Below are 72,089 nucleotides of genomic sequence, written 5' to 3' on the forward strand. Positions count from 1 at the left end.
GGTTTGATCCCTGGGTTGGGAAGATCCCGTGGAGAAGGGAAAGGCTACCTGTCAGTATTCTTGCCTGGAGAATCCTATGGACATAGAAGCCTGGTGGGTTACAGTCCATGGGGTCACAGAGTTGGACATGACAGAGCTGCTAACACGAGCTACTGTCTTTTCAATTTAACTTGACACAGACTTGGAGAGGAGGAGGCTGAAGCATAGATCCTTGAGATGAGAGACATTTCAGTTTGTTTTCATGGTTCTAAAAATCACACCACTTCCCTCTGCTTTCATTTTCATCTGAGCAAGGACAACAGTTTAGTAAATCCACAAGCATATTTAAGCAACAGTATGTTGTTATGTTGAAGCTGAAAATAGAGATTGTTTTATTCAGGGTCAGATCCTGGTTTAACACAAATCTCCTCATTAATTCTTTGCTATGGAATTACAAGGAACCTTGTTAAATAGCCCTGGACACATCTGTATGGTTACTGTTCAGTGCTAACACTAAGTCCATACTTAGTTATTTATTGAATAATAGCTTCTGTATTCCCTGATTCCGTTCACAAATATTAAAAGATAATGGTTACATATTTATATTTCACTGGATTTAATTTGCTATATTATTTGTCCCCCAGGAAATACTATAATTGTTATAATTATTATTTTCCAAATAATAAAATGCAAACATCTCAGGATTATTTAGTTGGAGGCATGGAACTGAGAATGATTATTTAGAGAAAATCTACTTGTAATACAATTTGCAACTGCATTATGCCACTTGGTGTAAGCTAACATGAGTAAATTGATTTGCAAGTAAAATAGTTAATAGAATTAATATTAGTGCCATTTTATATTGACTTATAAAATTCCAGTGGTGTTTCAGAGACCATTCTTGAGTACTAAAATTACTTATATATCTTGTTAGTTAATGATGAAGAATTGTGGTAATTGGCTAAAAAAAAATGTAAACTTGTAAATGACAGTGTCCTATAATTAAATTTTTAATTTCTAGAAAGGGCACACATAACTTTGAGCAACAGCATTTTTGCATAAAGTAAAAGTATTAGAATGTATCTTCATTTTATGTATTTTATATATACTTGCCCATGTTTTGTTCATGTTTTTATCTTCTTGAACTTTTCATGTTGGCATTTGAGAATAACATACCTTGAATTTGCAAAAGTACAGTTTTAACCATTGTCTAGCTGATGTGGGCCAGATTCACACAGTAACACAAAATTCTTGAAACTGAATTTAGAAGACTGACATGTACCTTGGAAAACTGCACAGGTACATGTTTGTCTCTGGTTGTCTAGTTTGATACTGAGGGGGAACTTTACAATTAGAATTCAGGATCTAGTTTCAGGTCATAGAGAACTTTGTTTCAGTAAATGCTCCAAAAATAAGACTAAAACCCAAAAGTCGACCTCTGAGTGGATATTTTCACTTGTATTTAATTTGTGAACGTATTTTAATTTGTGTGCTGAGATTAGTATGCTATTTTGGATGTCTAAGGAAAGATAGAGCATCAAGTCAGATCAAAAAGATAAGCTTATTCTATGCCAATTTTATAACCTAAAAGAACATGACAGCATTATAAATCTGATACATTGACTTTTTAAAGCAAGTATGTTATGAGACACAAAGAGAGGACATAATAAATTACATAAAGTTAAAAGAAAAACAAACTTGTACTAAGGATCTAGCTTTTAAAAAAGATTATTATTAATACTTAACCTAATCATTTTATGCCTCTCCCTGCATCCTGTCAAGAGATATCCATTTTCTTGAATTTCATGTAATAGTTCCTTTATTTTCTTTATTGTTCTATTGCCATCTATGTGTACATTTCTAAATAATAAATTCTGTTGAATGTGCCTGCTTTGAACTACCTGTAAATGGGATCTTACTACATGAATTCCTGTGTGACTTATTTTTCTCTACATTATGTTCTGGAGATTTCTCCACAGTGATGTATATGGTTCTGGTTAATTTATTAATTTATTTTTTACTGCTTTGGAATATTCTACTAAAGAGATATTTTGCAACTGATTTTTCAGTTCTGCTACTGATAGGCATTCCAATTATTTATCTCCTTTTCTTAAAAAGAATTCAGAGAACATTCTTATATAACTTCATGGTCATATGGGCAATATTTTCACTGGAGGAATATTTAGTCAAAAGCATGTTCAATTTTTTCAAGATAATCCCTTACTGTGTACCAATTTACATTCATGCATGTATGCTTTCTCATTCTTCTATATCTTGTCCAACTTGACTTTATCAGACTTTAATTTTTGACAGTTTGTTGGAAGAGGAAGAGATTTAAATTTTGGACTTCATTTCTATTTTCCTGATTCATACTTTGGATGACTCTCATAGAATGCAGGCCACTCATATTCCACTTCAGAAAATACCTATTCATGTCCTTTTGGGGGGCTAATTTTTCCATTGGATTGTTTGTGTTTTTCTTATTGATTAGTGAAAATATTTTTTAATTCTCTGAATGTCAGTTCTTTATTCATTTTAAGTGCTCAAAATATCCTCTCTCAATTTGTGGCTTGCCATTTTGCTTGATGGTATCTTTTAATGAATAAAAACTTTTTCATCCTAAAGTAGTCAAAATTGTCAATTTTTTCTGCCTTTTGAAGGGGTCTTGCTTAAGAAATATTTTGCTACCTAAAGATTGTAAGACTCTCTCACATTTTTCCTAAAAATGTTCAGGGCAAACATCCTTGTTTTTCAAGATGAATTAACTGTTTACTGCAGATGTCATCCATTTCCCACTCATCTGCCCTGTGTCCTCTAAGATGAATCTTTGCCAGAGTGATGGGTTTGTTTCTGGGCATTGTGAATGTCTAAATTGGCTTTAGGGTTTATATCTGTTTTAATTAATCTTATTTAACAGTTCATCTTTATGACTTTTTCTTATTAAACATTTGTAATCTAATTAATATTACACTGTGACACGCCTTAATATCTACTTGAGCAATTACCTCCATCTTATTCTTCTTCAAAAGCCCCTTGGTGATCCTTGGTCATTTGTCTTCCTTCTAAATTTTAGAAATAGTTCATGAAGTTTGTGAAAACTCTGTTGGGAGATTTGTTTGAACTGCACTGAAATTATACACCAGTTTCCCCCTCAGTCAGTCTCTCCCATAAGGAAGCTTCCATAAGCCTCTTATCCTTATCCATCAGAGGGAAGACAGAATGAACACCACAATTACAGAACTAATCAAACTGATCACATGGACCACAGCCTTGTCTAACTTAATGAAACTATGAGCCATGCCATATAGGGCCACCTAAGACAGACGGGTCATGGTGGAGAATTCTGACAAAATGTGGTCCACTAGAGAAGGGAATGGCAAACCATTTCAGTATTCTTGCCTTCAGAACCCCATGAACAGTTTGAAAAGGCAAAAAGGTGTGACACTGAATGATGACCTTTCCAGGTCAGTAGATGCCCAATATACTACAGGAGAAGAGTGGAGAAATAACTCCAGAAAGAATGAAGAGACAGAGCTAAAGCAAAAACAACACCCAGTTATGACTGTGACTGGTGATGGGAGTGAAGTCAGATGCTGCAAAGAGTAATATTGTATAGGAACCTGGAATGTTAGGTCCATGAATCAAGGTAAATTAAAAGTGGTCAAGCAAAAAAAAAAAAAAAAAAAGTGGTCAAGCAGGAGATGGCAAGAGTGAACATTGACATTATAGGAATCAGTGAACTAAAATGGACTGGAACAGGTGAATTTAACTCAGATGACCATTATATATACTACTGTGGGCAAGAATCACTTAGAAGATATGGAGTACCTTCATAGTCAACAAAAGAGTCCAAAATGCAGTACTTGGATACAACTCAAAAATGACAAAATGATCTTTATTCGTTTCCAAAGCAAAGAACCGTTTAATATTACAGTAATTCAAGTCTATGCCCTGACCAGCAATCTGAAGAAGCTGAAGTTGAATGGTTCTATAAGGGCTTACAAGACCTTATAGAACTAACACCCCCAAAAGATATCCTTTTCATTATAGGGGACTGGAATGCAAAAGTAGGAAGTCAAGAGATACCTGGAGTAACAGGCAAATTTAGCCTTGGAGAACGGAATGAAGCAGGGCAAAGGCTAATAGAGTTTTGCCAAGAGAACACACTGGTCATAGCAAACACCCTCTTCCAACAACATAAAAGAAGACTCTACACATGGACATCACCAGATGGTCAACACCGAAATCAGATTGATTTTACTCTTTGTAGTCGAAGATGGAGACGCTGTATACAGTCAGCAAAAACAAGACCGGGAGCTGACTGTGACTCAGACCATGAACTCCTTATTGCCAAATTCAGACTGAAAGTAGGGAAAACTACTAGACCATTCAGGTATGACCTAAATCAAATCCCTTACGATTATACAGTGGAAGTGACAAATAGATTCAAGGGATTAGATCTGATAGACAGAGAGCCTGAAGAACTATTGACAGAGGTTTGCGACATTGTACAGGAGCCAGTGATCAAGACCATTTCCAAGAAAAAGAAATGAGAAAAGGCAAAATGGTTGTCTGAAGAGGCCTAACAAATAGCTGAGAAAAGAAGAGGAGCTAAAGGCAAAGGAGAAAATGAAAGATACACCCATTTGAATGCAGAGTTCCAAAGAATAGCAAGGAGAGATAAGAGAGCCTCCCTTAGTGATCAATGCAAAAAAAAAAAAAAAAACACAACAGAATGGGAAAGACTAGAGATCTCTTCAAGAGAATTAAAGATACCAGGGAACATTTCACGCAAAGATGGGCTCAAGAAAGAAGAGAAATGGTATGGATCTAACAGAAGCAGAAGACATTAAGAAGAGGTGGCAAGAGTAAACAGAAGTACTGTACAAAAAAGATCTTCACGGCCCAGATAATCACGATGGTGTGATCACTCACCTAGAGCCAGACATCCTGGAATGTGAAGTCAAGTGGGCCTTAGGAAGCATCACTATGAACAAAACTAGTGGAGGTGATGAGATCCAAATGAGCTATTTTAAAGCCTCAAAGATGATGCCCTGAAAGTGCTGCACTCAATATGCCAACAAATTTGGAAAACTCAGCAGTGGCCACAGGACTGGAAAAGGTCAGTTTTCATTCCAATCCCAAAGAAAGGCAATGCCAAAGAATGTTCAAACTACTGCACAATTGCACTCATCTCACATGTTACCAAAGTAATGCTCAAAATTCTCCAAGTGAGGCTTCAACAGTACATGAACCATGAAATTCTGGAAGTTCGAGCTGGTTTTAAAAAAGGCAGAGGAACCAGAGATCAAATTGCCAACATCCATTGGGTCATAGAAAAAGCAAGAGAGTTACAGAAAAATATCTACTTCTGCTTTACTGACTATGTGAAAGCCTTTGATTGTGTGGACCACAACAAACTCAGGAAAATTCTTAAAGAGATGGGAATACCAGACAACCTTACCTGCCTTCTGAGAAACCTGTATGCAGGTCAAGAAGCAATGGTTAGAACTGGACATTGAACGACAGACTGGTTCAAAATTGGGAAAGGAGTATGTCAAGGTCTTCACCCTGCTTATTTAACTTATTGCAGAGTACATCATGTGAAATGCTGGGCTGGATGAAGCACAAGCTGGAATCAAGATTGCCAGGAGAAATATCAATAGCCTTAGATATGTAGAGGACACCAAACTTATGGCAGAAAGCTAGGAAGAACTAAAGAACCTCTTGATGAAAGTGAAAGAGGAAAGTGAAAAAGTTGGCTTAAAACACAACATTCAAAAAACTAAGATCACGGCATCTGGTCCCATCACTTCATGGCAAATAGATGGAGAAATAGTGGAAACAGTGAGAGATTTTTTTTTTTTTTTGGCAGGGGGGGTGGGGGGAGGGCGGGGGCGGGGCAGGGCTCCAAAATCACTGCAGATGGTGACTGCAGCCATGAAATTAAAAGACACTTGCTCCGTGGAAGAAAAGTTAGGACAAACCTAGACAGGTTATTAAAAAGCAAAAACACCATTTTGCCAACAAAGTCCATTTAATCAAAGCTATGGTTTTTCTAGTAGTCATGTATGGATCTGAGAGTTAGACCATAAAGAAAGCTGAGCACTGAAGAATTGATGCTTTTGAACTGTGGTTTTGGAAGAGACTCTTGAGAGTCCCTTGGACTGCAAGGAGATCAAGCCACTCAATCCTAAAGGAAATCAGTCCTGAATATTCATTGGAGGGACTGATGCTGAAGCTGAAACTTCAATACTTTGGCCACCTGATGTGAAGAACTGACTCATGGGAAAAGCCCCTGATGCTGGGAATGACTGAGGGCAGGAGGAGAAGGGGACGACAGAGGATGAGATGGCTGGATGGCATCACCGACTCCATGGACATGAGTTTGAGCAAGCTCTGGGAGTTGGTGATGGACAGGGAGGCCTGGCGTGCTGCGGTTCATGGGGTCGCAAAGAGTGGGGCATGACTGAGTCACTGAACTAAACTGATACATCAGTTTGTGCAGCATTAATTATATGTCCAATATTGAGTTTTCATTTTAAAATTGCCATATCTTTCATTTGAAAGTGAAAATGAAACTTAGTCACTCAGTCGTGTCTGACTCTTTGCGACTCCATGGACTAGAGCCCGCCAGGCCCCTCTGTCCGTGGAGTCCTCCAGGCAAGAATACTGTCGTGGGTTGCCATTCCCTTCTCCAGAAGATCTTCATGACCCAGGCAGTGATCGAACCCGGGTTTCCTAGCATTGCAGGTTGTCTTTACTGTCTGAGACACTACAGTCGCCCATTTTTTATTTAGATTTTCTTGAGTATTTGTTGTTAAATTTCTTATACATCTTTGATTTGACAGTATTGAAACTGAATGTTAATTAAAAAAAAATTTTTAGTTTATTCTAAAGTCCTATATGTTTTTCTTTTCTAATTAAAATATCTTCTTTTTAATGATTTAAATAACTTTGCAGTTGTAGAATAGAAATGCGATTCTACCTTGGTGTATTGATTTTGTGTAGAGCAATTATGTCAAGTTCTCTTACTAATTGTAGTAATTTCCCTATAGATTTCTTGAGACTACTGTAGATGATCATATTTGCTAAAAACAGCAATTTGGTTTATTAATTTTACCTTTAATTTCTTTATCTATTTTGCTATATATTCCCTTATTTTTATCTCAGTCTTAAGTAAAATGGTTGTAGCTTTTCATTCAATTGTCAAATATTCAGCCATAAATTAGCATATGCCAGCAAACAAAACCAGCAAAACCCTGAATGTATGGAGTGTATTTAACAAAAGTGAAGACAGGAAATAGCCACTCAGCATAATAAATAGTTAAACTATATACTGTTGTAATAGTGACAGGTGTTATGGGGAAATAGTACAAAAAAAGGTGGGGAAGTTTTGGGGAGGAGTTGCAGTTTTCAATCAGGTGATCCATCAGGTAAATATCTGGAGTCAGGGCAATAACTGAGAAAGAAATTTCCAGAAAGAGGCAATGGTTCAGTTCAGTTCAGGCACTCAGTTGTGTCCAACTCTTTGTGACCCCATGGACTGCAGCACGCCAGGCCTCCCTGTCCATCACCAACTCCCAGAGTTTTCTCAGACTCATGTCCATTAAGTCAGTGATGCCATCCAACCATCTCATCCTGTCATCCCCTTCTCCTCTTGCCTTCAATCTTTCCCAGCATCAGGGTCTTTTCAAATGAGTCAGCTCTTCACATCAGGTGGCCAGAGTATTGGAGTTTCAGCTTCAGCATCAATCCTTCCAATGAACACCCAGGACTGATCTCCTTTAGGATGGACTGGTTGGATCAATGGTTAGTCTTTAAGTTTGGAACGTGCCAACATGGTGTTCAGATACATAACAGAGGCAAGGCAGCTCGTGTGGAAAGAGGAAGGCCTTGGGAGAGGTCAGGGAGGCTAGAGGCTGGACAATTCAGGGTCCGGGGTAATTTAGGGACTCGGGCTTCTAAAGGGTATAATGGGCATGGCTAGAAGGTCAGACAGACAAGGACCATGGCCTGTCAGAAGCTTTAAAAAGACTACACGTATAATTGCTACTATATTTGGAACAGTTGGCTTGGCTGGAAAGAAGATGCAGGCTATCCGCAGAAGCAACCCCAACACTCCAGGCGGGAGATGAACGTGGTGCTGAAAAGATGGTAGTTAGAAGTCCAGTCCTTGATATTTTTGGAGACAACAGTTAATGAGATTTCCTGATAGAATGTTAGATAAAGAGGCAGAGTAGAGTTTATTAACCACTGGAAGAACAGAGTTGCCAGCTGCCAAAGATGGGACCAGGTTTGAAAGGAGCATCACGTGTTTGATACCAGAACAGCACTTTTGAGATGCCTCTTAGACATAATTATGGTGCCTCCTGAAGGTTCCTTAGGTTCTTTTCCTCCTGCTAATGCATAGGTAGGGCATTCTAGGTGCCCACAGACTGTTACCCTCTTCACGATCTTAAGTCGTTTAATACTGAACACAAGTCTCAGGGAGGCAACCGTCCTACGGAGGGGCTTTAAATCCTGGTCAAAAAGTACCCACCCACATCCCATCATGTTACCCTTCACTAACATATCCCAGACTTTCCACCTGAAATCACCCTCCTTCTGCTTCACATGCTTCACATGCGTCCTTAGTGAGTCTGCTGGTGACAAGTTTGATTTTGACGAGCTGGATATATTTTTATTTTTCCCTTCTTGAAAGACATAGGAATTTTGATTGACAGTTACTTTCTATCAGCACTTTGAAGAGGCCAGTTACTCTGACTTATGACAACCACTCCAGTCTTTTTTCTTGGGATACCCCATGAACAGAGGAGCCCAGTGGTCTCACTAAGCTTAGTGACCATGGGGTCACTAAGAATTGCACATAACTTAGCGACTAAACAACAACAACAACGTTTTCTGTTCTAACCATTGAGAAATCATTCATCAGCTTGGTGGCTAGTTCATTGTCTTCCCTCCTTGGCTGCTCCACAGTTTCACAAAAACAAGTATGAATTTTATGAATTTCATTTATGTTGACTGCAACTTAATAGGTTTCCTGGATATACATCACAACAACCCTGAAATTTTTCCACTGCTGCCATTATCTTTTAAATAGTGATTCTTAACCTTTCTTTATTTTCTTCTTCTGGAATTCTAATTAGATGAAATCAAAACTTTTTACTTTTTTTTCCTGTGGCTCAATCTCCCTGTCATAGTCCTCATCTTTTTTTCTCTCTGGCTACATTCTTTATCTGCCAGTTCACTAATTCATCTTTCTTTTAAACTTTCTTCAATTTTCTGTCTAATGTATTCATTTAATTTTAATATCACTTGTAGAAGATAAAGTTATGATGTTATTCTTTTGAAAATGTTCATGCTTTTAAATAAACTCTTGCTGCTTGTTTATATTTTCAGGTCTTATTTCTTTAAACATATGAGACAAAATTTATATTCTGATAATTCCCGTTTTTGGATTCTCTTTTGCTCTCTACAGTTTCAGCTGGCTCTCCTCCAGGATGTCTTTCTGTCTGAGTTTTATACTTATGCAAATGCCAGCTCTTTCCCCTGGATTTGCGTGTGTAAATGTCTCCTACCTGGTTACACTCAGCTAGGATTTGGACCTACTTCTGCCAGTGGCCTGTTGTCCTGTAACAACCTTAAATTCATTCTCCCTTTCTTTTCTTCCTTCCTTTCTTCCGCACAAATATTGTGACTTGGGGCTATAAATTGTGTGAAATTACAAATACTTTTCCCTCCAACCAGACAATACCAAAATTGCAGTCAAGCAATCTCCCTTCTGGACCATGGTTTGATTCCTTGAGGATCTCAGGTTTATGAGGAGAAGCAGCCTAGGAGACTCCTCACAATGGTCTGGCCTGCGTTTTTATTCTTCCTTCATATCGAAGCAGAAATTCAAGGCCTCCAGGTTTCTGATGAAATCCCAGGCAAAGCCAACTTTGGTTCCTGCTTATTCCCCAGGTTCCCGCTTTCATTTTCATTCACAGCTCGGCAGGTTCCTTCTTCTATGCCAGTGCAACGGTGTGATGTGATATTATCATTATCTATTTTCCAGTATTTCATTTTATTAAAAAGATCAAAGTCATCCAGGGTAGCTAGTCGACTAGAGATGGAAGTCCCTTTAAGTCTTTTGAGGAAATAATTTCAGAATATCAGGCATTTAATAATAAAAGTCATAATGAATGATATAATTTTGAATACTGGCCTGAAATTAGCATTGAAATGTGTATTTTCATGGCTCAAGGACTAAGAACTATCTACATCCCATCTTATTATATTTTGGCTTTTTGATACACATCAATTTCTTTTAAAAATGATTTTTAGAGCCTTAAGCTGGAGAATCCAAGAAAAGTTGTTCTAGAATAATGGCACTTAAGAGGTAGAATTGTGGATAGGAAGGGATCAAAACAGCTTTTACTTGTATTATTTCTCTTTGGATTTTGTTCTATAGTTGCATATAGATTATGTCTTTTAAACATCCAATAGACATGCAATTTTAAGCACTAACATTTTTCTAACAGCATTAATATCTATATCTACCTAGACTATCGAACATCTATGAAGCACTTGATACTAGTACTTGATAAGAAAAGAGAAGATTCTAAGGACAACAGAAGTACTGGAAAGATAAGGTGTAGAAATTTGATCCAGTTTGTAAGAGAAACAGTCTTCTTGGTGGAGGATGACATAATGAAGAGAGAGGTTTCAATCCTTTTTTTTGAAGTAAGGATATTTAGGAGGCAATGTAATTTATGGCATGACCAGATCTAATGGACTGTCCTTTGAGCTTGCTGAGTGCCAAGGACCCCTGTCTGAATCTCCCTGAGTCCCCCCTGAAACATCTCCAACAGAACATCTCATATATAAGAATGATGTTAAAACAGGGAGACTTTAAAAGCAAAGGGAAAAGAAAGAGTTGTTGTGTGTTCACCATCTAGTGGAATAGCATTCAGTCCCTGGGTTGGGAAGATCTCCCCTGGAGTAGGAAATGGCAACCCATTCTAGTAGTCTTCTCTGGAGAATCCCATGAACAGAGGAGCCTGGCGGGCTGCAGTCCATGGGTCACAAAAGAGTTGAACATGATAGTGATTAAAACAATGAAACAAACCTCGTCTGCAATCTCCTAAGTACGTCATGAAAGCAATACACAGTGTGAAGAAATTTCTCCCCATGGCACACGCAGCTCTGCCCAATTAGGCCATGCCTTCATGGCTCTGAGTTCCTCGGGGCACAGTGTTATGGGACAGGACGGCTTTATTTATCACAGTGCTCTGTGTATGTTTATGGTGCCAAATAAATGTTGAATCATAATCATGGGGATTTTAATGTCCTCCTCAGAAGCATCCTCCGTGAGTCACTGTGGGAGACAGTCTAGCAACCATTCCATTTTCCCCCAGTTTTGTATATTTTGAGCAGCCTAGAAGTTGTCTAGTCTGATAATAATCTAAATGTGTTTCACTTAATGCCAACATATATTTTTTTAAATTGGTAGCGTGCCTTTCATAAGACTTGATGGGCTCTTAGTAATTTTTGTGATGCTGCCAACATGATCGATATTCCTTTAGTGCTTCTTTGCCATCCTTGGGTGATACACATGCATACACAGGTGAGGACACATTTTATATTTGTGTGCATATAATTTATTTTATGAAATCTAAAACACACAGATGTTATTCATTTATTTCAGACCTGATACGACCTTGAGCACCAAACTCACGAGTGCACATGGGGAATACATAGGTAAGCAAGTAAGCAAACTAAATAGAAGGAAGGGCTAGCTTTTCTCTGCGGCAGAATGTCATGTGCCAATAGGAAAATGTGGAGACCACGGCAGACTTGGAAAGTTAACACCTTTTCAAATATCAAAATGAAATTTGGATCATGCAAGACTCACCAATGGATGAGAAATATAGGAGGACATTTCAATGAGAAGCATCAAGTAAGTCCTTGCAACATTCTTTTTCATTTCCAAACAAGATCACGATGCAGTGGAGACACTGGACACCACAGTGGTTGAGTGTCCGCAGCTGTCGGCACTGAGGGACAGACAGACGGAGGCCATGTGCCCCCAGGGACGAGGCCTTGAGAAGGACACAGCAGCTCCTCTGTGCTGTTCTAGCTGAGAACCAACATCCTGAGTCCGGTCCTGCAGAAACATCATACAACAATGAGAAGAATGTTCTGTTTAAAAGTGGAGGAGGGACACTGTAACAAAAAACTTCAATTTAAAACCAACACAAAACCGTAAAGCAATTTTTCTACCAATTAAGAAAATAAATTAACTAAAAAAAAATTCAAGGTCATAAAAAAATGTCTGAGGAAATGATTTGGATGAAAAAGGATTGAAGACACCTAAATACAATAACTGACTCATGGCTGGATCCTCTCCTGGAAGGAACAGTTTGAAGGACATCACTGGGTCAATTTAAAAAACTGGAGTAGGTTAGATAAAAGTGCTAAATCAGTGTTAGTTTCCTAAAGTGGATAACTGCTGTGGTGTTGGAAGAGCTCCATCTTATCAATGCACACTTCAGGGTTTAGGGTAAAAATAATACTTTCTGCAAAAATTCATTTAATCCACTTTTTGTATCCTTTCATACATAAAAATTACTATATATGTATATATAATTCATTTCTTCACTATTAGGCCTTCTAATTTCAATTTACAAAACCTCAGTTAAGTAAATATTAGCCTCTTGAGAAATGAAGAAAATATTTCTATCTAAAGGCCTGTTGGGGTTGGGGGGCGTGGATATAGAATTTCCTCACTTCCTTTTCCTAAAACATGCTACTACTAGGGCTGTAAAAATATTTTAACATTCACAGATTTTATTTTATTTTATTCTTTTACAGTATGTCTGTATTTTGCTCCCTTCCTCCATTTTAATATTTCTCCTCTTGTGGTTTGGAGCACAGAAGCTGTACCTGCCAACACCCAGGACACTGTGAGGATCTGGAGTGTCTCATGTTGGGGATGCCGCGGTCCCAGGCCAGTGGAGAGTCAGGAGAACCCAGTGTGTGAAGCGGGTTTTATCTGCACGAATAGAAGGCCAGAGCCCTGGCCATCCATGCAGACTCGCCTCCTCCCTCCTATTCATCCCTCCATCCCGCGCCCTTGCCAAGGGCTCCTTTCTCTGACCTCAGCATTCCGGGGACTTCATCCAGCGTGCATAACCCGGGCCCTTCAGTAATCGTGCAAACCCAGCGCAATGACGTCATGCCCTGGCACCTCCGACCCAGCGCCCTGCGGTTTCCGGCTGCGCCTCCAGCAGCATCACTGCCCACGGATGGACCTGAGCCTGACTCCCCACCCGCCTTCTTCCTGAGGAGTCCCACGGAAAGGCGGTGCATGCCTGCCCAGCCCAAGCTCCTTTCCTCGCTGTTCATCCGTATGAAATCTCCCAGTCATCTGCAAAAGGAATGCTGAGAGGCTTTGTTGGCCTAAAGCACCGGAGAGGGAAGAAGATGACAACCGGTTTCGGAAAAAAAAAAAAGAAGAGACTTGCCTAAGATGAAAAACTTCTGAGAACATTCACAGATGGTTGCTGTGAGATCCCAGCATCTGGCCACGGCAATCCAGTGCACTAGGGCGGACAAAGCTCTTGATGTCATGCTTTAAAATAAAGTGACCCAAATGTAATTATTAAAGCTTATGAATTTATTTGTTCTGGGTCAGTAACCCTTCAGCGGCTGCAGGGGCTTTTTACATAAGGGCCATGAGGATTAGCACTCTCTGTTTAGAATACTCTGATTCTTTTCTAGAAGTAGGAAAAAAATCACCAGACTAACGGCTTGTTTTAATCATTGTGCTCTGTTAAGAACCACTGGATACCTAATTTTTTTTTTTTTTTTTTTTTTTGGATACCTAATTTTTAAAGAATTAACTTAATTTTGCAGAAGAAGTAGAATCAAAGCAATACTGCACATCTCCTCAGCACTTAACCACTGGGGAGGTGATATTTTTAAAAGTGATATTGTAGTGGAAAAGCTCGTGGTTGTAGTGGAAAGGCTAGTGTTTTGGAAAAAGTCTTCTTTCTTTCTCCTTTGTTGGTTAAACAAAAGACCACGGTAGGAAGCAAGAGAGAGTGAGTGAGGGTGAAAGTCACCCAGTCGTGTCCGACTCTTTGTGACTCAGTGGACTATACAGTTCATGGAGTTCTCCAGGCCAGAACACTGGAGTGGGTAGCCTTTCCCTGTGGGTAGCCTTTCCCTTCTCCATGGAAACAAGAAGGAAAAGTTTAAAAAGAAATATATTTAAAATTTTATTTGTGTACAGATGAGAAATTGTCTTAATTTTATCACTTTAGAAACTTTCATCAAGTAAAAGAATGTAGAGTCAGGTGCTAAAATTAAGCTTTTTCCTAGAACAAATTTTTGATCTGAGAAGTTTGGTGAATTTATCAATTTAAAAGCAGTATCGAGGGAAGGTGTTTTCTTCCATGAAATTCTGAGAACCCATGCCTAGAAGCGTGAAAAGAAAGAAAGTTGCTAGGTCATGTCTGACTCTATGCAACCCCATTGACTGTAGCCTGCCAGGCTCCACCGTCCATGGAATTCTCCAGGCAAAAATACTGAAATGAGTCACTATTCCCTTCTCCAGGGGATCTTCCTGACTCAGGTATCGAACCTGGGTCTCCTGTATTGCAGGTGGACTCTTTACTATCTGAGCTACTTCTTAGTTATTAATAGCCTTTCCTTTCCCTTTCTTGCTGCCTTTTGTACATGTAGGTGTACTCTGTTAAAATGCACAGAGAGTGACTCTCAGCTAAATTTAGGCCCTTTTTTCCATGCAAGTGGGGATCTACATTGTCGAGTCTGTTGTCATTTTTCTCTTAAAATTTGTGTTGACACAATTTCAAATCAGTTCTTGAGACCACACATATTTAATGGCTTGTCTAATCTTGCTTTACAATCAAATGTGAGAGATGAAATAATATGCAACATTTAAGCATGTGAATGTATCTTTGACTGTTAGTATCTTTTGACTGCTTTTATGCTACAAGAAAACACAGAACAAAACCACAGATAAGAAATCTTTTGAGAATGAAATCTGGCTGTCTTTGATGGGGAACATCTCAAGGCACGTTTCGGCTCTAGTGCAGACCTTGAGGTCATTGTGCTAAGTGCTTCTCCTGTAACTGAGGATGGGATCATGTGGCCTTCCAGAGTCTCTCTCTGGGTTTATCCTTGAAAATGCTTTTCCACACACTCTCTTCCTCATTCTCTTTCACTTATACTCATTTAAAAGTAATGTGGAACATCTACCCTATGGTAGTACTAGGATACAGACCAGAAATGCCACCAGCCCCTGCTTTCAAAGGGTTCCAATCATGGAAGGGGAGAGATGACCATCTAATGGATAACCCTGCATGCAGAGCCTGGAGCCCCTGGGCTGGGTCAGGACCCCAGACTGTGCCTCATTGTGGAGAAAAGTCCTTCCAATCTCTGAGGACACACATCCTTGCCCTGTTAGCCTTGCACTTTACCCTAGAATGGACCTGTTCTGCAAGCTTCTAGTTCTGATGTAATAATAGCTGTGAGTGCCTTGAATAGTATAACCATTACTTTACATTATGGATTTTGGCAGGGGAGTGTAAAAGTAGTTCCTAAAATTTAATTCCCTTGGCTGTTTCAAAAGATAAACTTTTCTCCTCAACTCCAGAATGGCGGATATCCAAGAGGTGACTGGTAATTTCAACCAGGAATAGAACTTAGGAAAGTTTATTGAAACTTTTGACCATAAACACCATAACAAGAAGTTTGTAAAACAGTATTGTTTTTAAGGTTCTAATGGGTGAAATGTTTTAGCTAAATAAAAGGCCCACTTTACTCTTTTCCCAAAAATGGGGTATTAGATAAGGAATGGGCATAAGGCTTTCTTTTTATTACAATGAAGCCAATATACTTGTTTATGGGTAAAAAAGACTTTGTGACGAATTCTTAGGTTATACCTCAGTATCCTGGTCAAATTTGACAGTCCTGCCAGAAAGTCCAAAGTGAAGAACTAGAAATGCCTAGAGCAATCCTTCCCAGGATGTGCCTGGAATCATTTAGAGTACTTATTAGAAATATACATTACTGGACCTCCCTCCAGACTTACTACATCCGAATAGTGAAGGAAGGGGCCGGGGAAACTGTTTTTGTCTGTGAGTCTGTTTCTAGTTCATAGGTATATTCATTTGTGTTGTATTTTGTTTTATTTTTTTCAAACATGTTATTTTGTTCCGGGCTATAGCAGATTAGAAACTTATGTTTTTAAAACTTTTGCTTTGGAGATAATTGTAGATTCACAGGAAGTTGGAAGAAAAAGCACAGAGTGATGTTGTATACCCTTCACCTGGCTTCCCCCAGTGGGACATCGTGCATGATTGTGGTATGGTATGACAGCCAGGCTGTATGCGTGAATTGTGTGCGTATGCATTTAGTTCTACACAGTTTCATTACATGAGCAGATCTGTGTAAGCATCAGTCAAGACCCAGAACTGTTGCGTCGCCTTAAGACTTTCTCCTGCTGCCTGTAAGAGCTACACGCCCCTCCCCCTCCTCCCCACCCATCACGGCCCTAAACCCTGCAGTCACTAACCTGCTCCCCATCTCTATAACTTCATCATTTCAAGAATGTTCTATGGATGGAATCATGTGCTATGTAATCTCTTGGGATTTCCTTCTTTTTACTCAGCGTAATTCTCTGGAGGTTCATTTAAGTCGTCACTAGCACGAGTAGTGCATTCTTTACTGCTGAGGAGGATTCTGTGTGCAGATGGACCACTGTTTGTTTAACCATTCACCTATTGAAGGGCATCTGGGTTGTTTTCAGTTTGGGGTTGCTAGAAATAAAACTGCTATGACTCTTTGGTGCTTTTATTATATTTTATTATTATTATTGGTATTCTATTTCAGTCATTCTGGGAGGTGTGTAGTGATATCACATTTGGTTTTAATTTGCATTTCCCTGATGTCTCATGATACTGAACATCTTTTCATGTGCTTACTTTTCATTTAAATTCCTTCTTTTGTGAAATGTCTATTCAGGCTTTGTGTCCATGTTCTAATTAGAGTGTTTATTTACTGTTGAATTTGAAAGTTTTTTTGTATAGTCTAGTGAGGGGTCCTTTGTCAGATATGTGGTTTGGAAAACCTTCTTTAACCAGCTAGTAGCATGTCTTTTAGTACTCTTAACAAGATTGTTGGTAGAGCAAAAGTTTTAATTTTGATCAGGTATATTGCCTGTGTTTTCTTTTGACAACATGTGCTTTACGTGTCAAAGCTAGTCACTTTTTATGTAGGCTTGGGTCCTATTTTTTCACTTTTGGGGTAGCTCTGTAATTTTTCATTTTACATTTAAGTTTATGATTCATTTTGTGTTCATTTTTGTATAAGATGTGAGGCTTACATTGAAGCTTCTTATTGTTTTTTGCCTATGTTTATCCAGTTGTTCCAGTAGGAGTTACTGACAAAACTAATCTTCTCTTGTGGTGTGGATCTATGTCTGATTTCTTTATTCTGTGTCTATCTCTCATGCCGATTGCTGTAACTGTTTCGTAAGTCTTTAAATTGAGTAGATTAATTCCTCCCACTTTTCTTTGGCAAAATTTGCCTTTGTCTTTTCATATAAATCTCATTTTATTTATTTAATTTCTTATTGAGGTATAGTTATATAATATTATATAAATTTTGGATGTACAACATATTGATTCCCAATTTTAAAGGTTATATTCCATTTACAGTTATAAAATATTGGCTATATTGTCTGTGTTGTTCTATGTGTCCTTGTAGCTTATTTACTTTATACGTAATGGTGATCTCAAAGAGAAAAATGTGAAAATGCTTGTATATTTGTACATACACAGAAAATGATTAAATAAAAACAATAAAATCAGAATGAAGATTATAAAGAGATGAAAATTATGATGGGGAGAAACAGAAAATAAAGGTAGATGTAGGTCACATAAAACAAGGACATTTAGTGAAATGAATAATGTTTATAATGTTCTTTTCTAAATATATAAAAAGGAAAACAAAACAAAACCCTTTACCATTCCTGGTGGTATTTGCTTGAGTGTTGGTTGAGAGAAGCTCAAGCCTGGAACTTGCAGCTTCTGTGTAGTTGGTTGGGCAAGCTGGCCTAGTATCTTTTGACCAGACCACCACAAAATTAAAAACAAACAAGCAGATAAATAAAAATATAGGCAGTCAAGTAAGTGTTCATTTTTAAAAAGAGACCACCCTAAAATGCCACATTCTCTTATGACCACACCGTTTCCTCTAGAAAGACGCTTTGTTTAAATAAAGTCTAAAACTGTGGGACTTTTTGCCTGTTTTCAGTTCTTTTTCTAGTTTGACATGTCAGTGTCAATGAACTCCCAGGTAACCAACAGGCTTCCTGTCCTAAAGCATGCTTTCTCTTTTCTTGCCAGCATCAGTGAGAGTTCCATCTGGATTCAGGATTGCTCTTCTTTCTTATTTTATTATCAAATTCCTACTCCTTTTTCAAGGCCTATATCAAAATCTTCTGTTTGGCACACAAATCTCTTTCTCTTTGAAATTCTAATTTTAGTTCTTTGGCCAGTACATTTGTTGTCTACTTGAATCTGCTGTGAAACGTGCCCCAACTAGAGGATAATTCTTTAATTCCGTGAGAGCCTCACACGTTTCCTGGCAGCCATGATACCCATGTATTTAGTGGAAAAGCGCTTAGTTAGCATTTGTTCCTCCCGATGATGTTAGTAATTACGGTAACCAGCCCTTCTCTTCATCTGCGTTCATTAGTGCTGTGTTCTGACGCCCCCAGTCCCCAAAACAGTTTTCATGGGATTGCAAGTGGTGCTTTCAGCCTCATTGTTTCCAAATTTGGTGTAAGGAAATAGCACATACCTTTCTTAAACATGGGCTTCCCTGGTGGTTCAGATGGTGAAGAATCTGCCCCCAGTGTGGGAGACGCAGGTTTGATCCCTTGGTTGGGAAGATACCCTGAAGAAAGGAATGGCAACCCACTCCAGTATTCTTGCCTGGAGAGAACCCCTGGACAGAGGAGCCTGGTGGGCTCCAGTCCTTGGGGTAGAAAAGAGTCAGATGTGACTGAATAACTGAGCCCGCACCCACGAACCCATGAATTTCCCTCTGTGAGATTTAGAAGACCAGAGGGTAAGGAAATGTCACTTTCCTATTATTTTTATCACACAGAACAACATGTCACCAGAAAGCAATCAAACAGAAAGCTGGCTGTGGACTTTTCTACATCATTTAAGCTGACCAATGGCAGGAGGTATGGTGCTTGCTGCCACATGACAATTTTAGATTATTTAAAAAGTGCAAACTGAATGCCATCTCTCTCTCTCTTGTTTTTACTTTCTTGAGCTGGTACACACTACCCTAGTGTAATAAGGAACCCTAGAAGGCAGTGAGTGACCACAGTCCCCAAGGAATCTCTGGTTGCAGCCGCAGTTGGAAGCTGCCCAATTATATTTTGGAACCTGGTTGATAGAACTAGTCAAGAGAACTCAGAAGGTGGGCACAGCTTGTTAATCTGGTTGTGTTCACTTCTTAGTGCTCTGAACCCTGCAGTGTTAGCTCTTTCTGTGTATTTCTGAGTGAGTAAATCAGGAGAGGTGAGATCAGTTTTTCTGAAGCTTAAAGGAATTTGATTTACAATGAGATCCTTTTTATGAGTGACAGTGTTATAGGAACTCTTTCCTGGGTTAATTCAGGTCCTCTGGGAAGCAAATGCCAAGAGAGCATCACTTCTTCAGGAGATGAACATGTGAGTGTCTGTAAGGGGAGGGGAAGGGGAGGGAGAAGGTGAGGAGGCTTCAGACAGTGATGCCCTTCCAACATCTGCCGGGGGGAGGGAGGAAGCAAAGCGGGTGGAGGGGCTTCAGACACAGGCAGTCTGCGACAGGCTCAGCGGCCGCTGGGAGTCCTGAGCAGAGGTCAAGGCCAGGGGGAGAGGAAGCCTGTGGTGGCAGAGATGCCCTCGTCCTGGGGCCAGGCCATGCCCTGTCACCGTCTGGGGGGTGGCCCAGGCCATGTGACCTGGACACGGTCACGAGGGCGGATCTGAAGGTGGAAGACTGGAGGAACTGTCATCTCTGTTCCCGTGTTCCATCGACACTTGGTGGAGGGATCCCCCCCCACTTTGCGTGTGTCTGGGGAGCGCCTCTCACCGCTCCTGTGAGCTGCCCTTCCTGAGGGGACGCTTAGAAGAAGGGGCTTCGTGCGACCAAGAGCCTTGGCCTTGGGGTGGCTCCTCGGTCTCACGGCCCCTCCGCCGTTGCCTCTCATCTCCCACCCCGCCGCCGAGCCGGCCCTTCTGCAGTCTCAGAGGCTGCGTTCGTTTCCTGGGAAGCAAAGCACCAAAACCGGGTCACCTGAAAGAACAGAAATCCCCTCGGGTTGTGGAGGCCAGAAGTCCAGTACCAACACGGCGGTTGGTCAGTCTCCAATCTTCCACTTACTGCCTGTGTTTTTTTTTCTTTTTCAGACACTCCTGGTACCTTATGTGTGACTTCAGGTCTTCCAAGAAGCAGATTTCAGAACAGAACCAGGCGTGCATAGTAGCTTCCTAGGGCTGCCCTAAGAAAGTACCACAGACTGCTGGCTTCAACAACAGCAACGTATCATTTCACCACGCTGAGGCCAGAGGTCCAAGGTCAAGGCTTCTACACAGCTGGCTCCTCTGAGGATCTGTTCCCATCCTCCGTCTCTGGTTTGTAGATGGCCCCCCTCCCTTGTGCCTCTTTATATTAAGTAACTTCCCTCTGTGCATGTCTGTCTCCAAATGGCCCATCTTTATAAGGACACCAGTCATATGGAGTTAGGGCCACCCTAGCAACCTCATTTTAACTTGATCATCTCTGCTGAAGTCCTGGGTTTGAATGCCCACACATGACTTGGAGGGAAGAATTCAGCCAATAACAGCGTGCAAGGAATTTTGGGGAAATTCCTGCGAAGAACACAGAGAGAGGTACAGGATGAGCAGCCCAGGGATACCTTCACCTTCAGATTGTAGTGAGGACCCCAGGCTCTCCAGGGACACAAGAGAAGAAGGGGGTTGGTGGGAAGGACTTAGACTGCCAGGTGGTTGGCAGGGAGACTAGGCCAGGCCTTGGGGCAGGCCCCGGAGCAGTCATGCCCCATTGTTAGCAGATGCCCCCGAACAATCTATCCCCTTTTGAGGGCTCTACCTTCTTTGACTAGCTTTTCAGCTCTTCTTTTGGAGGGAGGGGACTCTGGGTCCAATAGATTGTGTCTTCTACAAATGGAGAGCACAGTGTTTAAACCACAGCTGATTAAATATTTGGGAAGTAGCAGAAGAGAAAATTAGAAGCAGTGACTACGGAGGACCCAGGGATTGGATGCAGGCTTACACAGATCAGGAGGCGGACACTGAAGAGGAGCCCTGGGTGACCGGCTGGTGCCTTCACAACAAAACAGCCCAGTTTGCTGGCCTGGTTTTCATGGGAGCAGGAGTTTGGTTTTCTAGGAGCTGCTTTCTTCAGATTGCTTAATATCTGCTTTTTGATAGAAGGGACATAAAGCATATCAGAGAAATGATGTATTTATTCTCTTGTGGGAGTTCAAGGTAACTATTCTCTGGGAGAAGAAAGCAGAGGAATGAAAGGCTCTTTCTATTCCCCACCGACTACTCTGAGTTGACCTCACACGACAGCACCCTAGAGTTTCCGTCTGCCGTTCTTTGACACCCAGGGACTCCAGAGCCTGGGGCATCCTCGAATGCATCAGCCTGCCTTTGGCTCCCTCTCCATTGGGTCACACGTCATGTGAGACTTTTCCTTTCCTGTCTTTCTTTCTGAGAAAGCTAGATGAAGTTTTGAAAGCATCCTCTACACCATATCATTGTGCAAGTTTTCAAAAGCATGACCTTATTTCTTGCAGAAGCTCTGTTATCCTACCTCTACATTTCTACACGTCCATCAGAAGCACAGATTCTTTTTTTTTTTTTTAAGTTTTGGATGCAAAGGATTGCAGATTTGTCTCCCCCAAAGCCCCTGCACACTTTTCTCCTCCTTGTGCTGTCCTTTCGTGGCCCACACCACCCCCACGGGGGACACGCTGGCTTCCTCCCCGCTTTCACCCTTGCCCTCCCTTTCAAGCACTTTCTACTTTTTATGCCAAAACTGAAGTTAGAAGCCCCGGTGTTGCCATGGCAGTCGTGTTGTCATGGGCCTTTGCTGGGGTTTGAGCTCTAAACTTTGAAAAACTAAAATGGCCTCAAAGAATCCAGAGGGAGACAGCAAGAGAGAGAAAGAAGAGAAAAATAAAGCAGGGCATCGGCCTACGAGGGGGAGAGAGAGCAGGGGAAAGCAGGGCAGAACCCTGAAAATGCATTCGCGGTGACATCACTGCCTTTCCCATAGAGGCCATTGACTTGGGAGGCCCAGCGTCCATTCACTGTCCAAAGCCAGCTCTCTGGGGCCGGGGCGCCATCTCTCTCTTCCTGAATGCCTTTTTTGTTGGGAACAGTGGACTGCTTCTGAAGGGCTGCATAAATGACTGAGTAATTCACTGCCGTTGCCAGGAAGTCTGAGGCACTTGTGTGCTAACAATGGGGAACTTTATCTCCCGCCCCATGCTGGAACTTCCAGCTGTAGGTCTGAATTCTAATAAGGGCTTTGCTCCTGCCTCTGAGGTTATGGTAATATTTTATCCATCTTCTTTCGTGAAGACACAGTCATGGCCGCTATTGGGCACTGGAGGCCAGTCCTGAGGAGTGAGGTGTGCTGTGGGGGGAAATCTGAATAAAAATAAGAGGGAGGAAGAAAGAAAGTAGCTTCCCTATTAGCTTGATGGTTTTGCTGCTTATGATGAGTTTCTAAACTGACTTAGAGGAGAGAAGATAAAAATTTCACACTGACCCATAAATCTCTGAGCCAGGAAGATCACTTTGGGGAATTTTTCAGGTTGTAAATGCTGCCTCTCTTGTCTCCTTTTCAACAGAATCATCAACAGCTGAGTCGGGCGATGTGCTCAGAATTTGCATTTGAGGCCCTCGGGTTCCTCTTCACTTCCGTATTTGCAGGTAAATGACTTTATGTTTTAGCAAGTTCATGTTTCAGGCATTCCAATCCAGCAGCACCCCATCATCTGTGCTTTCACGTTCTAAGGTTTCAGATGCCTGCTGTTAACCAGGGTCCAAAAGCATGAAATGGAAAATTCCAGAAAGAGGTAGTTCTAAATTGTGCACCATGGTTCTGAGTGGTGGGACGAAACCTCATGCTGTTCTGCTCTCTCCTCTTGGGAATCGTCCCTTCATCCAGTGTGTCTGACTGTTGGTCATGTTAGTAGTGGTTAGTAGCTCAGTTATCAGATCAGCTATTGGGTATCACAGGACTGGTGTACAAGTGACCCTAGTTTTTCTTAATTACGGTCTCAAAGCACAGAGGAGTGATGCTGGCCATTAGAATCTGCCAATGCCTGAAAGTCCTTACTTTTAGTGAAAAGGTGAAAGTTTTTGACTTAATAAGGAAAGAAAAATAACATATGCTGAGGTTGCTAACATCTACTGGGGCTTCCCAGGTGGCACTAACGGTGAAGAACCCATCTGCCAATGCAGGAGACATTAGAGACCCAGGTTCAATCCCTGGGTTGGCAAGATTTCCTGGAGAAGGAAATGGAAACCCATTCCAGTATTTTTGCCTGGAAAAACCCATGGACAGAGGAACCTGACGAGCTACAGTCCACAGGGTCACAAAGAGTTGGAATTGACTGAAGCAACTTAGGGCATGCGCGTGCACACACACACACACACACACACACACTTAGAGTGAGTCTTCTATCTGTGAAATCATGAACAAGGAAAAAGAAATTCATGTTAGCTTTGCTGTTGCATTTCAAACTGCAAAACATCCTTACAGCCATAGTGTGAGACAAGTGTTTAGTTAAGAAGGAAAAGGCAATACTTTGAGAGAGGGTGACCATATTTACATAACTTTTATTACAATATTGTTATAATCATTCCATTTTATTATTAGTTACTGGGCAACTCTTTCAATGTGGCTAATTTAGAAATTAAACCTTATCATGGGTTTGTAAATACTAGAAGCAAACATAGTACACAGTTTGGAATCATCCTTGGTTTCAGGCATCAACTGAAGGACTTTGAACAGATCCCCCATGGATAAAGGGGGATTTGAAGAATGGTTCTTACCTAAGTGAAAACTTGAAGGAATTATCAACTTCTTGCCTCTTAGATTCTAAAGACACACCCCTAAAAAGTGTCAGCCAAGAAAGTCAAGGTCATTCATCTTCTGGGAGAGCCTGGAAGGACATTTTCTAGTGACTGGCTACAGTGAAGACAGATGTTTTGCAGAACTTACTCTGTTTCAGATGCTTTCAAGCTTACTGCCTTGGTTAGTTTCCATCAGTTCCCTGGGATAGGATATTATCCCATTTAGACTGCATACAAACTAATAGTTGCTAATGGATAGCTACCTTTGTAGCTGAGCTCCATTCCCTCCATCCAGTTCAGTTCAGTTTAGTCGCTCAGTCGTGTCCAACTCTTTGCGACCCCATGGACTGTAGCACGCCAGGCCTCCCTGTCCATTGCCAACTCCCAGAGCTTGCTCAAACCCATGGCCATCGAGTACCTGGTGATGCCATCCAACCGTCTCATCCTCTGGCGTCCCCTTCTCCTCCTGCCTTCAATCTTTCTCAGCATCAGGGGCTTTTCCCATGAGTCAGTTCTTTGCATCGGGTGGCCAAAGTATTGGAGTGTTTGAGAAAGTATTGAGAAATCCTGCATACAGATTTCTCAGGAGGCAGGCAAGTTGGTCTTACATTTTTCTCCCATTACTAAAGTTTATATTCAGGTTTCTTACTATTTTATCTTCTTGCTGGGAGAAGCTGTCCTGATTCACACCACTAGGGCAACACCATCCATCCAGGAAGCTGTACAGAAAAAGTGTGCATGCTCAGGCATTCCAGTCATGTCCCACTCTTTGTGATCCCATGGACTGTAGCCTGCCAGGCTCCTCCGTCCATGGAATTTTCCCTGCAAGAACACTGGAGTGAGTTGCCATGCTCTCTTCCAGGGGATCGTCCCGACCCAGGGATATATTGGAGGAAAAGGACAGAAAAATCTTACAGAAATGTGGATGCAAGTCATTCAAGAATAGAAAAATTGACAGAAAATATAGTAAAATAACATTTATTTAATGCAAACGGTATTTAATTTACTCATAATAAGAAAAATGTAAATTAAAGCTACACGAAGATATCATTTCTCACTCATCTATTTGTACACTATTTAAGAGCTTGACAATTTACTCTGTTATTAAGACTATCTCACATTCACCACTGGTCGGAATTCAAATGACTCCTATGGAGGGGGATTTGGCAAAATCAAACACAGCTACATATCCATGTATTCTTCAACCCAGAAATCCCACTTACAGAAATTTACCCTAAGGATATATTTCTAGGAATACAACAGAAAGTAAACCTCTCTGAGATTATTTTTCTATATAGTTTTGAGATTTGAAAATAACTTACTATTCTAAATATCAAAAATTAAAAAAAAATTGAAACAAGGAAGGGGGGGTAATAGAACTGCAAGCAAACTGAAGCAAATGGATATAACATTATTTAAAATGAATAGCAAAGCCACCGTGGGGGGGGAAAGAAAGAGACTGTCAAATCACCTATGAGCCTGTTGACTGCGCATCCTCAGTCTAGAGGCATGGGTGGGGGCGGGGCGGGGAAGTAACTGCCAACGAATCCTCAGCTCTTCATTCAGTTGCTTGCTTCTAGCTGTTGCATGGCTGAGCGCACCTATTATGTGCATTTGCTAAGTCGCTTCAGTCATTTCCGACTCTTTGTGACCCCATGGACTGTAGCCCACCAGGCTCCTCTCTCTATGGGATTCTCCAGGGAAGAATACTGTGGAGTGGGTTGCCATGCCCTCCTCCCAGGGATCATCCCGACCCAGGGATCAAACCTGGGTCTCTTACATCTCTTGCGTTGGCAGGTGGGTTCTTCCACTAGCGCCACCTGGGAAGTCCCGTCTGTTACAGGACTGAGCAAATCAGGAAATGAAAAGATGTTGGAAACCAGGGTTCTTAATGTAAAAGGATAAAGATATATATAATATAGTACAGAATGTGTATATATATAATTATGTACTGAATATTTCCATTATAATTTGTAATAATATTTAATGTTGATGGAATAAGATACTATATATATTAATGAGCACATATATATATATTATATACACATGATACACAAAATATACGTGCAATGTGTTACACATAATACTTGCAGATACATATGAGTTAATTCGAATTCGACTGGAGTGAATTCAATGGCAACTTAAAACCTTGGTATAAGCTTAAGGTTTCAAAGATAAGAATATAGAAATGCATACATATGTGTTTTATAGGTATATGAGCATATGTTTGTGTATTGTGTGTGTTTTTATATATTCCCCCATACCTCTGTCTCCTGAAAGGATGTAGAAGCATTGGCAACCCAGAAGCAATGCGCACACTTGGAATGCAGGGCTGGGTGTCTAGTTCCAGTCTCCTCTGAAGGGAACCCAGGCTTCCCAGAGAAATGTCTGATTCCAGTGCCAGGTCAAGGAAGGTACAAGATGAGCCTGAGATACATCCTTAGCTCAGAAGATAAAGATTCAAAAAGCGATGGACAACTTGTTGCAAAGACACAGAAACCATTTTGCAGGACGTTTCTCTGATCAAGCTGTACAGTTGGAGCACCGAAATAATTGAGGATGGTATTGGATTATAAACATGGAAGAAAGCAGAATCCATAAGACTAGGTTGATAATAGATAAATAAGTAAATGATCTCATAGAACTTCTCTAGGGCTTCCCGAAGATGAAGATGAGGCAGCCCAGGGGCTGAGTTTGTTAGGATATCTTGCTGCTACTGAAGGGGCAGAGTTACATACCTAGCTTCATTAACCTGTTTAGAAAACAGTAGTTTAAAAATATCGGAGAATTTAATGGAAATAAAAATCCCTAAAGTGTACATGAGACATTTTAGGGTACATGGTGATTTTGTGTGTTACAACTTATTGATCTTCCCAACAGGCACGAAAAGGAGGGGGCTGTCATCTTCACATTCAGACCTGGGGTGGAGGCGTGGCGAGGATACACTGATGCTAAGACCAGTCACCATCGAATGCACAGGAGCCTGAAAGTCACTCCGAAGTCTACAGGAACAGTCAAATGTTCATAATGGAATGGGAGCATGTGTGCATATACTGTTTGCATATTTTATCATGCAACGTTATCAGGTTCCCAAGACCTGATATAATAAAGTAAACCACTTTATTTACTTCTTAGGATTTACTGATGGAAACAGTTGTAAATGTGGTCTTCTCCAAATTCACATTTGGCAAAGGTTATATGAAGCAACTTGTGCCCTCCTGGCAAATCCCCTGTGACATGGTGACCCTGGGGGAGCCTAGCCTCTGGGAAGAGAAAGAGCCGGGATTGTGTGCATTTCTGTGTGGGTGTGGGTGTGTGCGTGTGTGTGCAGATGCATAATTACCTCTTCACTCACACTAAGGGTGTGGAGATGAACTTGGACAATTTTTTCCTTTTCGTCTACAAACAGGAATGGGCCACATTCCTGTCTGGAAGCTGGGCATCTTGCCCTGTGTGATGGTCTCGCTACCAGATAAACCCAGCAGGATAAGACATTCTTTGAGGGAAAAAAAACTGACCTGTAAGTATTGCATCGAGTTTATTTCCTGGGAGAAGAGCCTCCCTGCCAGCCTCTACCTACTGCTTTAAGAAGCACCCTGACCCCATAACTAGGTGATCCTGATTCACTTTTGAATTGAAAGCCTTGACTAGTTGATTTATGCTTTAGGGTCTTGGAATTCTAGAGGTGGATTGCCTCATCCTCTATCTTCTAAAATATTGGAACAGCTTATCTGTTCCTGAAAACTCAGTATTTACTGAGCTTCGTGTCTCCGTGTACTGGCAGGTCACTGGAATACACAGAAAAGTGTCTCCTCAGAGGATCCCCTCCAAAGCAGGGAGGCTCTCACTGAACCTTCCATCCTAGTGCGGAACTGCAGCTCCAAACAGCAGGAATGGGTCCTTTCAGGATGACTGTGCCCTGATCAAGAAGTATCTCCTTTAATGACTAAGTCAACTTCGGAAATCCACGGAATTGAGGAACTATTAGCACCACAGCAGCTTTTCAACCCGCACCACCCTCTCAAGAATCTGAAAGACGATTGCCACTGTTTGAAACTAAAGATGCGTCAAACTTTGACCTCCCTTCAGGATGAAAAGAATTAACTGACTCCTTTCTCCCTCGTAAATGTGGAAAGGCAATGAATAAAGACCAGGGGAGAGAAAACCTTTTTATTCCCCCACCCTCTCATCAATTCCCATGTAACACCCTTTCGATCCTACCACGTGTAGAGTCTTGAAGTGGTGAGCATGTGAAAATGGCACATGGGCATCCATGGCATGTGGTCTGGGCCTCGGCGACAAGCCGTGGCAACCATAACATTGTCAGACTCAAGGTCAGCAATCACGAAACTCTTTGTTGACTTTTTCTTCAGAATTTCTGATTCTAAACTGGGCAATTACATAAATGATTTTTGATTTTGAAATCTCACTTGTGCATAAAGAATAACATATGTGAAGCGTCACACATTTTGTGTCGTGCCATGACACCAGTATGGACCTCTTAATTCCCTAGTATTTCTGTTATGATGAAAATGATCACAAATCCTTCCTCTCTTTGAGAACATGCACACCAGTGTGAACATATTATGTTCATTAACTCTACAGTAAGGGGTAAGGCCTTTAGAGCAGAATGGAAAAAAAAATTAAAGTTTGCAAACTCTGCCAAGAATATATCTTGTTTTGTGTTTCTTGTGGGAGGACATATTAAAGCATAAAAACCCTATAATTTAGTGGTTTGTGCCCAAAAGGTAATATTATATTAGCTCTTGTTGTCTGAATGCTTTGTCCATTTTCTCCTTGCCTTGGATATCCTAGGGCTTTGCCTCCTGTTATCAATGTTCCTTTTTACTTCCTTTCTCCATCTGTTTTCAAGATTTCATATCTTTCCAGTTCTACTTTTTAAATAGCTTAAGTGATTTTTCTCTTGGTTGTTTATCTTTCTGCCTTTGAATGCAGTCATAGAAACAGTTCTTCACAATATTCCTGCGAGTCATAAACAGGTTTGGTGTATTCCGTCTTCCTGAGAAAATCTTTTTCTATCCATCTACCTATCTACCTACCTATCTACCTTTCTATGTATATTGAATGTATGTTCATTTTCTTGGCATATTTTAGATGAAAATGAGCATTTTAGTAAAATAGCCAATTGATTGTCCAGGAAGCTGAGGTGTCATAAAATAGAAATTTGGTCTGCAGGAGTTAATGGAGAAGTGGGTTACCAAATGGAGAAGGGAGAAAGATAGAAATAGAGGAAACCGCACATTATTCTGATTGGCATAAATTCACATGAATGCAGACCACAAATATTTGCTATTTTTTAGTCTTTCAGTAGTCAGAACCGCAGAGGAGTCTTAGCACGTTAGGAAACATACTTTTGTCAGCTCTGAAAGTGGCATTCTCGGGGCAGAAAACCAGGCAGGGACTGGAACTGAATCACTTGGCCGTGGCCTCAGGATCCCCAGCACTGAGCTGGAGTTTATGATCTGTCATGATCTGATCTTAGTTCCAGGACCATCTAGTCACCAAATAAGATTCCTCAACAGTACCTCCTCATAGGAGGCTTGAAAAAAGGTGACAGATCTTAGAGATACTTAGAAAGAAGAAGACAACCCTCAATAATTTATAGTATGTGGAGAAGAAGAGGGGCTTGAGGATGACTCACCACTTGGATAAATGGAGGATAATGAGGCCACCCTGAGATGGACTATGACAGATCAGAGGAGGTAAAGAACTTTGTTTTGAGCTTGACAAGTGTGAAATGCTGCTGAGATTTCTCAGCAGAGGATTCTAGGAGGTTTTCAGACATAATAGAGCTGAAGCTCTACACAGGAAGATAGCAGTTGCGAACAAATAAATAATAATTAAAGCCAAAACAGTGCATGCATCTCTGTAAGTGAGTAAAGATACAGCTCAGATGCAATCCTGGCCCTCATTCCCAAAACCATCTAATAAGCGGATGGGGAGAGAAAAGCCTGTAGGTGAAGACATAGCCAAAGGAGTAGAGGAAAACCAGGAAAACGGAATTCAGGAAGGCCAGGTGAATGATACAAGAGTATTCTAAGAATACAGGAATGTCTAACAGTGCAAAGGTTTCAGAGGAACCAACACTTTAAGGTCCAGAAAGGATCCGTTTAAGAACTCAGGTGTCACTGATGATCGTGCAATGAGGGATGAAACCCAAGGATCAAGGGTCACAGTGCCAAACTGGTCAATGTTAAAACACACAGGTCTGTTCTGGACAAGGGCACCCTGAGAGGGGGTATTACTCTCCAATCTTTTGTTCATTAGCCAGAAATTCCTCAGGCTGCTTAAAAAACAATGGAAGCTGGTTGTTCACTAAGACAAGTTCCTGCAGGTTGACTTTTAACTTCTTGTATTGATCTCTTCCGCTTCCATATCCTTTATAAACTTTCCTTTCCTTTTTATTTTGTTGCTGTTGTTCAATCGCTCAGTGGTGTCCGGCTCTTTGCGGCCTGCCAGGCCCCTCTGTCCATGGGATTCTCCAGGCAAGAACACTGGAGTGAGTGGCCGTTTCTTTGTCCAGCGGATCTTCCCGACCCAGGGATCGGATCACATGGACGCCTCCTGACCGGGAGGCAGATTCTTTACCGCCGAGCCCCCACGGGCACCCGCGTGTTTTGCATGCTGCGTGTGTGTCATTCGGCTCCATTCTGCCTTTTTTTCCAACCAAACTTGAGCTTTGCTAATTCTAACCGGTCCTTTGTGCTCAAGGATGTTACTTAAAAAGAAAGCGGCCTCTCAATGAACGCCACTGTGGAAGTCTTGGAACAGGACTGAGCATTTTCCACCCACTCTTTACTGCTTCTTCACTGCTCTTTGAATCACCTGTGAGCTAGCATTTCGCTCCGGGTTGTGTTTGGGCGCAGATGGCCCAACAAGCACGGGCTTTCTCTAAACGCAGCCATCCAGTCTTCGCCGAGAGTCGCTTTTGATACGACTGTAGGAACGGGAAACACAGAAGTTCAGGCATCCTTTTCCTGTCACTTCTAAGCTCCGCGCTCCAGGCTCCACGCTGGGCCCCGGGCCTGCCCTTTCAACCCCAGAAATCTCTGCCGGCAGGTTTCCTCGTGACCCCGCGGCGCTTCCTGCTTCCCTCAGCAGGAAGCGCCGCGAAGGGCTCCTCCGGGCTCTCCGGCTTCTGCTTCCGCCCGGGAGGAGGAAGCGCCGTGACCAGAGCTGAGGCTGGGCCGAAATGAGCTCCGTCAGGCAGTAAGTCTGCGGCACACACCACACACCACACACACACACACACACACACACACACACACACACACACACACACCACCCCCCCCACACACCCCACACACACAAACACACCCCACACACACACAGAAACCACACAAACACAACACACACACCACACACACCACACACCACACACACACAAACACAACACACACAAACACAAACACACCACACAAACACACCACACACCATACAAACACACACACACACCACACACACACCACACACACCACACACACCACACACACACCACACACCATACAAACACACACACACACCACACACATACCACACACCATACAAACACACACACACACCACACACACACACCACACACACCACACACACACAAACACAACACACACCACACACACACACCCCACACAAACACACAGCCCCAAAACACTACACACACACCACACAAACACAACACACACCACACACCACACAAACACACAGCCCCCAAACACCACACACAACACACACCACACACACACACCACACACACAACACACACCACACACCACACACCCACACACACACCACACACCACAAACCCCACACACACACACCCCACACACACCATACCATACACACCACACACACATACACACACACCACACACAAACACACCACAAACACACAGCCCCAAACACACCACACACACACACCATACCATACACACCACACACCACACACACACACACACACACACACACACACACACACACACACACACCACCCCCCCCACACACCCCACACACACAAACACACCACACACACACACAGAAACCACACAAACACAACACACACACCACACACACCACACACCACACACACACAAACACAACACACACAAACACAAACACACCACACAAACACACCACACACCATACAAACACACACACACACCACACACATACCACACACCATACAAACACACACACACACCACACACACACACACCACACACACCACACACACACAAACACAACACACACCACACACACACACCCCACACAAACACACAGCCCCAAAACACTACACACACACCACACAAACACAACACACACCACACACCACACACCCACACACACACCACACACCACAAACCCCACACACACACACCCCACACACACCATACCATACACACCACACACACATACACACACACCACACACAAACACACCACAAACACACAGCCCCAAACACACCACACACACACACCACACAAACACAACACACACAAACACACAGAAACCACACAAACACAACACACACACACCACACAAACACCACACACCACACAGAAACACGCACAAAACACCACACACCACACACACACACACACCACACACACCACACGAACAACACACACAAACAACACACACACACACCACACACACACAAACACAACACACACACAAACACACACACACACTACACACCACACACACACCACACAAACACACCACACACCATACAAACACACACACACCACACACACACAAACACAACACACATCACACACACACCCCCCACACAAACACACAGCCCCAAAACACTACACACACACCACACAAACACAACACACACCACACACCACACAAACACACAGCCCCCAAACACCACACACACCACACACCCCACACACACACACCCCACACACACCATACCATACACACCACACACACGTACACACATACCACACACAAACACAACACAAACAAACACACAGCCCCAAACACATCACACACACACCACAGAAACCACACCCAAACACAACACACACCACAGACTACACACAAACACAGCTCATACCACACACCCCCCCCCCCACAGACCACACACAAACACACAGCCCCAAACACACCACACACAAACACACCACACACCACACACAAACACACCATACACAAACACACAGCCCCAAACACACCACACACAACACATACCACACACCACACAAACACCCCACACACCCCACACAAACACACAACACACACCACACACAAACACACAGCCCCAAACACACCACACACACACCACAGAAACCACACAGCGCACACATGTACCACATATATACCACACACACACCACACAAAGACACAAGACACACCCCCTACACACATGCCACACACACACACCATACCATACACACCACACATATACATACACACCACACACAAACACACAGCCCCAAACACACAACCCCAAACACACCACACACATACCGCAGGCACATCATACACAAACACACAGCCCCAAACAAACCACACACACACCACATAAACCACACACTGCACCACACACACACCCCACACACCACACACATACCACACACACACCACACAAAGACACTCAAGACCCACCCCCTGATACACCCCCTACACACTCACGATACCATACACACCACACACACACACACACACCCCCCACATAAACCACACACCGCACACACACACGCCACACAAACACATCCCCCCACACACACCATACACACCACACAAACCACACCACACACACACACACACACATATAGGAGATTTAGGAAGTTTCAAACACACTCAAAAAGCTAGGACTACTAGGCCTAAAGTGGGTCTAATCTTCCAGAAGATAGGATGACGGAAGAATAAAGGCCGTGCAGGAGCTATGCTTCTGTAATTCTGCTCAGCGACTTTGTGCAAGTCAGTTATTTATTTATTTATTTTTTTGTGCAAGTCATTTAAACTTCCCTAGTGGCAAATGTCCCCTACAGTAAATGGGCATCGTATCTCACCAGTTGTTGAAGGGATTAAGTGAGATAACTCATGTTAAAAGTTCAGCACAGTGGCTGACACACAGCAAAATGCTCATCATTTGAAATAGTAATTATTTTTTATCGTTAAGCAGTATGGGGCTTCCCCCCTGGCTCAGCGGCTATAGCGTCAGCCTGCAATGCAGGAGAAACAGGAGATGCAGGTTTGATCCCTGGGTTGGGAAGATCCCTTGGAGAAAGAAATGGCAACCCACTTCAGTATTCTTGCCTGGGAAATTCCATGGACAGAAGAGCCTGGCAGGCTATAGTCCATGGGGTCACAAAGAGTTGGACACAACTGCATGACTAACACTTTCACTTTTCATCGTTACATGCATGCATTCATAATCTGAAATTTTAGTTGGCTATATTAAAAAAGGAGGGGGGGCGGCAGACTTCCCCGGTGACTCAGTTGGTAAAGAATCTGCCTGCAATGCAGGAGACCCAGGTTCAATCCCTGGGTGAGGAAGACCCCCTGGAAAAGGAAATGGCAACCCTCTCCAGGATTCTTGCCTGGAAAACCCCATGGGCAAAGGAGCCTGGTGAGCTACAGTCTATGGGGTCATAAAGAGTTGGACATGACTTAGCAATTAGACCACCATATGTAAAAAATACATCTGGTAAGCTTGAACTGGAAAATGAGACAGAAAATTGACAAGCCCAATGTTCATCCAAATACTTTCCATCTCACCGTCACTCTCAGAACCATCATCTCTCCTACCACTTCCTCTTCTTCCATCTTGCCTTCCTACTACCTGGACTCCATGTGGAGCCAGAGAAGTCTTTTAAAAAGTGACAAGTCATGATATTCCCTGGCTTTAAATCCTCCCCTGAAAGTAAAGCTGTAACTTAAAAGATATTTAAGTAAAATATTCAAGCCAACCAGTTTCAATATATGAACCTTATTTGGATCCTGATTCAAAAAAAAAAAAAAAAACTAAAACAAAAATTATACACACATAAACTTTTATACAGGGACATGTTAGTTGATAATATTTATTTGACACGCTTTAGGAGTTATTCTTCAGTGTTCAGGCATGATACATGCTCTCATACTTATGAGAGAAATGCATGGAAATCTGGAAGTTTCAGTAAAACCTGGTTGAGATGGGAAGGCTGGGTGGAGGGTGGGAATAAGAACAGGGTGAGTTGTTCACTGTTGAAGCTGATGATGCCTGTCTGAGACCCATGATTCTCTGCTCTACACTTTTGAGTATGTTTCAGGTCATCCATATGCTTCAAACAAAATAGAGGTGAGTAAAGCCCTCTGTGGTTTCCTCCTGCACTCAGGATAAAAATCCAAGTCAGGTGCTTGGCCTGCTCTGAGGACTCTTCCATCCTCATCTGTAGGCTTCCTGGGGACCCTTAGCCCACCATGGCTTCTTTGATCCTCTCCAACAGAAGAGAGGGTAGTCCTTCCTCTTTCAGGGCCTTTGAACTTGCTTTTCCCTCAGCCTGGAACCTGATTCTTCAGCTCTCTATGTACTTGATCCATCACATCCCTCTGGGCTCTGATCAGATATCACTGTCATTCCCCAACCAGACACCAAGGCCAGCCAAACGTGCTCTTCCAGCATCTTGCCTCTGCCCGCTTCATCTCCTTCCCCTGCATCGTTTTTATTTGTTCTCAAGTTTATTACAATCTCCCTTCACCAGAATATAGCTCTGTGAAAGTTGAGACCTTCTCTGACTTCTTCATTCCTCCTATCCAGGCCTAGAATAGAGCCTGCTGCAGGGTGGGCATTCAACAAATACTCACTGAATTGAATAAACAAGTGGTATCATCCCCCGTGACAAAGCAAAGTCTATTCTTGTGTATTTCAGACCCTTTCCTTTTTCTTTCTTTCCAATATTAGAGTGATCAAGACAGAAAGAAATGTCAATTACTTTCTTATTCTCCCTCTCTCTCTCATTGAAAATTACAAGAGGAGGAATAGACAGCAGACAACCAAATATGCATTCTTCCCCTAAAGACACATGCCCGTGAGTGGCAATCCTGTTGAAAGGAGAGAAGTGGAGGATAATGATCACAAAAGCCAAGGGTCCTGATCAGAGACTAGCAAGAGACTCCCCATATCCCAACGTGGTCTGAAATCTTCTGACCAACCTGTCTCGCCTGCCCCCCCCCGCCCTTCCTCCCTTCCTGAATCTCTCCTCCAGGAGTTCATTTAACCATGATTCAAACCTTCCAGTCCAGTTGCAGACAAGCTCTTCACTTGTTAGGGGATATGCCACTACTTTGGCCACGCACTCATTGCATAAGACCCTGACACTGGGAAAGATTGAGGGCAAAAGGAGAAGAGGGCAGCAAAGAATGAGATAGTTGGGTGACATCACCGACTCAATGGACATGAGTCTGAGTAAACTCTGGGAGATAGTAGAGGACAGAGGAGTCTTGCATGCTGCAGTCCCTGGGATTGCAAAGAGGCAGACACGACTTAGGGACCAAATAACAACAGCAATACCTTGAATAACAAAAACAGACTTTTTTGTTTCAAAAAATATTTTGCTGTTTTCTCTTGTTCTCCAGACCCCATAGCCCTCTTTTCCAGCCCTGCCTCTTGGATTCCCTCCCCAGATCCCCTGTGTGTGACTATAGGGACATATCAAAGTTGTATCCTGATGTTCTACCAAATACTGTTAAGAATAAAGCATGTGTTAGTTCAGTTTTACATCTTGTTAGTCCAAAGCATAGGGCACATTCTGCCTGAGGGGACCAGGTCACGGAAGCCATGGGGTTAAACTCATTTTTAATTTGCCTACAGATGGATGCACCCAGTTGCTCCTTTATCTGAGAAGCCTGCATCCATAGGACTGCAATAACAAATATTCAGGAAGCTGCATTCACTGTGAAATTTAACAAAGGGAATTAGCCACAGTGTGTGAACAGTAACTTTAAATAGCAGGAGCAACAAAGAGAACTGTAGCTGATAAAAGAAAACTGGTAATTACAATATTAGTGCCCTTTCCCCATTAAGTCTCTAAGCTATATTAAAAGGTTGCTTGCAATTCCACCTTTCCTTTTTCCTATCAAAATAGAGCAAAATATAATTGAGACAAATCACTTTTTTGGGTCAATTTTTTACAAAATGGCCCAATCAGGGTAAAATAGTCTCTCCCATAATATACTTTTTAATTGTAAAAATTAATTTAAAAAAACTTTCTAAAAATTTAAAAAATATTTCTATAGAGACTCTTTTGCCATGCCAGCCTCAAGGGAGGAAGAGTAACAAGCCTCATTTTTCTGAGGCTTCATCCAGGAAGAATGAACTACATCTTTTCTCTTTAATATTTAATCTAAACTTTATTAATTTTTTTAAAAACTAAAAGATTCTGTGTCTAATTTATGCTCACCTCCAGGACTGCTCCAAAGCATGGCTCATGTGATATAAAGCTCGCATAAAAGGCTGCGTTATCTTGAGCTTTCTTTATTATCGTTTTAGTTCAGCCATATTTTTCTTTTTAAGCTTTAAAAAGCATTGATCTGAAACGAGCCCTTCGCAGTGAAACTCTCTCATTGTGTAAGAACAGGAGGGGGAAGTCTGTGAACAGAAGGGCTTCCATCCCCCTGAGACTCATATCCAGCAGCCAGAGTCACTGTCTCTCCTGGTCCACCACCCAGCTGATGAGAGAGGAGAAACAGCAGCCCAGGAAAGTTTTGCCAGAATAAAGCACATCTAGTTCTTCTCATGGAGCCCATCCTGTTTCCTTCTGCTCACCTGGTGCGCTGTTTTCAGTTCTGAGCAAAACATTTCAAGGTGGCCAAGAAGAGTTGTGTGAATATCCCAAGAGAGATGGCCAGTGTCATAAATGGAGTGAAAATCAGCAAGCTGGGCATGCTTAGATAATGAATCACTTTAGGGAGACAGGGTGGATCTTCTCTCTGGTGGTCAGTCAAGTGGAAGAAGACATTCTGTGAGATTCTAGGAGCAGAGAACAAAGGTCAGAAGATGGAAATTATGTTATGAAATATCATAACTCAGTATCAGCACTTTCTTATCATTCGTTATTACTGTTGTTTAGTTTCTAAGTTGTGTCTGACACTTTTGCGACCCCATGGACTGTAGCCTGCCAGGTTCTTCTGTCTATGGGATTCTCCAGACAAGAATACTGGAGTGGATTGCCATTTTCTCCTCCAGTTACCCAACCCAGGGATGGAAGCTGCGTCTCTTTAATTGGAAGGTGGATTCTTTATCACTGAGCCACCAAGGAATCTATCATTGGTTAGTGCTGTAGAAAAAGTTAAATAGATTTCCTTGCCAAGTAGGGAGCTCTTGGTCTCTGGCAGTGCTCCCAGGACACTGACTGATGGCCTTGTCTTGCATGGTACTGCAACTGTCCTGGCGTGGGGTCAACCCCAGCATGGGATGGCCACGTGGCAGAGACTGCTACCCAGCCACCAAAATGCAGCCCCTTCTGTCTACAGTAAAGACTTGTCATGAAGAAACAGCTGTCCAGCTGGGGACTACAACTCTCAGCCTCCTTTGTATATATTTGGGGTCTTGTGAATAGTTATGACTGACCATTGGAATGTGAGCAGAAGTGATGCTTGTCATTTCCACCCCACAACAGTTAGGGAGCCAATAAGTCTTCTTCATCCTTTCTTTCCCCATCTGCGGTCTGGAGGCTAAAGACTGCAAGGCCCTTAGTGAAGCATCCAATGTCAGGGGAAGGAGACTTGAAATCTGCTCACAGACCAAGAACTTATCTGCTGACCTGATACGTGCATGAATGCTTAGTCGTCCGACTGTTTGCGACCCCATGGACCGTAGCCCACCAGGCTCCTCTGTCCATGGGATTCTCCAGGCAAGGAGACTGGAGTGGGTTGCCATGCCCTCCTCCAGGGGATCTTCCCAACCCAGAGATTGAAGCTGTGTCATTTCCTGCTTTGGCAGGTGGGTCCTTTGCCACTAGAGCTACCTGGGAAGAACTGATACATAGGCCAGTGTTAAGCCAGTGAAATTAGGAGGAATATTTATTTTTTTGACAACAGCTGGTCTGTCCCTACGGAACGTATCCACTAAGTTTTATTCCAGATGTAAAGATATGGCTGATGCAAACTCAATATGGGTTATTTCTGGAACATACAGGCTACTTGGGAATTCTAGAAATTTCTTTTTTCAGACCATAATTTCCCCTCAGACCAGTGGCGACGAATCTGTTTCATTCTAATCCTGCGTGGAGCTGCTGTCCTGGGCAGTTTTAGTCAAACTCTTCCAAGACGTCGGGGGAAAGAAATGACTCCACAGGTCAACTGTTCCTCTCTACTTGCCTCTGGGCCATTTTCTAGGGTAGCATATCATTTGGAGGTGGGTTTTTCTGGTGACTCAAAGGTAAAGAATCGGCCTGCCAATTCAAGAGATTCAGGTTTGATCTCTGGGTCGGAAAGATACCCTGGAGGAGGAAATAGCAACCCACTACAATATTCTTGCCTGGAAAATCCCATGGACGAAGGAGCCTGGCAGGCTACCGTCCATGGGGTCGCAAAGAGTCGGACACGACTGAGCGACTGAACAACAAGAACGATAATTTGGGGGCCATGCTGGGGACACTCAGTACTAAATTATTTCTGAAATAACTTAGGTGAAAGACTGAGGCCACAGGACCAAAAGTGACCCTAAACAGAACTACAATAGTAATTGCACTATTGGGCTAGAACTACTGGGTACATTAGCCAGAAGGCAGAAACCAGTTCATTCAAATGAGTCTCCAAGGCCCCCTGAAGGCCTGGTCTGTGACACTGAATTTCCTCTGTGCACACACCATTCTTTTACTTCCCCTTCAAGGGGTATTTAATTTCCATGTAACTGTGCAGGCTGGAAGCACACTTAGAACCAAAATAGCACCGATTGTGAAAGAGTGTGACCTTGGCAAAACACTCCCATCGTTAGCCTGTGCTCTGTGGCCATTAAGTATTAATGCAGAGAAGCTGTTTGTGCTGAAAATATGGGTCATCTTTTGTGGGGCAGGGCCCCGAGGCAACAAGAGGTTAATCCTTTGTTAGCGGCCATGTCAATCCACAGCACGACCAGGTTCAGAAGCTGATGTGTTTATTTCCCTTGGCTGCACGCAGCTGGACACTGAGAATGTTATTACTAAAAGATCAAACCTTCATCTCCAGCCAAATTCCTGCAGAGGGCGGGGAAGGGTGGACAACTGGCTTGTTTTTCTGTTGTGGGCTTGGGCTGGCCCGTCCATACACACAGACCCAGTAGACCTGTGCGGTCAGGGTAGCATAAGCGCCGAGAAATCGTTATGAAAACACTGGTGAGGGCAGGGTTTAGTCCCCCCTCACCCCCCATCCCCCCGAGGTACTATCAGGGGCCCTTGTTTTCTTTGGTGTCCTAAATCTGCCAGGGAAGAATCTGTCGGCTCCGGAAATTGATGCTGTCTGTCAAGGACAGTGGGAATTTGCGTCTTTCTCTTGGTTTGGGATGGGGGGGGCTCCTGTCACATTGGCAGGCAGAAGCATGACTCATTTGGGGGCCGTGATGGGTCAATACTGTCAGTCTGGTCTTGAGTTTATGTTATGCTTTTCTTTGACTGAAGAGGTGGGTATAATGCATTATAATTAATAATAATTAAGGCTTGGGAAGTGCTCCCTTAGAGAATGCAGTAAGCTGAGGCCAGGAGCCGGAGGGGCTGAGCCACGTGACTTCTGAGGTCCCTGCTTCTGCTCTAACAAGTCTCCAGGGGCCCGTCTGGCCACCCTGGGCCAGGGGTGGGGGGGAGGTGCTCCTTATTCAAAATGGAGCCTGGATCCTTCCCGGGGACACCTGTCTCCAGGACACATAAGGATGATCCGGAGTTGGCTTGGCCGTGTGTGAAGGTGTGAGGGTGTCACAACAGCTGTGGGGCGCTTCATTCCATCTAGGTCCGGGGGCCTTAAGAACGTGGGCACACCCAGAACCCAGGCTCCCCCTGGTGGCAGGTGGAACCCCATCCAGAATTTTGCTTCCTAACACCAGGCCGAGTGTTTAAGACCTCAAATCACCCTGGTTTCTCTAGAACCCCACAGTCCAGGGGGCCTGGGGGTACCCCCCCAACACTGGCATCCTTTATCCCATCAGCCAAATGCACCACGGGATGCCCTCGAGCTCCGGTGTCTTGGAGAAAATGCCTTCTTCGTCTCCGTCTGTAAGTCAGACCTCCCGACAGGGAGCTCACCCTGGCCTCTGATTTTCCAGACTGTCGTCGGTGTTTCTTGGCTTGATGAGGTGTCTGGACACAGGAGGTGAGGAACAGACGCCTTAACTCTGGGGCTGGAATGGGCGCCCATTCCTTCCCCGGCTCTGGTCTTTGACATCTTGGTTTGAATCTTATGTCAATGTCGGGAACAGATTTTCATCCCCGTAGCTCTCCAGCGACCGTAAGAAACAGCGCTACCAATGAAACCGGCCAAGATGACAGAAGCAACGATGATAACCCCCAGACTGAACAAGGAATACCATCGCCCCGCACCTGCCTGACTTTTATTGAGAATTAGAAATAACTCATTTAAAAAAAAAAAAAAAGAAATGACTCATTTTCATTTTTTTCTCTTGAACGTGGTTGCTATTATCAAAGAAGCGGGGACGTGCCCTTACTCATGAAGACATGATCTCTGGGCCCTCTGCTGGGTGAAGGGGCCTGGGAGGGATAACAGGGTGGGCGATGTCTGCTCTTGTGCTTCCTGGGCTCAGCAAGTTGCTGGACCACTGTCCCTCGGGGCCTGCATCTGTGCGATGTCCCCGCCTGAGAGCATCTCTGAGGATTAACTGAGCCAAAATGGGGCCCTGCGGGGAACAGTTCGTCCTGACACTCCATAACCACTAGCTGCTGTTAGGAGGATTAGGAGAGCCCGGCAAATGTACACTTCCCTGAGCTTTTGTCTTGGGAAGGGAACGCTTCAAGCGTGCGCCAAAGTCAAACTGATTTAGTTTTAGAGCTATAGAGAAAGACATTGCTATCTGCTGAGATCTTACTCACCAAGCACCAGCTTGCGGCGCGTGTTTACGGCTGATGCAACTGTTAGAAATAAGAGGCTCTGGAACAGCGGATGCCTCCACAGTGGAGTCATGGGATGTGCTTTATTTGTAGGGGGCTGGATAAATTCCGACCTGAGTTATCTTGGGACGGCCCTTAAGTGGCCTGTGTGAGCCGCATTTCAGGCTCAAGCCCAGTTCCTAGAGGACAGGTGTGCGTCCGAGAATGTTGGCGGTGGTCTCGGAAACTTTGTTGGGAGACCAGTCCTCAGATGGATAGGGTCCTAAAGATGTCCCAACCTGGACAAGGGCCACCAAGCAGTGGTCCCAGACATAAAAGCAAGGAAGCCAGCTGCCAATGGTTGGGTGGAAAAAAACAGGCACTGATGATTTTGAAAGCTTGCCGATATCTGACATTTCATAAACATTGAATGCATTGACGAGGGAATCGATGCGTCCAATAGAAACTGTGACCCTGAATTTGGTGTGTGATGATATGGTGTTGAACATCCATCTGTCTGAAAACAGCCTCTTGAATCGTGGACTCCCACGTGGCTGTATCCTGATGGTTCAGGGGCACGTGTTCGTCACAGGGTCACTGCAGGCCACGTCTTTCCCCTTTGCTCTCCTGACCCCCTCTTATTTTCCCCTACCTGCTTTATCTCTGGATGCTGAGATGACATATTTTTTCCCACGGCACAAATACACCCACTTGCATTTTTCAAGGGGACTAATCGTCAAGTGCAGTCAGACTTGGAGACACAGCTACTAAATTTATCTGCAGGAAGAGTGCATCTTGTCTATTTGATATGAGACGGAGCGGTTCTGTTTCCTAAGTGATCCACCTTTGGTAAAAGAAAGTAAGTTCCTGGGAGGAATGAGAATGTTTCCTGCGACTTCCCTCTTTTCCTTCCTCCTCCCATCCTTGACATCGATACAAACTCAAATGCATTTAAAATAGAGCTAGTTTGGGGAGCGCCGAGGGGGTTGGGCTCCAGAGTTCAGTGAACAACCCCAGCCACAGAGGGCCAGGTTCTGTGCCCTAATAAAAGCAGGCTCTGCACAAAGGCTTGAGAGGCTGACCGTCCTCCCTACAGGACTCATCCAGACGAACTTGGTGGTTGCACTCTCTTTCCCTCCCCTCTCCTCTGCGCCCCCTTCCTTCCCGTTGTCCTGCCAGTTTCATGGGGTGCCAGGAGCCTTGGGGACACTTTCTCTTCCATGCCTCCCTTTGGGAGGCTGTTGTCATTGGGGTTGACACCCGGCTCCCGTGTGGCTGGGCATGGGGTGCTGTTAACTGTAGCACTTCTCAGGCACTTGGTCTCCCAAATATGGCACCGCGGCAGCTGAAGCTCCTTATGAAAATAGCATTAAAATGTGTAATGTGCCATAAATAAACAGAGGGAGACAGCCAGGAAGCTGTGCTAATCACTGCTTTGATGTCGCATGAATTACTGTATTTTTAAGGGCCTCAAGTTTCTGACTGCTTGTTTTGACTTAGCTGCCACGGCTCCACTGAAGGGTTGGACCCAGTTTTCCGACCTCCTCTGCCTCCGTGGTGACAGCTGTTGTCCCTTGACTCACAGGAAAACCATTTCTCCACCCTTCCCCTGCTCCCAGCCCTTTCCTGGCAGGACTCCTTGTAAACCTCCCCCCGCCGCGCCTCCCCTTCCCGGGGGGTGGCCGAGCGTGAGGACAGCCGCCTGGCAGGGCTCCAGGTCCTCCCAAGGTCCTCTGTCATCTGCCAGCCGGCCAGGCACCCGGTGGCAACATCCTATTTTTAATCTCGGGTGCCCTGGCGCTCTCTTAGTTGGTCTGCTGGGTCGGGAAATGGAGTTTGGCTGGACGGTGTCACTGGGAGCCGCGGGGGACTAAACCCTTCTCTGAGTGGAGCTCACAGGGAGAGACCCTCGTATGGCCCGGTTTTGGGGGCGCAGGACCTCCCTGCTTTGCCAGCACAGTGACTGGTCCCTTTAGAACAAGTCCCAGTCCTGACGTGCCAAGCATGAGTCTGAGAGGCCTTGGGTGATAAGGGTTCCATGCCTTCTGTGATTTCAGGATGACACGGATGCCACAGGCCACGGGTAAAGGCCAGGAGCGGTCCCCACTCTGCACTGCCCAGGCGACCCCTTTCAGACCCGACTCCAGGCAGCCCTCTGGCTAGTTCCTGGGCTCAATCTCTGCTCTGCTCCTGGAGCCAGCAGCACCCTCTTGTGGTCGGAAGAGCTGTGGACAGACTATTTCCCTTTCCTCCTTGCTTTTTTAAGAACTATAGTATTAACATTTTCTCTGTTTTAGCCTTCCCCACTAATCCCTAGAGGGAAAAACGTTATCTATTTAGTTTGAAGATGAGTTGGGTAGAGAGAGAGAGATGGTGGAGGTGCTTTTATCACCATCATCATCCTTGTATTAACCCCTACCCCCAATCATGCCGCACACATCCTCTCAAACCTGGACTTGGAAAAAACATTTCTTTTAATGGTCTCTCCAGGATTCTATCCCCTCATCCTTATTTAATTACCTGTCTTAAAATTAAGCTGAACTCTCTTTAAACTTTTTTTTTGTTGTTTTTTATTACTGCTTTGTTTCCGAGAATGTTGACAACCGCCCTCTAGATGTAGCTGGAAGGCAGAGCCCTTCATGAAACACCCATTTCTGCCTCTGCTGGGGGTTTCTTAGTCTCTTTTACTAAACTGGAGCTGAGCCCACCCTCTCTGACCATGAGCTGGACTCTCCCGTCCTCCCCTCACTCCTGTTCTGCTTCCCTGGGAGGTGTCAGACCCCGTCTTGGGTCTTGTCCTCTGCCCGCCCACCTCCGCCCATCTTCACCAGAAGGCCCTTCTGCCTTAGCCCTGGTGGACACTTCCTCTTCCTCAATCCACTAGCACTTGCAATTCATGCTAATTAGCACCTTGTTATCTTTTTGCAAACAACTTCAGTCCATCTCCCCAAGGAAATTAGTATTTCTCATGAGCAGGGACCAGCCGTGTACCGTTGTTCCTCCTTGGCTAATGCAAAAGTGGCAGTGAGAGTCACCGTGAATCCGTGTGGACCTCTCACTGCGGGCGGGGCCCTGGCCCTGCTCCTGGGTGCAGCAGGGTACCACATCCTCACAAGGACCTTCCGAGGTCAGTGTCGTTACAATGATCAGAGGACGCTATCACACAGCAGGAGGCATGGAGACTCGGAGAGCGCAGGGCCTCTGTCTTGGTCCCAGCGAGGATGGGATGGACCCAGGACTGTGATCCTAAACACGGATTGCTTTCTCACCACAGTCAGTCAGCCCCGCCGTCTTGACAAAGACTCTGTGATGTAAGTTCTGTCCTAATGGTCATAACTGTAAACTACGAGGAAAGGCTCAAATCTCTGTTAGCAATGTTTCCCTTTTGTCTCAGTGGTAAAGTGCTTGGCTTGCCTGCCAAGCAGCAGATGCAGGTTCAATCCCTGGGTCGGGAAGATTCCCTAGAGAAGGAAATGGTAACCCACTCCAGTATTCTTGCCTGGGAAATCCCGTGACAGAGGAGCCTGGTGGGGTAGAGTCCATGGGGTCACTAAGAGACACAAGTTAGGGAATAAACAACAACAACAACTCTGTTTTCAACAAGGAGTATAGTGAAATAATGGGAAAAGTCAAGTTTATTTTAAAATACTGCCTATTGTGGAACATGGGAGAAGATATATGGCAAATGCAAATGAAGATCTGTTTCACTGATGTTCTCTCTCTGCAGAAAGTAATCATTACAAATCAGTACGGATGTTGCTGCCTCCAAGTATCAGAGTTCAGTTCAGTCGCTCAGTCGTGTAGAACCGGGCCAAACTGGCTTCAACAGGAAGGTCATCGGCCACGTGCAGTTGGCAGGATTCAGGTTTGCTCAGTCTAAGACTCCAGCTCCAACAGCCCACAGCTCTGGGCTTGCCCTGCTTCCACGGAGGGTTTTACTCGTGGGCGGGTGGTGAGCAAAGATTGAGTAGTCCTGAGGCCCACTGGGGGCAGGCCACCTTTAGCGGAGAAGGGAGTTAACTGCAGAAGCCCTTCCGGAACCTCTGGGAAGAACATTCCTGGAATCCCCAGTGGAGGCTCCTTTGTCTCAGCTTTCCACCTGTGAACCCAGGGGTAGCCAGGTCAGCCGGGTCCACCGCTGGATCAGGGCTTAGGTCACTTCCCGGAGGAACACAGATGGCAGGTGGAAGGATTCCGAAATCCCCAGGTCCAAGAAGAAGAGAGGAGAGAGCCTGCAGCGCCGGGATGCGCCTCCTGGCAGGGCGTGCTAGAACTCAGCGGTTAAGTTTCATCTTGGTTCTTGACCTGTCGGGATGAATTTACTCGCGGATGACACGAGCATCTTTTATTAATCAGTATCTCACCTCGGTAGGATGACTGGTGTTGGGGAAATGAGTCTGTAGCCATGGCAGAAAGCCCAGCTAACATCAACTCCTCTCCGGGTGTTTTGCACTCCCGGCTGTATTTTTAGTGCTCTGCCTTGGTCATTAATTCACCATGTGCTTCTGAGACCCACCCTCCTCCTGGCCCTGTTCCAGGGGCCGGAGACGTGGTGGTGAGCCAGGCTGGCGAGGTTCCTGCTCTGCTGGAGCTCACATCGCCGAAGGGGAAAGGTCAGTAAACAGATTAACAAAAAGGATCACTTTGAATAATGGAAGTGCCACGGAGAAAACCGAATGGGACGGTGCAGTCTGGAGTGAGGGAAGGGCTGGCAGCAAAGCTTGCAGAATTAAAAAAAAAAAAAAAAAGCAATGTAGAGCCCTTGTTCAAAAGTTGTGACAGATTTGAAGATGATCAGACAGAGCACAGAACTGAGTGCAGGGCCTTCTGAGCCCCAGGCGCCCTCCCTGGGCTGGTCTTACACCAGTGATGCTGGCCATGAGCAGGGAACTGCTTTGGGTGGGATGATCAGGGAAGGCTTCTTGGAGGAGGTGGCATTTGGATTGGATTCTGGTGAGACCTGGGATAGAGCATTCTGGCTATGGTCCTGATGGGATTCGCGCCCTGGCTTTTCAAAGACCCAACAAGAAGAGGCAGCCAGTGGTAAGTTGCCCAAAGTGAGGTTGAAGGTCAGATGAAGATGTTGTTGGTCCATAAATGGTGTAGGCTATTGGGGTCACTTCTCAGCTAATAATCTTCACAGATTCCTGATCACACAGGTGTTGGTTTTCATCTCTGTTAGTGAGAGACTACAGCCTTGAAGAAAAGACAGTGACTCCTTGGAAGAAAAGCTATGACAAACCTAGGCAGCATATTAAAAAGCAAAGACATCACTTTGCCAATAAAGGTCTATAGAGTCAAGGCTATGGTTTTTCTAGTAGTCATGTACAGAAGTGAGAGTTGGACCATAAAGAAGGCTGAGTGCCAAAGAATTGATACTTTTGAATTGTGGTGGTAGATAAGATTCTTGAGAGTCCCTTGGACAGCCGGGAGATTGACAAATCAGTCAATCCTAAAGGAAAGCAACCCTGAATATTCATTGGAAGAATTGATGCTGAAGCTGAAGCCCCAATATTTTGGCCAGCTGATCTGTAGAGCCGACTCATTGGAAAAGACCTGGATGCTGGGAAGGATTGAGGGAAGGAGGAAAAGGGGACAACAGAGGATGAGATGGTTGAATGGCGTCACCAACTCAATGGACACAAATTTGAGCAAACTCCAGGAGATAGTGAAGGACAGGGAAGCCTGGCATGCTGCAGTTCATGGGGTCACAAAGAGTCCGACACGACTTAGCAGCTACAACAACAATGAAAAGCTTTAAGAAAAAATATGCCCCTCCCCCCCCCAAAAAAGAAAAGATATGCCCTAGTTGGATTTTTTTGCTCCAAGAAGTTCACTCTGGGGTCAAGATAGGAAGAAAGGAGCTTATAGTTAAGTGGTTCTTCCAGTTACCCAGGAAAATTTGAACCAGGATAAAGCAAACATAACCAAGAATCTTTGTAGAGATCACCAATTGAATGTTTAGGTACTTAGGGCCAAATTTGCTATATTTATTCAAGATAATCTAAAATGTTCCTGAAAAACAAGAACTTTTTGGCCAACCCAATAGATTATATCTTGGGATATACATGGACTTTACATACTTGTAGTATTGGTTACACTGAGGTTAAATACTCACAGGTATAAGAAATACAATATTGTACAGTGGTGTTAATTTAATGTTGGAGAACAGTGGATTTACAATGTTGGGTTAGTTTTAGGTTTGCAGCAAAGTGATTCAGTTATATATACATATATCCATTCTTTTTCAGCTTTTTCCATATACATTATTACAGAATATTGAATAGAAGTCCCTATGCTATACAGTAGGTCCTTGATGATTATCTATTTTATATATAGTAGTGTATATGTGTTAACCCCAAACTCTTAATTTATCCCTTCCCCTTTGGTGCCCCAAGTTTGTTTACAAAGTCTGTAAGTCTGTTTCTGTTTTGTAAATAAGTTCATTGTTATCATCTTTTTAGATTCTGCATATATAAACTGATAAGTGATATCATAGTATTTGTCTTTGATTTATTTCACTTAGTATAATAATGTCTAGGTCCACCTATGTTGCTTCAAGTGGCATTATGTCAATATTTTTTATGGTTTAATAATATTCTATTATATATATATATACATGTACTGCATCTTATTTATCCATTCCTCTGTTGATGGACACAGGCTGCTTCCATGTTTTGGTTACTGTAAGTATCACTGCTATTTACTAGTGAATATCAGGGTGCATGTTTTCGAATAGTTGCAATAACTTCTTAACTGATGATTTAAAGCCCGTATTATTGATGAATTTCCTTACAGTGGTTTGTGTGTCAGTAAGAGATGAATTGTTAGACAGTATGTTGAAAAAGTAACATTGTAGTATTAGTCACTCAGTCATGTCCAACTCTTTGTGACTGCATGGACTGAGGCCTGCCAGACTCCTCTCTCCATGTAATTCTCCAGAAAAGAATACTGGAGTGGGTTGCCGTTCTCTTCTCCAGGGGATCTTCCCAACCCATGGATCAAACCTGGGTCTCCTGCAATGCAGCAAAGACAGATTCTTTGCTGTCTGAGATACCAGAGAACCCTAACATAGTAGGGGCGGATATAATCTAGAAAAAAAAGAGTCAGTAACAAGCTATTTTGTGTTGGGTTGGAAGTTGAAAGGAGGATTTAAACTCATGTAAAGTCCCAAGGCACCCATTAATAGCCTATTTCATGTCTTTGGTTCTTGCAAAGCAAAGCTATTATGCTACAGAGTCTCTTAAAATTAAGGCGCTATGGGTGAAAAAAATATCACATTTGATTTATACATTCTTTAGTTTTTCCATGAAGTCTAGTTCTTAAGCTTGGGGCTCCTCTGTTATTTTCTTGTTTGCATTGGTGTCTGGAGAGATATTTGCCTACGTTTTTACTTGTGAGAATGTTATTTCCGCCCCCCCAGGCCAGAAAACAAACTAAATGGTCAGATATTCTTGGTTTTCTACCTCCAAAAATTCTTGGTTAAGGTCTCTTGCTCTCCTTACTCACAATTTATTATATCAAAGGAAGACACTCTTGGAGAAGTGATCCCCAGGGGCGTCTTAACCACATCTGCTCAGATAGTCTGGGCTCAGAAGCTGAAAGGCCTGCTTCACGCAGAGACCACAGGGCTCTTTCTTTCCCTCCTACGTAGTCTCTTTTTAAAGCCCTTTCTCCTTTTCTCCTGGTTTTCCATTTCTCTGTTGAGAATTGGCCTTCTTAGTTCTTTTTCACCTCAGGCCACTCTGTCTCATTCCTCCCATTATGAGAAAGTCTCAAGTGTAGAAAAAGCCCCGAGTCCCATTTGTCAGCATCATTCGTTTATGCATCCCCGTAGAATAACTTTTCTCAGCAAACCCACTTCTTTTTCTGGAAACTGCCAGTTGCTCACTGATCATGGATATGTTTATTTCATTTGAGCTGAAGGAATCGTCATCCCAAAGCCCTCATCCAAGTGGAGGGTCATGCATTTTCAACTGATTCTTTAAGGGTTTTTTTGGGTCAAATTCCCAAATTTTTGTGTGTGCAGACCTGCCCTCCTACTATGACTAATTCAAAATGGCCAGAATAGGTTACGACTGAAGCAAAGTTGACATGAGTTGAAGCAGACAGACTAGATAATGGGGGAAACGTTTAAAAAATTCACGTTAATGAGCAGACATTACTGACTGTCCTGTTTGTGCTTTTGATGTCAAAGATGGAGCTTCAAATCTGAGTTCTTAGTTCAGCCCTTTAGGCTCCTGTAACAAACGCTACAGATTGCATAGTTCACAAGCAACAGACATTTATTCTCGTGGCTGTGGGACCCAGAGGTCAAAGAGCAGGATGAGTAAAAGAGCGTTAAAGTGTTACCTGCCCTGACCTTGATGGAGATATGAGGTTGCCTAACCTAAGAGTGATACTGTTCATTTGCTTTAATGGGTGTAGAGTGAAGGGCAGCATTTTGTAGGACATTGTTGGGTTAAGGATATTCAAGACCAAGTTTCTGTTTGATTAATGAACTAAATGTGTTGATGCACAAGACCGATTGCGGTAACTAACTTCAAGGAGACCAAGTGAGGAGATGACAGCATCCCTGAGATACTTAAAGGACCACCACATGGAAGATGGATTAGAATCCTTCTGAGAGTTCCAGAGGGTAGGACTGGTATCAGCAGGGAAAGTTGTAGAGAACTGACTTCGATTCATTCTAGGGAAGAAGGATGTTCTCACAATTAAAGCTGCCATGACTGAATGGGCTGCCTCATACAATAGTAATGAGACCATGACCTCCTTGAGGAAATTTAATTACCGGAAAGTGCTCAAGTGCTAAATTTTATTTTTAATCCCCTCTTGAGAAATTAAAAATAATCTTGAACTATGTTGCCCAATATACTATTATATGATAATATCTTTCTCACATTGTATGGCTGGATTTTTTTTAATCTTCTTTTTTATTTTTATTTTTTATTTTTTCCATTTATTTTTATTAGTTGGAGGCTAATTACTTTACAATATTGTAGTGGTTTTTGCCATACATTGACATGAATCAGCCATGGATTTACATTCAGAAGTGACTGCTGCAATAGATTAAAATCCCTGTAGTTAACACCGACTACACTGACAGGGGCCTATAGATATCGAGAAGTGTAAGCTGGAACAAGGAGCTATCTGAAAATGGTTGGATATTATATTATCTTTGTGTTACCTTTTTTTTTTCATAAAGGTAGCAGGAAGTTGGTTTTATTGATTGATGCATAATTATGTTGGATGTTCACCATAGAGAGACATCAACATTTAGATGAGTTTACATCAAAATGGAGTCAGCGATAAGTGCTTCTCTCTGTTGTCAAAAGTTGATATCAACATTGGAAATAACGCAGACTTTCTAACGTGTGTAACGTGTGTCTCAGCTTATTGCACTGAAATTGTTGACTTGTGTGTTACTATCACTAGGTTACAAGTTTCTTGAGGACAGTAGTTTTGTCTTGTCTTTTATATTCTCACACATTAGGTCATAGTAATCATTCAATGAAGTTTATCTGAAAATGAATAAATGGCTTGCCAGAATATTCAAGCAGAATCTAAACAAGTGAATTAGTGAGTGAATGAGCAACTGAATGAATGTAACTGGGATTTTGCAAATTGATTTATATATCAGGCCACAGTTTGACTGCAGACTAAAGGGCATTTTCACTTCAAAGATGATATAATTTTGTCCTCCGAATTCATTCTATACACCCATGTGGAGAGAATTTCAAATAAAAGACATAGAGACGTCTATGGAACAGTTGAAAGAATGAAGAACGAGAGGAAAGAGCCGTGGAAAGGGTTTGTGGAAGCTGTGAATGGTGAGCTATGCCAGACAAACGTAGAATTTGAGTTGGTGAAGAAATTTGGGGGACAAGTAACATAAGCGGATTGTGTGGAATTAGAAAGGTGCAGGACATATTTCTGTAAGGCCCTCTGACTTCTAGAGCAAGACTCAGGGTGAGTCAGGTCTGGGGACTTGTTTGCGTCTGGGGAGGAGATCACCCTTTAGAGGGTTTTCCCGATAGGCGATCAGTCTCCTTCCTTCAGCAGCTGTCTGCACTCAGCACTCTGCTTCTACCCCGTGGACCTCAGAAGAGACTGAGGTCACAGGACACGCCCCTCTCCCCTCCTCGCCCTCGTTTGCAGTCTAAGGAAGAATCCACACCCTTGCCTCCTCTATTTCCTTGTAGGACACGGCCCCCTTCACCGTGCACACCTACCCCTCTGCAGGCTACGCTGAAGTTGTAACGCTGAGTCACGTGATTGAAGACTTCTCGGTGATCCCACCTTCTTTTCTACACTCTCTTCCATCCCCTCCCCATCTCCCCTCTCCAACAGGACGGGGCGCTGAGCATGGCTGCAGAGATCCCATCGTCTGGTCCTCACCTGACCAGCTCGGGGTTCCATTGCCCGTGGTACTGCTTATTTTATGCTGCTTTGCTCTAAAGCTGTTCATTCCCAGCAGCCGTATCAAGTCTTCAGTGCATTCTTTAAACCACCTACCTTAAAAAAAAAAAAAAACAAAAAACAAAAAACACCTACCTTGAAGAGGCTAACTCCCCTTCTGCCTCAGCATCTGATTAGTGATTCTGACCAGGGCCACTCAGATCATTTGTGGAGACTCCCATTTAAGACTCAGGAAAATGTATCAGGGCAGGTCCTAAAATGCAATGCTTTTTGCTTCACTCTGTAGTCTTGAAGTGTTTGATGCTTTTTTATATGCTATCTGATGACATTCTAAGTGAAAAAATATTTTAAAGCATTAACATGAATTTTACCATTCATCTTTATAGTGTGCAATCACAGTGTTACACAGAGAGCATTTAACTTTCCTGTGGGGCCACAGAAACCACACACTCATATTTCAGGGCTGGTCCCTGCATGAGTTCTTACCACAACAGGGAAAGTCTGCATTCACTCGCCTGATTTTATTTCACCTCTTGGTACATGCATCCTCCTGCACTCTCTTCTTTGGCTTGGGAAGGTGATTGGGTTAGGGTACCACCTTGAGGAAGATGGTGTGGCACCTTCCCCAGGGCACAGGTGGATATCAGTTCAGTTCAGTCGTTCAGTCGTGTCCGACTCTTTGCAACCCCATGGACTGCAGCACATGAGGCCTCCCTGTCCATCACCAACTCCTGGAGCTTTCTCAAACTCATGTCCATCAAGTCGGTGATGCCACCCAACCATCTCATCCTCTGTTGTCCCTTTCTCCTCCTGCCTTCAATCTTTCCCAGCATCAGGGTCTTTTCCAGTGAGTCAGTTCTTCACATCAGGTGGCCAAAGTTTGGAGTTTCAGCTTTAGCATCAGTCCTTTCAATGAATATTCAGGACTGATTTCCTTTAGGATGGGCTGGTTGGATTTCCTTGCAGTCCAAGTGACTCTCCAGAGTCTTCTCCAACACCACAGTTCAAAAGCATCAATTCTTCAGCGCTCAGCTTTCTTTATAGTCCAACTCTTACATCCGTACATGACTACTGGAAAAACCATAGCTATGACTAGATGACCCTCTGTTGACAAAGTAATGTCTCTGCTTTTTAATACGCTGTCTCGCATGCAAAGAACTCCTGTGACAAAAAAGCGCCAATGGAACCAAGCCAAAACCTGTAGACTGTGACTTGCCATTCAAACAGGCACATAGCACCACATGTGTGGAGGAACTGCTTTGGCTTGTCTTCCATTTGCTCTAAGTATGAGTCCCCCGTTGGGCTCTGCAGGTGGCACTACTGGTAAAGAGCCTGCATGCCAATGAAGGAGATGTAAGAGATGGGTTTGATCCCTGAGTCTGGAAGATCCTCTGGAGGAGGGCACAGCAACCCACTCCAGTATTCTTGCTTGGGCAATCAGAGGAGTCAGGTGGGCTACAGTCCTTGGGGTCGCAAAGAGCTGGACAAGACTGAAGTGACTTAGCAGGCACGCACAGATGAGTGCCCCATCAGCTACTGCTCACACAGACCACATGGGTCATCAGAAGACATTTCTCTCTGTTGCCTGAGAACAAGAGCATCCCGCCTCTCCCTGCTGTTCTCAGGGCCCCAGCATCTCAGGAAACATATGTTCCCTTGACAGGAAGATTTCTTGACCCTCTTGAAAAGGTGGAAGGAAAATGTTTTGCACTAGAGTTGAGTGGGAGTAGACAGCTGGAAAATCCATATCTCTATCTGTAAAAAATAAAATCACTCAAATTTCTTATTTCAAAACTCCCTTGTGTCCTAACAGTGTGTTACAGGATCAACTTTTAGATTTATTCTACACAGCTTCAGTGTTAAGTCTGATTGGTTCTCCATTTTACTCTGCTGGGCTATTCCCATTCAAGTTAAGAGTTGCTTTGTTTTAAAATACTTGATCCATTGTACAAGAACAGAAAAGGATATGTTTTTTCTAACATTCTTTTGCATAAGTTTGTTATTTTTTGCAATCTTGAGCATTGAGATTCCTAACTTTCTTCTTGTTCATGTTTAGATTTTAATCAGTACCCTATGGATTTCAAACTGACAGTAAATATTTAGATACATATGGGCTTTTTTTTTTTTAAGCTGAGTATTTGTTTAGTTCAACCAGCTTACAATTCTTAATTATTAGGATAAATCTCCTGACCCAATACAAAGGTTTATATTAGCAACAAACAAACCAAAAATTCCTTCCTTTCTAGAGTTATTGACAAACTTTCTCCTAGAAAAATTTCACTGTGTCTGCCTTCTGCATTTTCTTTTAAAATCTAAAATAATGCAAATACAAAACATTATCAAAGGAAGATGAGATATTAAAATAATGTAATGAAACTAAAACACTAAAGGAGCAGATTTCACATAGTTTCCTTTAAGATGACCACACACAGCTAATTTTAAGAGAACTATTTTATTTCTAAATTGGATGGTTTACATTCATTGTTGTTTAACTCGCCAAGTCATGTCTGACTCTTTGCTACCCCATGGACTGTAGCCTGCCAGGCTCCTCTGTTAATGGGATTTCTCAGGCAAGAATATTGGAGGGGGTTGTCATTTCCTTCCCCAGGATGGTTTACATAGTTTACTGTTCAACTTTAATTTTCACAGAACCAAAGGCCAAAGATCATTTTGTTGTCATACATTTATCACCTCCTTGAGAACATTTGTAACCCTTCACTTCATGAATACAGGGATTCCCTAAAGTAGAAAGTGAGGTGTGGACCAGGTCATTGAAGGAGGGCTTCTCTCATCCATCACTAACAGATCTGAGACCTTGGGCAAAGCTTTTGATTACCTTGGGTTCCCTAATCTGCTGAAGCAGTGGGCTTTGATCTTTAGGGTCTCTTCCCAAAAGAGGTGACTCTAAGACTAATGATATTTTAACACTTTGATATGATAGGACATATTAGCACCTATTTATAAAATGGCTGGGCAGAATGATCTCATACCTGGTCTTCACATGTTGTCTCCCCAAGATACAGCCACTTAGTTGGTCTGTGAAGACTGGCTTTGAGTCACCACTGAAGACACACGGATTTCTAAGTTCTGTTTGGAGCTTTAGACACAGCCCACCTGCTCATACTGTAGGGAGGTCAGACCTGGCCTCGAGGGTGTGTGACGCGTGCAGTAGCCCAGACCCCACTGCTCCTGCCCCCATAGATGTTCAGAAGAGTGTCGCTGTGGCTGGCTGAAAGTCTTAACAGTTTTGTCTTTGAGCTTGTGTTTTGTGTATGAACAGAGGAAGTGCATGCCTACTTCCTGACCTACGTGTGCGTCCTTCCTGACCCACTCCTCCATTTGCATATGGCATTTGTATCTTGGTGTAAGAATTACCGTGGCCTCACTACGGGTGGGCATTCAGAAAGGACCCGGGTAAGTACCAGGTCCGCCTGTGAAGTCTGTGAATGTGTGAAAAGCGCTGACAGCTCCTAGAAACCACGCTTTTCTTTTGAGCCAGAACTTGTTTTGAAAACAAAAGGAAGGCAATAGTGAGGATTTCCCTCGAGGGTCCAGTGGTTAAGACTCCGCGCTTCCAACTTAGGGAGTGTGGGTTCAACCCCTGGTCATGGAACTAATCCCACATGACACTCACTGTGGCCGGAAAAGTTTAAAAAAATGAATAATAAAACAAGTGTACAGTCTGACAAGTTTAAAAAAAAAAAAAAGAAGGTGGCAATGACATTTTATGAAAAAGAGCAGCCAAGGAAATCTGACATATCCCTTCCTACTAGCATTGGTTTCCTGTGTTAACCAACCACTAAAACTGCAAATAATGACATAAGAGAAAAAGAAAAGGGAATCCATAATTCTTTTCTCTTTCCTCTGCACTCACTGAATTCAGAGAGTGTGGTAGAAAGGGCATATAGCAAAAAGTGAATTAAACACAGTTGAGTTCATTTCATGAAGCATTCGCTCTGTTCTGATAAGAGCAAAGTACATTCTGTATGTCGGTACTTGCTATGAAACGCATAGAGTGTGAAATTTTGATAATTCTTACTAAACATGTTTTTACTTGCAATTAAAACAGACATTGTGTGATGTAAAGATAAATGGTAAAGTCTGTGTTAGTAATTTTATGTTTGATGTCATTAAAAACAAGCAACACGAACATCACGGCTATTCCAGAGAGGTCACTGGGGAAAGGACAAAAGTTTGTTTTAGGAATTTTCACAGATTTTTTTCCCAGCCTTTTGAACTATGGATTCCTCATTTCCACTTTGTACTGAGTCTACCAATTATGTAACCCCTCCTAGAGAAATACTGACTGTTCCCTACGAAACAAATGTATGACTCACAAAGGTGACCACATCTTCCATCCACACTCACTCTCTTTGTCACCTGGCTGGCAGACATGTGGTCCATAAGCTATCTGGTCCGTGCCGTAGGTCCCTGATCTGGGTCCTGTCCAGAACCATTTGGCATGGGCCCAATAAGCTCATGGGCATTAGGATAGGGCTCAGTTACTGCAAGGCTGCAACTTTGGTCTAAAACACCTGGAGAGAGTACAGATACTAGACAGAGGGAGGAAAGCCCACATCCATGTTAGGAGGACCCTAACATGGTCCTAAGGTAGAGCAGAACGCCTGGAGTTAAGACCCAGTCTGCTTCTAGCTGGCTTGATTCTTGGGACCTTGGCCATCCCTAAATTGGGATTAGATTATGAAGATCACAGTCAATTCTAAAATAGCCAATTTTAGATTTCTCTGAGTGGCTGACACATGAAAAAAGTACCTCTTCACCCCCAAGCCATCCCAAACAAACAGACAATCTGGGTAACTGTATGTATATATCATGCAAATGGTGCTGTCACCAAAGTTCCCTTATGTACCCCTAGAACCAGATTGCTCCCAAGATCCTCCCATGTAGAATGTCTCCTTTCTCTTGGGAGAACTATCAACAATCTCAGATATGCAGATGATACTACCCTAATGGCAGAAATTGAAGAGGAACTAAAGAGCCTCTTGATGAGGGTGAAAGAGAAGAGTGAAAAAGCTAGTTTAAAATTCAGCATTCAAAATATTAAGATCATGGCATCTGGTCCCATCACTTCATGGCAAATAGATGGGGGAGAAACCAAAAACAGTGGCAGATTTTATTTTCTTGGGCTCCAAAATCACTTTGGACAGTTACTACAGCCATGAAATTAAAAGACACTTTCTCCTTGCAAGAGAAGCTAGACTATCTAGACAAGCCTAGAGAAGTCTAGATACACCTAGACTGTTTATTAAAAAGCAGTGACATCACTTTGATGACTAAGGTCCGTATAGTCAAAGCTATGATTTTTCCAATAGTCATGTCTGGATGTGAGAGTTGAACCATAAAGGAGGCAGAATACTGAAGAATTTGATGCTTTCAAATTGTGGTGCTGGAGAAGACTTTTGCCTTCAAAACTCTTGAAGTCCCTTGGACTGCAAGGATATCAAACCAGTCAATCCTAAAGGAAATGAACCCTGATATTCATTGGAAGGATTGATGCTGAAGCTGAAGCTCCAATACTTTGGCCACCTGATGTGAAGAGCCAACTCACTGAAAAAGACCTTGATGTAGGAAAGATTGAGGGGGCAGGAGGACAAGGCAGTGACTGAGGATAAGACAGTTGGATGGCATCACCAACTCAAAGGACATGAGTTTGAGCAAACTCCTAGAGATAGTGAAGGAGAGGAAAGTCTGGCGTGCTGCAGTCCATGGGGTCGCAGAGAGTTGGACGTGACAGAGAGTGGGCAATAAACAAAGGGTTCATCACTGCCTTTCTGAAATGTGGGGAGGGGGACAGAGATTATACCCAATTATTTTGTTTTACTCATTGCATATATAAATAATTGTTGTCCAGACGTCTTTAACACACACATACACACACACACACACACACACACACACACACACATTTCATGCTTCAGACATAGATAATGCTTCCTGTCATGACAGACACATACCAAACGCAACTCTTCTGTCTTCTTTCAAGAGGTTTAATCTTTAGGGAGGGGGATGGATTTCTCTACAACCCTCCAATGTTGAGAGATGCAGGAATCCTAATAGCACCTAAGTGGAAAATCTCTCACAGCCAGAATGGCCCTGAACTGCACTCTTAGCCTTGACCCTGGGAGGCTCCTGACAATTGCCTTTGAACTGTTTTCATTCTCAATCCCCAGAGTGCACTTGCTGCCTTCAAAACAGAGATCAATATTTTTGCTTCACACAAGTTTCCATTTGGTGGTTTTTAGCACACCCATAAATTAATAGATAAACTTGTTAAAAACTCAAGAAAAAAATAATTAGTTTGTTGATGTAAATTGTTCCTCAGCTGGAAGTCCAGACAAAAGAATCACACAGTTTTAATTGTTGACAGTTGCATTTTCTTAAATCAATTATTTCCACGAGCTTTCTACAAAAGCAGCTTACTGTGACTACTGGTTTGTTAGAGCACCAGTTAATTGTTTTCTATCTTATTACTGATCATACTGGCTTTTCTCTCTTCTAAAATACTGTACAATCTTCTGAAATAGGAACATTAACTGACCTCCAATTGAAAAGAAACCTTCCTCTGCCTTCCATCTCCTTAATTGAAAAGTGCATTTTGAATGCAATAAAATAAATGAGACAAACACTGCCTCCTATTCATTTAGCTGAACATAAAATGGATAACACCCGATGGGAGGTCATTCTTGTATCTGCCATTCTCATGGGAAGTGCTGAGAAAACAAACAGGATAAAACTCTGATATGAAAATCAACAAAAGAGGGTGCAGCCGTTTAGCTATTGGTTATAAAATACCCTGAGGTGGTTTGATCGATTCTACCTGGAGATTCATCGGGGCAAGCCAAGAGGGGGAAAAGGATGAGTCCTCATCTATCCCCAGTGGTGTCTGGTTTTGGAAATACCGATGCTGTCTGGTGTTGAAATAACTTAAGGATTCAATCATAGTTTTCATAAATCAAGTAAATAATTTCCTGCATTTTAGGTCTTTCAGCATCATAACCAATCTTTCCCAGTAACAATCTATGAACTAAAGTATCCTTGTGTTATCATTCCTTATTATGACCGTCCATCGGGGAAGCCTGGCGTGCTGCAGTCCATGGGGTCGCAAAGAGCCGGACATGACTGAACGGCTGAACTGAACTGAACTGAACTGATGCCTCAGATCCACGAAGGGAACCATATCCTGATTAATTTATTCCTGGAAAACTGCTCCCCATGAACTCTATCTCATTGACAATTAAACATTTCCAATATTGATTTCAAACGCTCTTCCTTCGATGTCCCTAGCGGCTCCTCCTATCAATTTTGAGCTCCGTCTAGCTTCACTTGATCTAATCCAGGCATGTTTAGTTTTGTTTATCCTCCTTAGGTTTCCAGGATGTCCCAAGATAAGTGTTGCTTTTAGGTGATGCAGTTTTCTTCCTTCCTTCCTTCCTTCCTTCTTTTGTTCTCTCTCTTCATCTTTGGAATGAGTTTAGAGTTAGTATTTCTTTGGACAAGTAGGGGCTTCTTCTGAGAGAGTCAAGACCCCCTGCTTGTGTGGTTTTCTTGTTCTTGTTCAGTCACTAAGTCACGTTCTGTTCCTTGTGAATACATGGACTGCAGCTAGCCAGACTCCTCCATCTTCCACTATCTCCTGAAATACGATCTTTTTGCCTTTTCATACACTCATGAAGTTTTTGCAGCAGGGATACTGGAGTGGATCGTCCTTCCCTCCTCCAGTGGACCACGTTTTGTCAGAACTCTTCACTAGGTCCCGTCCATCTTGGGTGACCCTGCCTGATATGGCTCATGGCTTTGTTGAGTTTGCAAGTATGTGTGGTTAATGTAGATATTTTTATTCATGCCACCTGAAGGGGACTCGGATGATAGAGAAGCAAGAAAACAGAGTTTTCTTTTTCTTGAGCAGAAATTGCACACAGGGATCTGATTGTTTCACTTTGTTCCACAGAACAAATTATAAATTCCCCAGGTAAAAGATGAGAGGAGGCAATCATGTCAATATCCTGAAATTCACCAGCACATGTCTTCTACTCTCCATCTGAACATTGTGCCTTTTGTCCTGACTGCTGTTACCTTTTCTTTTCTGATACTCAGCCTGTCTCCCCTGATGGACAGTCATAATAAGGAGAGATAACACAGGGATACTTTGGCTCATAAATTGTTATTGGGAAAGGTTGGTTATGATGCAGAAAGATCTAAAATGCAGGAAATTATTTACTTGATTTATGAAAACTTTGATCACTATTATTGAATCATTTAGCAGAATAACTATCCAGTGTCTCTGAATATAAGTAAATAAATGCCCACATTCCTAAGGGTTTTAGTTCTTAAAGTTAATGACAACACCTCCGTCCCATCTACCTCTTGACTTTGAAAACTACTTTTATAGAGTTTTTTAGTACCAAAAGTGTTGAAGATGCCCCCTGTCTAAGATGAGGTGAGAGAAAAGAGGGTCTGAGCATTTAGCATTGATTTTTATAAATGAAACATGGCTAGTATCTACTCAGGTATTCCTGATAATTTTGAAAAGATGCTTAGCAGGAATTCCCTGGTGGACCAGTGCTTAGGGCTTCATGCTTTCACTTTCAGGGACCTGGGTTCAAACCCTAGTCCAGGAACTAAGACCCCACAAGCTGACCCAAAAACAAAAACAAACAAAAAGATGCTTACCAAGAGAACGATTTGCAAAGGCAACTTACATATATGCAATTCTGTTTCTGTGAATAGGAGCAAAGGCAGTGAAGATTAAAAGCTGGTTTCTCACTCCTTGAGGAATGCTGTGATCCTCTCTGAATCCTTCATTATCTGTAATTTTTTGGTCACTTAACAACAAACCAATAATAGATGCTAGTGTTGAGAAACCCCTCTGCCTTTTTAGAGTACACTTTGCCCAGAGAATGAATTATACATGAGGGGAACATCGACACACTTGGAAATAAGACAAATTAATTCAGACTATGAAAATCTTCCAGGGCCGTCAAGAGTGTGTTTGGGTCCTGAGGAAGAAAATGATCCTAGATTTGTACTGACAAGTGAGGAGGCAGCCCAGTGCTACGAGGTCTCTGTGAAGGGTGGGGTCACGAGGCTGTATCTGCTCCTTAGGGCAAGTCTTAGGCACGTTTACTCTTCTCTTCCATTCAGCATATTTGGAACTCTCCAGTTTCTGTTGAGAATTCATATAGTCACCTAATGGAATGTGTGAAGTCTTTCTTTCGAAACTTCTGATTTTCATATTTTAAGAAAGTGAAAGTGTTAGTTGCTCTGTCCTGTCTGACTCTGTGACCCCATGGACTGTAGTCACCAGGCTCCTCTGTCCATGGGATTCTCCAGGCGAGAATACTGGAGTGGGTTACCTATCCCCTTTCCAGGGCATCTTTCTGACCCAGGGATCCAACCTGGGTCTTCCACATTGCAGATGGATTCTTTACCATCTGAGCCACCAGTAAGGCAATTTATAAATGTGAATTTTCTGGTGTTTTACTTTATGCCTTAATAAAAGAAACATTTCCATAGGGAAAAAAAAATAAACTTTGCTGTCTGGACTCTAATGAAAGACTCGTGACATTAAGCAATGTGAAATACAATATAGTTTCTTTTGAAAAAAGATCTTTTAAAAGTTTTACAGCTTTTCCTTCTCACATAATACATGTTTCCCTCTCTTCCTAGAAATAACTCTATTTTGAAATCTCTGTATTTTCTTCATATGTGTATTTTCAAGCTTTAATTAAGTATATATTTAGTTATCAGTTTCCTGGTGGCTCAGATGGTGAAGCATCTGCCAACGATGTGGGAGACCTGGGTTCAATCCTTGGGTCGGGAAAATCTCCTGGAAAAGGAAATGGCAACCCACTCCAGTACTCTTGCCTGGAGAATCCCATGGACAGAGGAGCCTGGTAGGCTACAGTCCATGGGGTTGCAAAGAGTTGGACACAACTAAGTTACTTCACTTCACTTCACTTAGTTATCAACAGTATATAGAGTTACTGTGCATACTTAAATATTTACAATGCTTCATGTGTTAAAGGCATTAGCAATCAGGAAATTAACTTGCTTGTTGAAATTATAAAAACGTTGGATAATTTATAATTTCTCAGTTGTGTTTCCTGGATATAGTCATTAGCTATTTTCCCAAAGACTTCAATCTATTGACATCTATAATTTTTAAAAGAAATTGTGTGGCTTTAGGTATATGTTTTTTAGTATGGGAGATATTAGGGCTTCCCTGGTAGTTCGGGAGTAAAGAATCCACCTGCCACTGCAGCAGACACAGGAAATGCAGGCTTAATCCCTGAGTCAGAAAGATGCCCTGGAAAAGGAAATGCACCCTACTCCAGGATTCTTGCCTGGAGAATCCTGTGGACAGAGGGGCCCGGCCGGGTAGAGTCCATGGGGTCGCAAAGAGTCAGACACGACTGAGTGAATGAGCACACACAGACACACACACACACACTCACACACACACCCACACTCTCACACACACTCACACACACACACACACTCACACACACATGCACTCTCACACACACCCACTCACACCTACTCACACACACACACACACACACTCTCACACACACACACACACACTCTCACACATACACTCACACACACACACTCTCACACACACACACTCACACCCACTCACACACACACACTCTCACACCCACTCACACACACACCCCCACACTCACACACACTCACACACACACACTCTCACACACCCACTCACACCCACTCACACACACACACTCACACACACACTCTCACCCACTCACACCCACTCACACACACACCCACTCACACCCACTCACACACACATCCACTCACACACACTCTCTCACACACACACCCACTCACACACTCACACCCACTCACATTCACACACACTCTCACACACACACCCACTCACACCCACTCACACACACACACTCTCACACACACCCACTCACACCTACTCACACACACCTACTCACACCTATCACACACACACTCTCACACACACACACACACTCTCACACACTCACACACACACACTCTCACACACACACCCACTCACACACACACACATACTCACACACACCACACACACACTCTCACACACTCACACACTCACACACACTCACACAGACAGGAGATGTTAACCAAATGTGGCCGTTTAGCCCCTGAAAAGTGGCTCATCCGAAATGAGACCTGCTGTCAGTGTAAATGACCCCAGACTGTAAAAATGTAGTATAAAGAAATTACATAAAATATGTCTGTAAGGTTTATTGATTGCATGATGAGATAACAACATTTTGGCATGTTGGGTTACATAAAATACATTATTGACGTTAATTTTACTATATTTCACTTTCTTACTGTGGCTAATAAAAATTCAAAATTCCATTTGTACCCCACATTTCAGTTGGGGACTGATTCTTAAGACTTTCCTGGGACCTCGAGGCCTTTCTGCTCTTCTGCCTGCCTTTCTCCCAGTGGACTGCGCGCTTTCTCTTCATCCAGGTGCGTGTCTCCTGTGCAGATAATTGGTCGTCACTGCACCATGAATGCAGGTGTCTGTGATGCTGCTGGAGTTCCTGAGGCTGGACGTTCTCCCACCATCACTCCATCCCAGGTAAATGGTTCCCACCTGTGGCTTCCCAGGTGATGCTAGTGGTAAAGAACCTGCCTGCCAGCACAGGAGACACAGGTTTGATCCCTGAATCAGGAGGATCCCCTGGAGAAGGGAATGGCAACCCACTCCAGTATTCTTGCCTGGAGAATCCCATGACAAAGGAGACTGGTGGGCTACAGTCCGTGAGGTCCCAAGAGTCAGACATGACTGGCATGAGTGAGCACGCACTCACATGATTGGCAGCGTGGCCAGGGTGAGTGAGACTGTTTGTGAAATCACTGTGTTTACATTTATTAAAGTGGGCATGCTCGGGGAATTCATGGGGTTTCATTCCACTAATATTTCATTTCACAATTATTGCAATCTGTAGTTTTAATTAAAAGTCTCCTGCACTGGTGTGCAGGCCTCTGGTCACAAGAGATTGCCTGAACGGGGACAAAAGAAAGTTCTGGTGACTAATGGAATGTGCACGACACTAGTATTGTTTCTAATTACAGCACGTTGGAAATGAGTCATGTACCGCTGTGGACTGGGTTTGCAAATAGCCATCTCTCTAGGTGTCCTCATAAAGAGACATCCTCTTGAGTGCAATTTCCTCGAGTCTGGGTAGCACCTTGGAGAAAAAGCTGAACTCCACGTATAAACATCCTTCTTCAATGTTAGACCCATTCAGCCTTTAGTTTTGACTAATTGATATGCTGTTACGAATACACATTTTTCAAATTAGCTCTGTTGTAAATAACGCATAGCCTAGGTCCAATTCGGTTCTCTCATTTAATATCCATTGATTCTTGTGAATTTTCTTTGAAGTTTTATGCTCATTTAATAAGCTTTGGGGAGTTTTGTTCAGTATTATGTGTGTTTATTTCCTGAAAGCAATACACTTTGTAGAATGAGTTAAAAATTAAAAATTCAACTGATCTAATAAATGCAAAACTATATATACTATTTATGTGGAGAAAAGATTAAGAGACAAGTCGTATAATAGCACCCGTACCTTTTATGTCTTTAGTTGTATCCTAGCGTTGAACAGAAACTTTAAAAAAGATGAAAGAGTGGCTAAACACACAGCAATTTTTTTTTTTTTACTATAATGAATGTGTGATTGCTGATATCCTCATGTAGAAATGATACTGTTCTCTTTTTTGTGGCCCAAAGGGGTTTTCCTGGCTCAGATGGCAAACAATCTGCCTGCCTGCCATGTGGGAGACCCAGATTCGATTCCTGGGTTGGGGAGATTCCCTGGAGAAGGGCATGGCTACTCACTGCAGTATTCTAGACTGCAGAATTTCATGGACAGAGGAGCCCTGTAGGCTACAGTCCAAAGGGTCTCAAAGAGTCAGACATGACTGAGCAACTAACATGTTTTTTTCATCACAAAAGTTCCAGATTTTCAAAAAAGTTTGGGTCTTAAGACTTTCGCTTCTGACTCAATGGGAGACTTATAGGAGACCACAAATTTCACTGACAAGTAAAAAAATCAATTAAAACATAAAATCCTCCCCCAAAGGTACTTTAGGGTTTCTGCATCAACCAGGGCTTAACAGATTACTACCAGAAAGTAAGCCAGCATTTTATAGCAGAGGTTTCCTTGAGGTATTTGCCAACTGTAGTGTCAGGGATGTTTCTGAGCACCCAAACTGCTGGGGCAGAAGGTGGTAAATAGGAAACAAAGAAATCAGCAGAGACTGACAATATTATGGTGTTTGAAAGAAAACTAACCAAAATGCATGGTTTCGGGATCCCACTATGACTAAAGGGAAAGATTGAAGGCAGGAGGAGAAGGGGACAACAGAGGATGAGATGGCTGGATGGCATCACCGACTCGATGGCCATGAGTTTGAGCAAGCTCCGGGAGTTGGTGATGGCCAGGGAGGCCTGGCGTGCTGCAGTCCATGGGGTCACAAAGAGTCGGACACAACTGAGGACTGAACTGAACTGATGACTAAAGGATCAGAGAGCCTGACACTTGACCTATGCTCCCCTGGAACAAAACCACACCTAGTCAGGGCTACGAATTTTAGGATAGCATCTCTAAAACCTGGAATAGTTTTGTGTTTTCCAGAAGATAAAGATTAGCCATGAAGACCCATCAGAGAGGAAAATCTGAGCCAAGAACCATGACTGCAGATTGCAGTGGGATCAGTCCATCAGGAAGTGTATGCATTTTACACGTCTATGCTCCCCGAACAGCTGCAAAATACGTAGGGCAAAAATGGATAGAACTAAGAGTCAAGAGAGACACAGCCTCAATCATACTAGAAATCATATCATTTTCAAAGCAGGTTATATGCCTGATCAGTGTGGATGTAGAAGTTCCACTCAAAATAGTAAACAAACTATAGATTAACACATATGTGATGCTAAGTCTTCAAATGACAAAAATTTCTGAGAAAGGAATTTTATTAAAACTGACCTATTATTGGGTGATAAAGCATGGTCGAATACTTCAGAGTATTGAATTCATTCATAATATGTTCTCCAACCACATTGGAATTAAGCTATAAGGGAATAGTATAAAACAAGAAAATTCAAAATCCTGAAATTAGACAGTAAATTGCTAAATAAGTGACAGGCAAAATAATGAAAATTTGTAAGTATTTTGAGAGGAATGCTAAAGAAAATAAGACATGTAATAATTAGTAGGATGCAGATAAGTGGTACTTAAAAAATTTTTATATCCTTAAAACATGTATCAAAAGGAAATCTGAATATTTGTAGGTATCCATCTTCAAAAATTAGGAAAAGAACAGCAAATTAAGACTAAATAAGATAAAGGGAAGAAAATAATAATTTAAGAGCAATAATTAACAAAGTGGAAATATTACCACAATACAGAAAGTAAATAAAGCAAAAGATCAAAACAATGCACTAGCCTTTACTTTTAAAAGAGCCAATAAATTTATAATTTATTCCTAACACTGGTTAGGAATAAAACATAGTATAACACTATAAATACTTCAGATTTTAAAAAATGTTAAGAGGATGCAATATACCAAGTTTATGTCAGCAATAAAGTTTATGTCAGATGGCATCACCGACTCAAAGGCCATAAGTCTGAGCAAGCTCTGGGAGTTGGTGATGGACGGGGAAGCCTGGCGTGCTGCAGTCCACGGGGTCGCAAACAGTCAGGCACGACTGAGCGACTGAACTGATGTCAGTAAAGCTTAAATGAATAAATTCCTGGGAGATACAAATTACCAAGGCTAAAAAGGAAACAAATAAAAATTTAATTTCAGTAATTTCATTTCTACTAATTAAGTTGAACATGTGATTTAAAACCTCCCAGAAAGAAATTTTCAGGCCTAGTTGTGTTTATTAACAAAATTGCGCTGGAGATTGTAGACATTGGAATAGGTAAGAAAAGAGAAACTCATAAAAATGGAACAATGATATAATTCTAAATTATTAGAATTTTTAAAAAATGAATTCACATGTTGATATATGGCAGAAACAAACACAGCATTGTAAAGCATTCACCAACCAATTAAAAATGAATACATTTAAATTAAAAAATAAATTCAGTAAATTTGCTGGATAGGATGTCACTAGACAACATTCATTTTTGTACATGTACCAGCAACACTGAAAGTTTTTAAATGATACTATTTAAAATGCCATTCAGAAAATAAAATTATGATTATATCTAATGAAAGGTATGCAAGAGCTCTATAGTAAAGATTAAAAGTATGATTGTGAGAAATTAAGATGGAATTAAGAAATGAAGGACTTTGCCATGTTCATGTGTCTGAAGATCCAATATTATTGCCAATTCCACAAACAGGTTTGCAGATTCTAGCTTTCTCTTAAAAAAGCATGCTGTTCAGATGGAAGCCAATCCCACCTTCACCTATAGGTACCTGAGGGAGGCTCAATAGTCTGTCCAGAAAACCAGCTTGCCTCCGCTGAAGCATCTGCACAGGTACTGGAGTCTGTGTCCTGAGACACATGAGAAGGAGCCGAAGTGCAGCTGCGACTCTCCGAATCCGATTCCTGTTGCCTCTGATCGGGGTGCTTTCATGCTTCCCCTCACTTTGACAAGGCTTCCCTGGTGGCTCACTGGTTAAGTGTCTGCCTGCAAGGCAGGAGCTGAGAGTTCCAGCCCTGGGTCGGGAAGATCCCCTGGAGGAGGGCATGGCAACCCACTCCAGTATTCCTGCCTGGAGAATCCCATGGACAGAGGGGCCTGGTGGGCCACAGTCCACGGGGTCACCGAGTCAGACACGACCTAGTGCCTAAACCATCGTCACCACTCACCTTGAGACACTCAAAGGTAAGATCCTTTTAATGTCGACATCGGTTTGTGGCACAGTACATGTTCTTTTAAGTAATAATAATGGCTAACACTTACTATAGGACTTACTGTGTATCTGGCACTATTCTAAGTACCTTTAACATGCCAACTCATTTAGGTCTTCCGCAAACCCGTGAGGAAGGGAAGAATACTGTTTGCCACTTCATAGAGAAGGAAACTGAGGCAAGGACAGATGCTCCCACTAGTTATCTGGGCAGCTCAGCACTGCACTCTATTCCTAACCACCATGTCCTCTTCTCCTTCTTGATGGGAATTTTTAGCATCCTTTAAACAAAAATGAAAAACAAAACAAAACCCACTTCTATAAGATTTTCGTCTTAGCATATTGGCTTAAAGGAGTTTGCTAGATGCTACAGGTCTCATACGGAGAAGGCAATGGCAACCCACTCCAGTACTCTTGCCTGGAGAATCCCAGGGATGGGAGAGCCTGGTGGGCTGCGGTCCATGGGGTCACTAAGAGTTGGACTCGACTGAGCGACTTCACTTTCACTTTTCCATTCATGCACTGGAGAAAGAAATGGCAACCAACTTCAGTGTTCTTGCCTGGAGAATCCCAGGGACGGGGGAGCCTGGTGGGCTGTTGTCTCTGGGGTCGCGCAGAGTCAGATACGACTGAAGCGACTTAGCAGCAGCGGCAGCAGCCCAAGTATCATAGGCTGAGTGAAGACTCAAAGCCTCTTACATCTCATGATTATAAAAACCATGTCTTTAACAGAAGCAGAATCTTAAATTTTAAATTGTTAAGGAGGATAGATAAGCATGAAATCAACCTAAGTTGAATGAAATAATTCAGACTTAAATTCGATGCAAATGACATTTGCAACTGGACTTTGTTCTGCCAGAAGAGTGTTCAGCTTGATATGGCCAGAATCCAGCTTGTGATGAAGTTCCAGTGGGTGCACAGGGTTAAAACTTAACCCCTAAACTCTGTCTTTTTACATCTTTTCAGATTGATGAATGCTACAAAATATTTTGGTTAATACTTACAATGATTTTTTAAAAAAATAACTTTTGGAAAATTTCAAATTGGATCTGGAAAGAATTTGGTATTGTCTATGCTATATTTTGTTTCTTCTGTGTGCTAAAGAAGAGGAAGGGAAATCAGGGTGAGACAGAGGACACACGAAAAGAAGACAAAATGGGAGTCATTGCAACAAAGTGCAGGCAGAGCTAGTGTGCGATTTGAAGGCCAAAGGAATATTTTCAAGTTTCTTAAAACTGAAACAATTACTTTCCATCCATTGACTATCCATTAAATGTTAAAATGCGGGTTCATTAGACTATTTAAGTTTTAACATTTTTATTTTCCTGTCTCAAAAAAAAAAAGGGCGGGGGGAAGTAAAGATTTTGTAGAAGTTTAGAAGCAATGTAAAAATTGGTACTTCACTATTCTGGTGTTAGAGTGAAATTGCAAATCTTATCTTTGCCCAAATTTCATTTCATTTTGTGTCATCATGAGATGAATAAAGAGAATCCTTCTATCTCTTGGCATGGGATTATATTATACACACAGTAATGATGACTTTAATAACGCTATTGACAGCAGTGAGGTTATTAAGGGCTTGGTATATGCAGGTTAAGAGTTTTACATGGTTATTTATTTAATTCTTCCCCAAGCTGGATAAGGTAAACAGTATTATGGAGTGTGAAGATGGTAAATAACATAGCCAAGAAGTGAGCTGTTTAGATAAAGATCAGAAGCAGGGGATCTAGCTTGTATCAATAGCTGTGACAGACAGAAGTAGCTTGATTGGATAGCTTTTATCTGAAGAATTCCATGACAAGTAAAGCTATGATTTTGATAGGTGGATGATTTGAAGGCAAACTGTAAAAGTCTTCATTCCAGGTAGAAGCACATACTGACATACTATGTTCAAGCTTCACAGAAGGCTTCAGATAAGAAAAGCAATTTTAAGTCAAAGCTATTCTTTGACAGAAGAGCAGAAAGTGTATTAAAGTTTTGAAAACCAACCGCTCTTATTTGAGATTGGTATTTAAAGATATTTCGAAAAATGCCTCTGAATTTTATTTTAAGTCTCAGTAATGATTGAGAATTAGTCATAAGAGTCCAATTTAAAAGTACAGAATTAATTTTCTCTAGATTCACAGACTCAAGTGAAAATCTGAGAATAGTTGGCCCTGGTCTGTGTTGTCAAGGATCAACAGTTGTCATCTGGTGGTGACTTGGAGGAAGTGTAGGCACGTGACACGAAAACGAAACAATAATTACCCCGATGTTTCTCCAAGGCACCGCATGTAAATGCACAGATACAAGCAGAGTAAGCAAAACTTGGTTTGACGGGAGACGGTGGGGAAAGTCATTGCCAAGAGCAATGACACTGCCTCAGAGTGAGGCGTGAGAATGAATGAGGCAATGCCTGAGGTATTTTGCACAGTCCCCGGCCCACTTTGTTTTAATCCTCTACGAGAGTTATTTGTATTAGTCTACCCTGGCTCAAAACAATAAAACAAGAAGCCACGAGAGGGAGAGTAGGGGTGCCCTGAAGACAAAATGGTCCCTTTAGTGCTTTCCAAGGGCCATCTAGTGATTAGGTGGTGAAGTGAAGGGGAAGCAAGCTGACCTTGAGATCCTGCGTGGAGAGCCTGGGAGAAAACAGCGCCTCTTCTCTCGTTAGACTTGCGTTTCATGTAAGGTCTTTCAACCAAGTCTTGATTCTTTCCTGTTGCAGAAATGAGTTCATTAAGGTGGGGGTGGCGGGGGAGCTAGAATTTATTTTCTCTTGGAAGCATTTCCAGATTAACTTCAGACCCTATTTCAGTGACCTCCAAATTTTATCATTTTTTATCTCTCAGTCTCTCCAAATTTTCTAACACATTTTGTTGCTCCTCTTAACACAACATTCTGTAAAGATATCTATCGACATAGTAACATTATACATAAGTAAAACTGAAAACAAAATAAGGTAAATGAATTTTCCTTCATCTCCAAAGGTGAAATGTCAATATAGGTGCTCAAAAGAGCTAGCTATCTTTACACTGATAACCCTAATTGACAAGAATTTCACAAAGCAGCTTTCATTTGTAAATCTCTTAACTCTGTGCTCTTGAGAATTGCAGTACTACCCATGGAACCCTTAAATTCAGGGATTTTACACAGGCTATTCTTAGCTGGTAAGTTCTTCAGAGAGCAAGCACTTATGAAAATGAAACACTTCTATTTTGTACCCACATTCTAAGAATAATTTTAAGACAATATGAATAAAAACTTAAGCCTAGTTTAACTGATTTTTTCAACATAATATCTCTTAAAAATCATAAATGAATAATTTCATTGAATTTATCATATTCAATGTTGAATCATATTTCTAAAGGATCATAAAACATTAAAAAAGAAACACTTAAAAGTAACTTGTTTCAAGGACATATGGTATGAACTCAAAACTTAATGTATTGAGGAAAAATGAAGTTATAGCATATAAAATGTAACATTAAATGTCATGATATAATTGAACAACAGTTTATGTGTATTTGATATGATTTATTACATATTTCACAGCAAAAG

The 72,089-nt window shown here is 42.6% G+C and overlaps 1 long non-coding RNA gene across 1 annotated transcript; it reads left to right on the plus strand.

Annotated features, from left to right (window-relative positions):
- The first annotated feature begins 22,553 nt into the window (after positions 1-22,553).
- LOC122684320 lies at positions 22,554-28,830 on the plus strand. Its single transcript, XR_006337989.1, has 3 exons — positions 22,554-22,719; positions 22,942-23,023; positions 27,053-28,830. It is a non-coding gene; the product is annotated as an uncharacterized LOC122684320 (long non-coding RNA).
- Positions 28,831-72,089: the final 43,259 nt, after the last annotated feature.

The sequence above is a fragment of the Cervus elaphus genome, chromosome 26, assembly GCF_910594005.1.
Source record: "Cervus elaphus chromosome 26, mCerEla1.1, whole genome shotgun sequence".
Lineage (NCBI taxonomy): Eukaryota > Metazoa > Chordata > Mammalia > Artiodactyla > Cervidae > Cervus > Cervus elaphus.